The sequence below is a fragment of the Aplidium turbinatum genome, chromosome 15 (genome assembly GCF_918807975.1).
Source record: "Aplidium turbinatum chromosome 15, kaAplTurb1.1, whole genome shotgun sequence".
Classification (NCBI taxonomy): Eukaryota; Metazoa; Chordata; class Ascidiacea; order Aplousobranchia; family Polyclinidae; genus Aplidium; species Aplidium turbinatum.
Window position 1 is genome coordinate 2,597,102 of NC_137486.1, and position 72,089 is coordinate 2,669,190.

Here is a 72,089-nt window from a genome sequence, read left to right on the forward strand (position 1 = left end):
CTCAATAATCCTCAATGCTGCAAGTTTTTTAAAGGAGAAATCACTTTCTAATGTAACAATATACCAAACTCAAAAAATTTTATTTTCAAATACTAAAATAGGCCTACTAAATGTATACCAATATAGAGCTTCGGTAGAGAGTTTGTCTTGTTGAACCATAGGCATACAAAGCCGAGTAACGTGATGTTAAACTTGATCACGTTACTCGGCTTTGTATGCCTATGGTATACCAATATATGAAACGAAAATTTCAATTTTGTACCAAACGTAAAAACATTATATAATACCAGATTTGTAAAACTTGGTATATAAATGTACAAACTACCAAATAGCAATTCTGCAACCAAATGCAGGTGCTCATGGTCGAGGACAATGGCGCATTGTATCCAACCCTCAATACGAGGAAGGAAATACATAATGATGATGATTCACAATTAGTATCTTTAGTCCAGGGATGCCAGTGACAAATTTCCAATAAACTTGGATCGTGTGTTCAAAAAACCCAGATGAGGCAAAAAAAACAGGTTAAGGGAAGATGTAGTAATACGGTTAAAAGTACCTGCATGTGCTTTTAGCACCATTTTAAATCATTACACAGAAGCCTCAGAAAGCTGCAAATATAGTAACACCTATAATTGTACAAATATACTATGATGCTTATGTTGGAAGTTATTAATGTTATTGCATTCAACTACATACAAAAACAAGAGCTTGGTAGGCCTGTAATGGCTCACAGCACAGATTTTGGCTCAAAATTGCCTTTATTGTGAAGCGTCCAGCAAGGTTCAGTGTTGATTTTAACATATATATATCATCAATACCCAACGTTTCATGGTAAGCTAAACCATCTTGGATAGTGTATGAAAGCTTGGTGCGTTTCATATCGATTTTTTTGACAATAGCACTATCAGGAAATGCTTTCCTACAAACATCAATTCAACTAGATGATTATGAGAGTGAATGGTAGATAATGCTCAGAAAAATAACCAGCAAGCAATGCTTTTGCAATTTGATCTGACTCTGAAGCTAAACTTTTTGTTAAAAAGGTATCGTATTGATTTTCACATTATGAGACTTTGAAGCACTGCAGTTTTTTTGTGCTTTTCAGTCCTGCTGTGAGCTAACAACATTGATTTATTAGCATTTTTCAGTATGGTTTTGCAACATTTACAATATATTATATATATAACTGTTGTTTTAATTTGAATCATCTTCTTTCATTTGCAATCAATCTTTAAATTTAGAAACTTTTAGCCATTCCTTTTGAATGATGGTCCATACAGTACCACAATTTTTGCTTCTTTTTGAGTATTTTATTTTCATCACTCATTTTTGTAATAATACCAGTAGGCTACAAGAGTTCAGTTAAGTTTATAACATTAGGGCTACACTAACAGGACTTCTTGTTTGAGTCTTGTAGCTTAGGCAGCCTAATACCAATACTCTTGAGAAGCGTAGCCTAATAAATAAATGATGACATAATGTATAAATTAAAAGGCTGTGGCTATATTTACACTATATAGTGTCGGAATGGCCCGTTTCGGTGAGTCCGATCCCTATTCAATGATTTTTTCAATTTTTTTTTTAAGTTATTGGGTACCGTAGCCTAATTATCATTGCCGTTTTAGGGTTAGGAACTCATCGAATCGGACTCACCGAATAGTAGCAGACCCATATAGTGTCATCATGTCCTTAATAGTGTTGTCAGATAAGGAATTCTGCTCTAATTTGAAAAGAGTTTAAATTTGTTGAAAACAAAAACTTGTATTTTGGAAATTTTTTTAGTCCCGGACAAAGCTCAAAACCCTAATCTTATTCCTAACTCTAACCTTTTCCTTAACCGTTCCTAACTTTAATCCTAACTCTGGCAACACCTGATTTTAACTATGGCATTAAGTGTGGAAAAATAGCCACTTCCAAATTAAAACCTGCTCACAACAACTCACTAGAGTAGGCTACTGTACCAGCTGTATCTTACTGACTACTGATGCAATAAACATTACCGTACCTTATTTTTATATTGCAGTGTGGGCCTTTTACCGAGGATACCAGAGCCCTAATACCGATTACCGGGCAAGCTCTGTACAAAGTTACAAACCGAAAAACCTAGATTTAAAGTTAAAACCCAGATGTGGTCAAAAAACCCAGATCTAGGTGAAAAACCTAGCGCTGGCATCGACCAGAGCATACAATTTTTTCAGCCTAAAACAGGTTTCAAAACAGCATATATGTTTTTGCAAGTATCCCAAAAAGAATTCAAAACATATAGGTATTTCATGTACATTTAAAATGACCAAATCACTTAGAAAACACTGGTTTTCTTTATTTTCGTTTACCGTAGTTTTATTTGTCTTCTGCGGCTTGGTTTCAGAAAACCAGTGATCACTATACTCAGTACTCACCCAACCGCCAACCGTGATTTAAAGAGAGTGACTACTGATGCCTGAAAACCTGATTATCACGCAGTACGGGTACACTGTATAAGTCTCAACCCCCGACACTCAATATTGATGTTAACAGGATTGTTTCAAACACATTTAAATCAAAATTAACCATGGCTAACAAAGCAGATTTTTTGAAAGCTTGTTATGGATGAAAATGAAACACCAATACTTAAAAATTAACATACTCAAAGGGAGCCCAAAACCAGCCACTCACCAAACCGAAAAATAAAACGTCAGCTAAGGTCAAAAGAAGCCCAATTTGGCGAAAAAACGCGAACTTGGCAACCCTACTTTTGACAATGCTGCAGTGTTGTGCGGATATTGAAATTTGATATCCAAATTCTCCAAATCCAAGATAATTTGATAATCACAATCCACTATTTTTTAGAAATATTCGAATCCAAAAATAATAGGAAAAACAATATCCAATCCAGATAAGAAAACTAGCATTATAGCAGACATATGTTAGATGTTACACTAACATCTTTTTCTTATGTTATCATCCTTGTCTCAATTGCAACATAATGAAATTATACGTAAGGTTCAGTCGTCCCCGCATGGCTTCATCAACTGTCAGACCACCAGTTGCTTTAGGTATGTAGATGCAACTGATTCCTTCAACTAGTTCATCTATTTTAAACTGTTAGGTTTGGTGGCCGTGCTTAAATTTACTTTCATCGACGTATCCTTTAAATTTACATCGCATACACGTTTTAAACTTTTTTGGTTTTGCCGCCGTTTTATTTTGTTGGTTTTATTCCCGTAAACTGTTGGTAACTTTATCATTGCTGTTGTTTTCCGACAAAGAAAAATAAATTGAATACTGATATTAAAGTAGCACTCGGCGTCGGGCTCGCAGTCGAGAGCCTGCATGTTCGACTCCAGCCACCCGCACTTGCTGTTGTTTCTCTGGGCAAGAAACTTAACGATAATTGCCTCTACTTAGTGATCGATTTCGAGTAACGGGTAGTAGCCTACCAAATTTTAGTCATAAGTAGAGTAGACAACCGGAAACTGACATTGCCGTCGGCTGCAGCGTGTGTCAGGTGTATGTCGGAAGCAGTAGCGCACCCAGAAAAAAGTTTAGGGGGGGGCTAATTCAGAAATGTCGGCTGAGTGATTTGCGACAATACTGACAGCAGTGGCGTATACTGGTGGGTTGAGCAAGGGGAGCAATAAAAGTCGTGGGGGTAAAAGCGTGCCAAAGGCACGCGTATCCTAGGGGGATCCGGGGGCATGCCCCTCTGGGAAATTTTTGCAAAATTACACTTGAATAATGGATTATAGTGCTTTCTGAAAACATTTTTATGGTAATATTTGTATGAAATTTATTAGCAGATAAACAGCTATTAACTTAAAATGAAAGGTAGCTCTTACACGAACAGGCAAAAACTGCGGCTCAAATTATAGAGAACACCAAAAATTCAGCTTAACTGCTCAGTTACAGCTACCTACTGCTGTAGGCTAGGGTACCCGGTCATTTGGTCGACAGGACGTTTGGTCGACAGACATTTGGTCGACAGGACGTTTGGTCGACAGGACGTTAGGTCGACAGAACGATTTATTTTAGGGTTAGTTAACTAACCATAACCCTAATCTAACCCTGACTCTAACCCTAACCCTAAAATAAATCGTTCTGTCGACCTAACGTCCTGTCGACCAAATGTCTGTCGACCAAACGACCGTGCACCGTAGGCTAGTAGCCAGGATAACAATGTAAATCTAACATTAGGCTCAAACTTTTTCTTGCAAGGCAGATATGACCCCAAAGCCTTAGATTTTCTCATTACGCACCGGAATAATACCCAACATGAAGCAACTTTGAAATTGCTTCCACAGATTAGTTGAAAGAAACGTAAATCGCGTAAACTTTCCTCTGCTTTTTTCCTTTGTTTCTCACCTTGTTTCTTCGTATAGCAAAAACGAAAGCAATGGATGCGGTACGAATCTCTGCTTCCAACTTTTTTAAAATTAAAACCTAGACGGGACATGAGTTAGTAACTGTTCTAATTCGTATTAACTATTAAGATAACGAAATTACGAAATGTTTATTATGTTTATTATGTGTTTATTATGTCTCTAGCTTTATTGCGAACGTTGTTGATACGAAGCACTTCATTAACAGAATGAATGCGTGTCACAATAATGGCGGTAACGGATTAGCTCACGTGGTCATAGAATTGTGTTGCGTAATGATATGACGTCATCAACATCCCCCTTTCCATGAAAGGCGTTATGCATAGGATCGCAGGTTTACTATAGTATGAAGGAGAGATCATTTGGGGGTTAGGTTACACAATGCAAAACGTATGGCAACACATATGATTACGATATGGCTACACAATGCAAAACGTATTGTAACACATTATATGATTACGATATGGTTACACAATGCAAAACGTATGGTAACATATATGATTACGATATGGTTACACAGTGCAAAACGTATTGTAACACATGTGATTACGATATGGTAATTATATTTACAGCGAAAGGGTAAATGCTCAAGAGGTGAAGATGCAAGCATAATGCTAGAAGTTTTCAATGATATCTGGGCTAATGCAGTTAAAATATATCACATATAACTCCATACACAAATGCAGAATGTCATCAGGCTGTAGGTTGTTAAGGAAATTACGTAGTATGGTAATCATTCAACCACACAGGGGCTCTACGCATCCGTCTTGGTCGTTCTGAAGAGCTACTTCTGGGGTAGCTTTCAGAGGGTGCGTCATGGTTGTCTAATGGGGTTATACTGTTTGGTATATCGAAGAGCAGGTCGCTTTTGTCGCTACGAAGGTGGACCCTGTTCCTTTTATACCTTGTGCCAGAAGCGGACTCGATTATGTAGGTGCGCGAAGAAGGTATTGCGGTCACTCTCCCTCGTTCCCAGCTTGTACTGGGTGGGCTTTGAAAATAAATTCGTTGTCCAATTGGAAATGGACTCATATCACGAGCGTTTTTATCATAATTCCTTTTTGTGGCATTTCTGCGATTAAGCCTTTTTTCGGTGTGCATGGTGTTGCCAGGTTTGGTGATTATAGGTATCACTGATCTAAGTTTTCTGCCAAAGAGGATCTCTGCCGGGCTGATGTTTACGTCTTGGCGCGGCGTGTTCCTGATTTCAAGCAGGGCTTGGTATTGGTCGGTTTGGTTGAGAAATGTGCGCTTAAGCATGGTTTTTACACATTTAACCGCTGACTCTGCTTTCCCATTTTCTCGTTGATGGCCTGGGCTGGAAGTTATATGGATGACCTGCCATTTTTTGCAAAATGCGTTAAAGCCATCAGACATAAACTGTGGACCGCAGTCTGATACCACACATTTGGGAATGCCGTATCGCGCAAAATGCTTTTTTAAGCAGCTTATAACTTGTCTGGTGGTGGTTGACGTCATCACGTCGATTTCAATGAAATTAGAGTAGGCTAGTAGTCGACCGTTATTAAATAACTCTTTCCTTGAAACTCACACAGATCAATACCAATTTTCTCCCATGGCGCCGTTCCTTCGTTGTGTTGTTTGAGTGTCTCTTTCTGGTTGCTTGGTTTTGTTTGTTGACAGATTATACAATTGTCTGTCATTTGTTTTAGTTCTTTTGGTAATCCTATCCAAAACACGGTCTCGCGTGCTCGCCGCATCATGCTGTCATAACCTAAATGCGCAAGGTGTAAATTGTCTTTGATCTCGCGGCGCAAATTTTTTGGGATAAATATGCGCTCTCCCTTTAGTATTAAATTCTTTTCTTGCGTCAGGCATTCTCGAAGCGAAAAATAAGGTTTGATGTTTTCAAGGAGATCATTTTTGGTAGCTGGCCAACCTTCTGTTATGATCCTCAACAGTGTTTTTGCTTCGTCATCGCTTTGCATGGCCTGTTTTACTGCAATTAGACGTTCGTCTGGTATGTCCTCTAAGACGTTTAAGTTCATTATGTGATTCGGTTGATTCTCTGAGTCGTTAAGTTCAGGGAAGGCTCTACTTAGAGTGTCGGCAATGACAAGGCTGGCTCCAGGCATGTATTTGAAATCAACATCGTATCTATTCATGCGCATCAGCAGGCTCTGTATCCGTTTGGGGGCCTGGCTTAGTGGTTTTTTAAGTATGGTTTCGATAGGTTTGTGGTCGTTGTGTATTGTGATTTGTCGGCCATAGGTGTATTGGTCAAATCGCTCCAGACCAAATACGACTGCTAATGTCTCTTTCTCTATTTGTGCCCAATTTCGCTCAGATTTTGTGAGGGCGCGAGATGCATATTTGACAGGTTGATCGTCCTGCAAGAGAACAGCACCAAGTCCATCCTTGCTGCTGTCCACCTGTAGAATCACTGGCTTTTGCGCGTCAAAATAGGCCAGTATTGGGGGTTGCTCGATTTTCTTTTTAACCTTTTGTATTGCCTGCTCACACTCCTCACTCCATTCCCACTCTACGTTTTTTCGGGTCAGTCTTCGTACGGGCTCGAGGTCGTTTGCCAGATTTGGCATGAACCTCGATAGATACTGAATCATGCCGCAGAATCGTTTTACGCCAGATATATCTGTGGGTGAGGGCATGTTTCTTATTGATTCTATCTTTGATGGATCGGCTTGGATCCCGTTTTTCGTTACCTTGTGACCCATAAACGTGATTTCCGTTTTCTTAATGATCGCCTTTTGATCATTGAGCAAAATTGGTATATTTTTGCAGCGCTGTCGCAAAGCTCTCAGGTTATCGTCATGGTTATTGATGGCCTGGTTTTCATTTGACCCACAACCAACAACAATGATGTCATCTGCGACAGCGAAGACACCGTTTAGGTTTTGCAACGCCTCTATTAGTCTTTTTTGAAAAATTTCGCTGCTTACTTTGAGACCGAATGGAAGTCTATTCCACCGATAGCGACCATGCGCGTGATCATTGTTGTTAGTTTGCTCGCTTCTTCATCTAGTTCGATATGCCAATAGGCGTGTTTTACATCGACCTTTGAGAATATTTTGGCATTTGTTAAGGAAGGTAAGATCTCGTCAAGCGTTGGCAATTTGTAGTGTTCTCTTTTTAATGCTGTGTTTAGTGGCTGGGGGACCGATGCAGATACGTAAATCTCCATTCGGTTTTTTTACTATTGCCATTTGACTAACCCAGTCTGTTGGTTCATCAACGGGGGATAGTACGCCTTGCTCTACCAGCGATTCGAGTTTGACTTTCTCTTTGAGCGCGACTGGCACATTGCGACAGGGTAGGGTTCTAGGTTTTACCCTTGGGTCTACTGTTAAAGATGCACAACCGATGTAACCCAGTTTTGTGTTATTTACATTGGCGATAAAAGCATCATCATTAATCGAAATCAAATTCAAGTTTTTAACTGTGGATAATCCTAGAAGACAGTTCAAGTTATTATCTACAACAGTGAATTTAACACAGTAGGTTTCCTTAGTTCTCGGATTGATAACATCGAGTAGGGCCGTACCTGCTGGTTTGACTGTCGTTCTATTCCACATCGTCAATGTTTGTGTAGTCGGAGTTATCTGACTTCTTTTTACAAAGCACTTACATACAGTGGCGCCGCCAGACCTTCAACAATGGGGGGGCAAAATATTGACAGTGCAAGACAGTAGCGTAGTCAAAAATTTTGAAGGGGGGGGTGTTGACAGCTGGCGGGCGCAGCCCGACGGCGTGTTCGTCGAAGGCGACACTTAGCGGCGGGGGGTCTGGGGGGCCTCCCCCAGAAAATTTTGAAAAATTACTTTCAGTTTGGTGCATTTTGAGAGCATTTTCAACAAAATTGTGGGTATAAATATTTCTGTAAAATGGTGCTGTCCGGTGGCATAGCAAAAGGATAAGATCATGTTTTCTTCGGCATTTTTCGGAAATAAAGCTAAGTCTCTATGTTTTCTTGCTGCTAATTCCACACTGAAATACTTAAATGTTTGGTATTGGCAAAACTCGCTCTTTTAATGCAATTTCGTTTAAAATTAGGCAAACTTTGTTTTAGAGACATAGGTTGATTGCTTTTTTTGTGAGATTATTTCAGTTTTATTATTTATCAATTTTCTCCTTGGTTGATTCAAAAAGCGATCTTATTCTGGTAAGTCACTAACTTTTATGCTCTAAAGTCAACCCAAAGTTTAGAAAATGTAACGTCATAGAGGTCATACATCTTGATGAGTGTCAAACAAAAAGCTTTGAGACAATGAAATTACTTTAGGCTATTTCTGATATATTCAAGTTTTGTATAACGAATAGCTGTTTAGATGTTAATCTAGATCGAACAAGCGATCTCAGCAGTTGCAGATGGCTTGCATCCTTGCACAGTTTGACGAGAAATTACATCATAGGCTAAAGCTTTTCTTGTAAACAATGTATTAACATCCGTAAATTTAATTTGAAAGGTTGAAACCCCCGAACCCCCCTCCCTTGGCTACGCCACTGGTGCAAGACATGCAAGACAGTGGTATATTATTTAATTTCTCTTGTTTTCTACCAGGGCTGGAAAAAATGTTTAGCTTCCTGGGAATCTGTTTTTTAGAGAAAAAATTTCCCGCGGCTTACAATCACGATAATGAGAACCTTAACATTTTACTGATCTCGGGGGCTGACGTAAACCTTAAAAGTCATGTCGACATATTCTTGATGCCCCCCTTATCGAAAATTGTTCTTTGTAATAGCGCTTTGAAGGAGGATTACGAGTTACGACTATGAACAAAAGAATAAATTTTAAACTTCATTTTGAATTGAAAAGACATGACGTAATGTCTTCCAATCTTAGTTATATATTTTTTCATTATGTAACGTCTTGTAGGAATAAATTGAAAATCAGTATGATCACTCAAAATGAAAGCAATGGGACTACGAATCCTCACTAAACCAATCAATCAATGGTCTTGTTGCACCGAAGATGACAACCTTATATTTTACTGATCTCTGGAGCTGACGTAAACCTCAAGGCATAGATCTGTTGACTCAAAGCAAACCCTTTGAAGGTTGGGAGGGGGGGCCTGTCAATTCAACTTTTTTTGTATCAACAGTTGTATCTCTAAAACCACTGAGGCTGCGACTACGAGATTTCTTGACTTTTCCTAACTTTTATTCACCTCTATTGAGCTGAAATTTTGAGCGAATAAAGGTTATAAATTGAAAGATATAAGGCATTTCTCAGCACATCCTCTGAAATATTTCATATTTTATTGTGAAACATTTTCCCCCCAGCTGGATGAAAGTAATTAATTTGGCCCATGTCTCGTTAATCCTAACTGTTTCACAGCGTGAAGGGCATTGGCTGTATGTAAAATAATGTAAAAGAAAATTAATCACAACATTACAATGCACGTTCTTCATTACTCTACCAAAAAATAATGTGTAAACTCACGCTACAAATTACACTTATAAGTGACCTCAACATTACAACGTATATGAGCAGTTCTAAAATTCACATAGTTTTAATTTTTGGATATGCTCAGCGTACATAATTTTACAAAGTGAATCCCAAATTTTGAAACCGTGCCAAAATAACAGAGATATCACTCCTAAAGCATAAGAAGAATCGACAGCCCCCCCCAAAACTGAGCAAGACTCCAGAAGCCCAACTTTCTAAGGGTTAAAAGTCATGTCGACTTATTCTTAATGCCCCCCTTATCGAAACTTGTTCTTTGTAATACCGCTTTGAAGGTGGATTACGAGTTACGACTATGAACAAAAGAATAAATTTTAAACTTCAATTTGTATTGAAAATAGGCTACATGACGTAATGTCTTCCAACCTTATCACATTTTTTTCCTTACGTAATATTTACCACCACCAAACCACTTTTGACGATCGAATTTGTTAATTTATTATTCGGTAAAATGTTTAGATGATGTCACGTCATTACGCCGATTTGAGATATAATTTCATTTATGACGTCGTATGGATGAAAAACTTTTACAAGTTTTATACTCTGCTGAGATTAAAGAAGAAACATAAATGATAAATATTGGAGAAATTAAGTCTCCTTTACAACTTAAGAATTGAACAACTCAAAACTGCTGAAACAAAACGTTTTGTTCAAGTGAAAGAATCACTGCAAGTAACCAATGCCAAAATGCGCGCGGAAGAAGTCATGGGAGTGTGAGATATCAAAAATTTAACAGGTTGTTATTTTTCTACATCAATGTGACGTTAGTTAAAACTTTAAAAAGTCTATGTCTTTGCTTCTGTAGAAAATCTTTCTATCTACTGTACAATTTAGTCATCAAGGTTTTCCATACTTTTTTTTAAAGAGAGAGCAGCTGCCCCGCCTGCCCCCCCCCCCCTGCCGGCGCCACTGCTTACATATGGTGTTGACGTCAGCTCCGGTGTCTAGCTGGAAACGAACTTCCTGTTCATTTATATTGAGTAGTGCGGTTAGTCCTCGTTTCTCACTTCCTTGTATAGCACACAAATATGCGTCTTCTTCTTCTGAGTGCACGCTTGGTTCCATGTTGTGGACCTGGTGTAGGCGGCTTCGGCATTTTTCTGAAAAATGATTTCTTTTCCCGCAAGTGGAACACGTTTTTCCATACGCTGGGCACATGCTTCTGTTGCGGGGATGGTTTTGGCCACAAAAATCACATTCAGCGCTTTTCTCATAGCGTGAAAAGCGTCTCTGTGTTGCCTTGTTGGAATGGTGTTGTACAACTTTGTGTATGGACTCAGCAGGCTTTGTTTGCAATTCTTGCAATTGTTTGTGCGATGCTTCACGGGCTCGGCAGATTTGCATTGTTTTGTCAAGCGTGAGTGTCGCTTCGCATGAAAGCTTCTCTTGCAGCGCCGTCGGGACAGACAGTATGAAATGTCTCGCAAAGCCCTGTTTCTGTCTGGAAATTTGCAGTGTTCGGCTTTTGCTTTCAATTCGGTCAGGAATGCGTCGAAGGGTTCTTTATATTCTACTTTGTAAAACCTCAATGTGGAGATAACATCGTTCTGTTTTGGGCTGCAATATTTTTCAAGTTTTTCCAGCAATATTTTCGGATCGTCTTTGCTCTCTTCTGCGGTATATTCAAAATGTCTCATTTCCTGGATCATGCTCCAGCCTGCGCATTCTTTAACGATTGCTGTCCGCACCTTGTTGTCATCATTGTATGCAGGGCTGCGATATTTTCTTTCTTGTCGAACGACAAAAAATTTTACGCTTGTTTGTCGAATAGTAATATGACGTCTCAAGAGTCATATTATAAGCGTTTGGCCGCGAGCAGGCGCGAATCTAAGAGTTTTTTTCGGGGGGGGGCCAGAAAATTTGAAAATCAATTAAAAAGAAAGAAAAAGCTAAACAGATATGAACAATGATACTACGACATATACGATATGCTAGAAAATAGACATTAAAACAACCATTTTCATCAATTGTGATGCCGAGGGACTAATATCAGCTGTTTAGAAGCATATCAAACCATTTGATGCGGAAACATACAATTTTTCACAAAATTTCGGGGGGGCCCGGGCCCCCCCCATAAATCCGCGCCTGGCCGCGAGTTACCGTACCACACAAGTTGTGTGGTATCAAAGTCACTTACTTTTCAAGTTTTTAATCGCACGCTGGTTGAGTGATTGCAAAGGAGTATCAAGCGCTAAGTTATATACCTACCGGACATGTATACAGCCCTCGAAATTAGCTTCCATCTACGACGGCAAAAACATTGCCGTCGCCAAATCAACACACCTTGGATTGCGGCGACAATTACCGTATGCTTCAATGTGTAATCAAACGAAATTTTATGCGCTTCTTCATCGCGTGTCACACGGTGGTAGCCCAGAGCATCACGCAAGCTATTTTATGCGCTGACAATGCTCTTGTGAACTGTAAAAAGTTTGCAACCTTATAAATATCAGCTTATTGTTACGCAAAAGTTATTCTTTCGTCGAATGCTTATTGTTTACCGGTGTCGTTGCGAATATAAATCATGGTGAAAGAAGATATAGTTAAAAAGTGGAATTTACCTGCTATAGATTAATTATCAAACAGAAGGAAAAGTTAGTGTGGTATTTTGCAAAATTTGTAAAGAATTTTATGACGGAAACAAATCAGAATTAGAAAAGCTACGGGGTCCAGTTATGAAAGTAGTACGAAATTCTATAAATGGTTCTTTGGCAGTAAAGTAATGCTTCCGATCATATGGCATCGCACATTCATGAACGGGCAGTTTTGCGTCGTCAAGTATTCCAGTGACGACGCGACAACCTCATCCTCCGATACAGCATCTGATGATTCCGATTCTGACAGCTAGTTCTTTATCAAACAGACTCGTGTTTGCTCGCAGTATCTCAATTGTGCCGAAATTATGTTAGTGTAAACGTAAATTGAGGCAATCATCTCGCAGTGAGATATTAATTTGTTACAGGTACCTGGTTGAACAATTAACGTTATTTTATAATAATTCAACGTCGCTAGATGTCGAATTAATGTAAAACAAACGTGAATTTCTTCTTGGGCATTGTTAGGCAGGCAACAAAATTCGTTATTTTTGCATTGACTTCATGTCTGTAGACGTTGAATCAATGTAAACATGATGATTTTTGCTGTCTGGGTACGCAATGTAACCCGCCAGGAAAATTAAATAGATTTGTGCTGACTCGAACGTTGAATCAACCCAAAATTAACTTACTTTTCCCCCTGAGTTATTTAACCTAATCGCGTGCGTATCGCTACTTTTGGTATTATTACATCATAATAAATCAAACAGTGCGGTCGTGATAGACTACTCTAGTATATTTTTCGCGTCTCGTTTTTTCGATTCAATGTCTGCAGACGTTGAATCAATGTAAAAACGACGGGTTTTGCTAGCTGGGTTGTGTGCTTTTGTGAATGCAAGTGCAAAATCGCCCATTACGTTATCACAGAAACCCTTTTAGTGGAAGGAAGTCGAGTTGCAACCGTGTTTATCTGTCTACTATTCTTTATTCACATTGCAAAACATTTCTGCAATCTTGAAACAAGTGCGTAAGTCAGACATAAATACAAACTTGCTAACACGTTGACAACTAAAAGTAGCCTACTTCCGTTATTTCATCTATAAAAGAAAACCGTTGTGTCGAATAGCACGAAACGTGTGTGGCGAAATGTTTGATGGCAGGCGTTAGAACTTCGATCAAAGCATTTTCCGCAGTGTTCAAAATGTTCTGGAAGAGAACTCCTTTCCATAAAAATAGCGGCTTTTTTCATCTGTATTTCTGAACATCTGGTCGGAAACTAAGCTGTTTTCTACATGTGAAAAACTTTCATAGTAAGTATCCAACAGTCATTTTACCAGAGCAATATTGTTAATTGGCTCAAACGGCGAAACACAAACTGGCATAGACGTTGACAACTCAACGTAGCCTAGGTTATTTCATCTATAAAAGAAACCCGTTGTGTCGAATAGCACGAAACGTGTGTTGCGAAATGTTTGATGCCAGGCGTTCGAACTTTGATCAAAGCATTCTCACGCAGTGTTCAAAATGGCGGCGCTGACGCCTTGGGAGTTTCTCGTGTGAAGCGTCGTTTTTAGACCTTGCTTTGAAGTAGGCTACCTGGCGCAAGAAAGTTTATGTAAGTCAGCACTCTTATGATTGCACCACGTGATGCCCCCCCCCCCCCGATTGTTCCTCGACCTGACGACGTTTAGTCCTCTCTCAGTTTTTTTTCCTTTTTATTTTCCTTTTTTTTGTTTGTTTTTTTCGTAACGCACGGCGTTTGTCGAATAGTGATGGCGCGTGTCGAGTGACCTCGTCACCGAAAAAGGCAAAAATCGCAGCCCTGATTGTATGCTTTGGTCGTCAGCAAATAGATATCCACCATTTCACGCCATTGGTGATAGGACTCGGCAAGGTTGCTGTCCAGTGGATCAAGTGGTGGGGGCAGTCTATGTTGGCGATTTGACATCTTGTCTGTCTATGACGCTGGTTCAATTTAACCTTAGTGCCACTTCTATCTGTATGTCTTCGATTTGCTGACGCTACGGCTGAGTTCAAGAGTCTTACGCTGCCACCATGTTTATTATGTCTCTAGCTTTATTGCGAACGTTGTTGATACGAAGCACTTCATTAACAGAATGAATGCGTGTCACAATAATGGCGGTAACGGATTAGCTCACGTGGTCATAGAATAAAAAAAGGCGAAGTGACTGATCTCTGGACAGGTATTGTGTTGCGTAATGATATGACGTCATCAACAGTTTTACTGAAAAATATTATCTTTTTTTTCCAATTTTGGTAGGGGAAGCAATGCTTCCCTTGCTTCCATTAAGGATACGCCCCTGAGTAACAGTGACAATAGGCCAATACCCATCCCTTTGATTAATATTTAAGGCACTCACGGCCCACAACCCACCGGTTGCCGATACATCAGGATTTGTTCTCCCGGATTTGTTCTCTCAATCAGATTACAAGATAGCCTAATGAACCCCATGCTACTAGCACCATCAGCTTCCTCATTCCTACGTCTACTCTTGCAATCTTCTATAGATCTCGACTTTTTCCTCATGTATGACAAAATAGAATTAGCTTCCTGTTTGCCAATACAAATAAGTGCAAAAACAACAACTAGCACGAAAACAGTTTGCAACAAAACACTAATTTTGTCAACATTAAATTTGATGTGAACATTTTTTCCACTTAGCCTACAAAACATTCCAAATTAATTCGTATTTTCAACTGAAGTCCTAGACGCCTTCGTCTTTCTGCTCAAACTTCGTATACAGTTTTACATGTCCGTGTGCTTCAGCATTGACGTACGGTACATCGGTATGTCCACCAGACATTTGACAACGAGAGCATCTGAACTTCAAAAGTGCCATCAAAGACCATATCATGGAGTGTTCTTTTTGTACCGATCGAAAATTCTCTGCTGACTCATTTAAAATTTTACGCAAAGGCAAGTCCCAATTTGACATCAAAATTCAGGAAGCAGTGTTAATCAAAAGCTACAATTCAAATTTAAACAAAAAATTAACTTATTTGCTGGAGGCGCGTCTATTTTCCTCAACATTTATTTGGGGAACATACAAAAACTTGATTTTTGGTGGCGAGTTTGGGGGGGGGCTTGAGCCCCCTTAGCCCCATGCTGGGTGCGCTACAGGTCGGAAGGCGTACACCGATGCATAGCGCTCAAGTCCGCTTTCCCGCAATGCAGGATAAAGATAAACAAACAAACACTCAACCTACCAGTAATCAATCTGAAACACAACAATAACAAAACAAAGAAAATAGCAGGTGTAAGCATGCGCAGTTGCACACACTTATCAAAAGCATAGCCTACTGTTTTTGAATATAATGATACAAATGTCATTATAAGATAAGTGTACCGTATAATAAATTGTCACTAATCACATGCTCGCTTCCATGAACCATACAGAAATGTAAGTCGTACCGGTGTCTACTACAAGTATGCCCCGTCGTCTGCCGTCGTAGGCTACGTCCCGTCGTCTGCCCCGTTAGCTCAGTGGTTACGCGTCGGGCTCAAGATCACGCGGCGCTGGTTCGACTCTCGGGGTGTGCGCTTGAGCAACGCATTTCAGGACTGCTCTCCATTCAGCGGAACCTAGTGAATGGAATAATTTCTCGGCAACAACACTTGAACAATCGGAAAACTTCACTCTGCCAATCTCGGTAACCGGCCCTGCGTCAAGAGCCTCTACAAGTATGCGAACAAGTACCAGGAATAACCTATCAAGGCTTTGTCAGTCCGAGGATAAAGATTCAAAAACCAAACCAAACCCAAGTACGGTAGGCTAAAGCATCAACAGTTGATGATGTGAATATAACTGAGTGGAGGCACAAGCCTATTCACTGCGAGCAAGGTCGCAGCCTATAGCCTAAGGATTACGGTACCGTAAACAATAGATAATTGCTTCAAGTTCAAAGTGCATTAAAAAATGCTTCGTCGATCGAATGCGTTTAAAAGACGAGTGTTGGTGGGTTTTGAATCTTTATATCCTTTGATTCTAGCCTATTTGAATAAGGCACTAATGATGCTCTACGGTAGTAGAGCGAAATGCATATGCCATAAATAGAGCTTAGCTGATTCTCCGTGCATTTTTAATACTGTAAAAAATCTTTATCTTCGGACTAATAAAGCCTTAATAGGTTATTCTTCCTACTTGTAGAGACTCTTGATGCAGGGCCAGTTACCGAAATTGGCAGAGTGAAGTTTTTCGACTGTTGAAGTGTTATTGCCGGGGAATTATTCCATTCCAGCAATGGCCGAGTGGTTAGCGCGTTGGGCTCACAGTCGAAAGCCTGCATGTTCGACTCCAGCCACCCGCACTTGCTGTTGTTTCTCTAGGCAAGAAACTTTACGATAATTGCCTCTACCCAGTGATCGATTTCGAGTAATGGGTAGTACCAAATTTACGTCATAAGTAGAGTAGACAACCGGAAACAGACATTGCTGTCGGCTGCAGCGTGGGTCAGGTGTATGTCGGCAGGCGTACACCGATGCATAGCGCTCAAGTCCGCTTTCCCGCAATGCAGGATAAAGATAAACAAACAAACACTAGGTGCCGCTGATTGGAGAGCAGTCCTGAAATGCGTTGCTTAAGCCTTAAGCGCACACCCCGAAAGTCGATCTTAAGCCAGTTGCGTAACCACTGAGCTAACGGGGCGGACGTGGTCATTTTATAAAGATAAAAACATAAAATTTGGTAGGAAAAAATATGTTATTAAAATTTGTGTTAATTTGATGCTTTAGCCTAATTGTAAAAAATGAATTGCTGAGATTTTTTATACTTTGGTAAAGTTTAGGCTACGTCATCACTAGATGAAGCTCGTAGTCCTTTGGGTATTGGAGCCTAATTTGTTTTAATAGTTGCACAATTGTGCTTTCCATCGAAGGTAAAATTGTTAAAATCCCAGCAAAAATGAGAAAGCTGGAGTAGGCTGCTCCGGCTATAACCAACAATATCAATATATAGGTCTACAATCAACAAGTCAGTCTACCTAACTTTCTGTTTCTAACAAATAAACCACGTTAGCTCAATGGTCAAGCGCCTGACTTTGTTCACTAAGAAACCTCAAGATCAAGCGGTGCTGTTTTGGTGGGTGCTGTTTTGGTTCTCGGGGTGTGCGTTTGAGCAAAGCATTTCCGCACTGCTATGCATCCAGTCCAATAGAACAATTTCTGCTAGGGGAGATGTGCCACCTATGGGACAAAAGTGGCATTATTACTGATAAAAATGCTTTTTTAATTCAAATTATGAAATAAAGGAATTGTGTTGTGAAGTTTAGTCATTGTTTCATAACATGAAGTCAAAACAGTAACAAGAAACAAATTTAATATTAGTAATTTGCTTTTTATCTCATTAAAAAAATGTCACTCAAGTGTCCCATAGGTTGGTTGTATGACTGACCAATGGGACAAGAGGGTACGTCCTTTGGGACACTTAGTTAGATATAGCAACGCGGTGTCTGACGTATCGCAATGAGAAACAGTGTCGTTAACCTTAGTGCTTACGAAACAATAACTTACTTCACAGCACTACATAAAGGAAGTCACATCACATGTTTATATTAGACATTCAAATGCACAAATATTTAGCAAAACAGACGATGAAATTTGCAGGACAAATTCTGAAAAATTTACTTCCTGGCTAGCCTACAACAACTCATTATTGAAGGTATGATGGAAAGAAAGAGATGCTTGAGAACTTGGGGAAATAGTGTAAACTGACTCGTCGAGTATCGTCCCAAAGGTAATCGATTGTATTGTCTCATTGCTTAACCAACCACCATTTTGTGTTCAACTTGCCTGAAATTTTATCACAGTTGGATATGTGGTTTTCTGTTGCTATAGTTTTAAAGCTAATCATATGACTCAAACTTTATTGCCAGGCCCCAGTTGTTATAACCTGCTTTAGTATAGAAACGATTAACAACAGTCAACCATTCAAGTTTACTCTGACAGCTAAAAAACAATTAGGCTAACTGATCTCACCACTTAAGTACACAGTGCACCAGTAAGTAAACCACGCTGTAATGATGTAATGTTAATCTCGATTCCATGACAAAAATCTCAGTTCTTGTGTTCACACATATTCAGAAATAATGAGCTGTCCCATAGGTGATGGTGTCCAAGGGCGCGGGAAGTAGGGATGCTTAAGGGGCTTCAGCCCTCCCCCCTAGAGCTAATTCCGCCCCCCTGGAATTTTCTAAAATTGCTTCAGCCCCCCCTAAAAAATTCTGAAAATTTAAGGTACATAACATATTTTCAGAAAATTATTCGAGCAATAATTGCTATACGATGAATTGAGTTCTTGTTACGTGTGGTCGCGCTCATCATTCACAGTAAGAGTCGTCAATCACAGTGAGCTATAATACCTCGCAGTAGCGGTACCAGCCACCCTCCTTACTAACACGGCGGTCCATCGTTTATTGGACGTCATTCTGTAATATCCACTTTGCAGCATAAAACAGCAAGAGATCTGGTTGTTATAACGTAGTGCGGGCCAAACTTAAAGCATTATGCCCTGGATCGTTATCACTGCAGTAATCATGCTCTCGATTTGATTTTGCAAGACGTTGTAAAGGAGTTGAGGCTTATTGCAGATGCCTTAAACTTCGTTCAAAGTTTTGCAGTTGTAATTCGTGAATCGTCTAAACGTAAATCTTTATTCATGTCGTTTTTTGGTTCCGATGAAGTTGCCTGCAATTTGCTGGGTTTGTTTCCTACTCGTTGGTGCGTTCGTGCTTTTGCCCTCGCTCATGTTGTTAAGTGCTACCCTACCCTGTTTGGCTGTTGCAATGTCTGACCCACATGACAGAAGATAGTGCAATGAAAGGAGACGCACGTGCCAAGATATTCAGCTTGGTAAAATAAGCACGCATGATGTAGCTTTATTTTGCGATTACCTGCAGCGGTGAAGTTTTTCAGTTTGCAGAAGCGGTCGCAAGACTGCTCCAAAACAAAAAGATCTTTGCTTCTTCATCTTTGGATCATCACCATTTTCCGCAAACGGATCAAAAATCTCAGAAAAGATTAATCCGTTTCCATGCTTGTGGAAGCAGCGAACGTCTTTGCGTCTGCCTATAACCTAAAGACGCCAAAGAATCCCCAAGTGAGCAAAACTCTAGCAACATTTTGAAACACAGAGGAATCGGATGGTTTGTCGTCTGCGGGAGAAGGAGCGTGAAAACGGCAATACGTACACCGAAGCCCTTGATTTGGTTCAAGCTGAGCTTGATCGAAGATTCGACCAAGTGGATCTGCTTACAGCAGCCAACAGAGAGAAGGCCCTTCTGAGCTGTGCAAACGGTGAGGAAGGATCTGATACTGAGATCTGCTTACCCGATGCCATCAGAAAAGATCGCCTAAGAACGGAACTTACCTTGCTCAGCAATGTTGTAAGTGGAAAAACCGCAAACTCCGTTAAAAGGGTTGCTGAGATACTATCGCAACTAAACCCTCGAAGACTAGATCTTTTCAAAGAAACGTGAAAAGTTGTGGAGCTCTGCCTTTGCCTCCCGGTTTCAGCTGCATCATCAGAACGATCTTTTTCTGCGCTATGGCGCCTGAAAACGTGGTTGAGAAGCTCAATGACACAAAAAAGACTTAGGCTACTCGTCTTGCGTTGATACGTGTCCATTAAAATATTTTGAACACTGTCGATGTCAAAAAACTCATGACACAGCTCATAAAGAAAACACCTGAGCTCTTCGGAAGCGTGTGAGAACTCATTTCTACAAACTGTCGTTTTCATTACACTTTCTTATTTGTTCGTTTTCATTTTAATTTCCTGAATAGTGTTTTGTTGTTACCGTTTTTCGTTTCTTACAATTTACAAAGTGTGTGCTTTTGGCATCTTATTACACCCAGGAGGGGACCGATAATACCTTCTACCAGTTTTAAATGTTCCCCTACATAAGGGGGGTCTGGGGGGCGAAGCCCCCCAGAAGCTCACAACACTACGGCAGCTTCAGCCCTTCCTAGAGAAGAATAGTTCCCGCGCCACTGATAATGTCCCAACGATAGTAGCCTACATCTACCTTATTCGTTTTTAGACTAATTATAATCTTTCATTTTTGCCTCAACATAATATTCACGGCACAAAATTTTGCAACACAGTAGGTTATTACATCATTATAACTAGGGCTGTTTTTATTTTGACCTAAAAAATAATTTTTTTGACTTTATTTTTATCAAATTTTGACCAAACGAAAATGCTTATTTGTAGAGGCCACAGTTCTTCCTTGAATTGATAGGCCTACCAGTTACCCAAACATAATATTTTATCGATTTTAGACCCAAACGTAATATTTTGTCGAAAAGTCAAGGTGTTTTATGGATTATAAAAAGTGTGTCGTGTTTTTTGGTGATAAATTTAGGTAACCTGTGTTATTTTGTCCTTGTAGAAAAGGCACTTTGCCTCGATTTTCTCCGCATGGTAAATGAAATTCTGCAAAATTTCGACAAAGGTCTAAGTCTGAAGACGATTTCGTAGACAAACGAGGTCCTTAAAATTTTTTTGACTGTTGCGGGCCCTAATTATAACATAACATGATGCCCTTCTTTGTATAGCCTACCGGACACTTGTATCATTACTAGATAGTGAGCTGATAGATGAGCATTATATCGCTATATCTTATGTTAAAACTTTTTAAAAACTTTGTCTTTCAGCAACAAAAGTGCCCTTTTTCAATAATCCTGCCCCCTAGTCAAAAATCGTTCCGGCGCCCGTCTATGGCCAATTGGATATTTGCAGGCATATGATATAGGCTACGGTAGGCTATAGCATAATTGATTGAAATTATAATGAAGACTAAAAACTATAAAGCAATTCAAGGTTTCAGATTGTTTCAATACTGACGTCGTTTGGTTCAGCGTTGGTTTCAGCTGAGTCAGCTTCAATACATGTTGCTACTAAAATGTAACTTATTTGAAGTTGTATGAAAGAAAATAACGGAGTCTGATCGATGGATAATTTTAACCATAATAATGAAAAATTATTCGACCCGTGATAAGTTAAGTCCGCCATGGGACTAGTATTAGCTGTTTAGAAGCATATCAAACGATTCCCCACAAAATTTCGGGGGGGGGGAGGGGGCCTGCCCCCCCCCCCCTAAATCCGTGCCTGCGTCCGGGGTCAGTAGATAGGTTAACTACGGAGAATGATGTAGGTGCGCAGAAACCTTCAAGTCTACGCTTGATACACAAACAAACCACAGCTGCTTGTGTTACCCAATAATGCTTACTTCTTTCGAAAGTGGTCAATCATTAAATAAAACTTGATTTGCTATCTTGTCCATGGTGGTGATCTTAGATGAAATAATGGATCGCTACAACTGTACCATCTTCAAGCCACCTAACTGAGTGGAAGGTCTGCGTGTCATGGATGATGAAACCAAAGACTGGCTGCTCTCTAGTAGCCTTCCAGTGTAGTCCGGGAACATCGTGAATCTGGGGTGGTAAAAGGATAGACCCTCGGCCCCAGACGTTCACACGACGACGAGCCTTTGTTTTTATAATGTTAAATGTAGTGTTGTTGCTGGGTTATGTCTGTTTATGGTTTAAAAGTTACCTCTCTACCCAAATTGTAGACAATAAAAATTTTTGAAATCAAATTTTTGCCTCGTTTAGGTCGCTTTTTGTAACTTATAGGCTATAATATGTAGGAGAGATGTGCTATCGATGGGACACCATCACCTATGGGACAGCTCATTATTTCTGAATATGTGTGAACATAAGAACTGAGATTTTTGTCATGGAATCGAGATTAACATTACATCATTACAGCGTGGTTTACTTACTCGTGTACTGTGTACTTAAGTGGTGAGATCAGTTAGCCTAATTGTTTTTTAGCTGTCAGAGTAGTTTTGAATGATTGACTGTTGTTAATCGTTTCTATACTAAAGCAGGTTATAACAACTGGGGCCAGGCAATAAAGTTTGAGTCATATGATTAGCTTTAAAACTATAGCAACAGAAAACCACATATCCAACTGTGATAAAATTTCAGGCAAGTTGAACACAAAATGGTGGTTGGTTAAGCAATGAGACAATACAATCGATTACCTTTGGGACATGTCCCATCCTACACTCGACGAGTCAGTTTACACTATTTCCCCAAGTTCTCAAGCATCCCTTTCTTTCCACCATACCTTCAATAATGAGTTGTTGTAGGCTAGCCAGGAAGTAAATTTTTCAGAATTTGTCCTGCAAATTTCATCTTTTGTTTTGCTAAATATTTGTGCATTTGAATGTCTAATAAACATGTGATGTGACTTCCTTTATGTAGTGCTGTGAAGTACTGTTCCGTAAGCACTAAGGTTAACAACATTGCAATTGATTGAGTTTCGCTTTTAGCAGCATGATCGTAGCTTACTTCACAAGGTAGATTTAAACGATCTGTCTTAGCCTGATGCTGCGAGTTTGCTGTGGCAATAGTAAGTTGCGCAAGCTTTCGGAACACAGTTCCCTAGTCATGTGCTATGATGAATGGTGTTGAAGTCAGTAAGTGTTGAAGTCAGTGAGTGGTTCTTTAGTGTGGTTCTTTCGTTTAGCTTGAGGCTGCTGGTTGTTGAGTTTCTGTGTTGTTAGGCGTTTTATGTTGCAAAATTTGTTTTCAGTTGATTAGTAGATTAGATGACCTAGTTCTTCCCTTTCGGCACGGTTGTTGATTTTAGGATTTTGTCTGCTGATGAATATGGCTTCTTTGAAACGTAATTTCAATGCGTCATTTTCTCGGGCAATTATTGTAAATTCAAAGTCGGTGTGACACTGTTGTTGATGATTAAAGACCGAACTTTTGTCTGAGCTGAGGTGTTCTTTGATGCGGGAGTGGAGTGGTCGAATCATGCTGCCTATGTAGCTTTAACAACATTGTTTCTCATTGCGATACGTCAGACACCGCGTTGCTATATCTAACTAAGTGTCCCAAAGGACGTACCCTCTTGTCCCATTGGTCAGCTATGCAATCAACCTATGGGACACTTGAGTGACATTTTTTAATGAGATAAAAAGCAATAAACTATTATTAAATTTGTTACTGTTTTGACTTCATGTTATGAAACAATGACTAAACTTCACAACACAATTCCTTTATTTCACAATTTGAATTAAAAAAGCATTTTATTAGTAAATGCCACTTTTGTCCCATAGGTGGCACTACTGGCACATCTCCCCTACTCAAATTTTCTGTATTTTTGCATATCACTCGCACTTAGTAGCCTATTTGACTTACTGCATCCAATTAAAATTTCTGTATAAGCTTTGCCCGCCACAAAGTTTGGTGTTTCAGATCAATTTTTTTATGGCACATGATTTTAATAGCATACCAGTGACGAAAGTTATGCCTAGTCTTGTATAATCTTTCAGGGAAGTGTTGTATATCCGTCCGCGGTGTCACCACCTTACCATATAACCTAGGCCTAGTACCATATATATCATTCTTCTATAAACACAGGTTAATTAAATTGTTGACTACTGCACTTAGGTGAACAATGTGTTTCACTCTGAATTTGGTATTACTTTTTCAGTTTTTGAGAGGCACAAAAACACACCTTTTATATCTAGGCTACCGCTGAAAACATGCGATTCTTACGCCGCTGGTTAGGTCAATTAAATGATTGAGTGAGCTAAGCGCGCACTTTTTGTAAAACAGGAAAAAATTACATGTTTTTGTCTCGATTTTGGGAGGGTTATATCCGCTAATGTTTGTACTATCAGCTGAACAACACGACTGCTAGAAATGAGATTGAAATAAGTTTAGTTTCACAGAAGAACATTACAGTAGAAATGGTATAAAATTATGCCTACGTAAGAAAAATGACGAAACAATGAAGCGAAAAGTGATTCATTGAGCAAACTGAATATTTGAAGCCAACTCTTTGGCGGACCAACACAAAAGTTGCTGCAGATGGCGGTTGAGAACCACTGGCCTAGCTAGGCAATGAAAATACCTCAACAAAGCATGCATGCAACTCATTCTTTTCCGGACCTTTTGCAATGCAAAGTTATGGATCATAGCATCAAATAATAAAGATTTTGCAACGACTGAATTGATACACAACATGGATATTCTGTTAAATCGGTTTTGAGTCATGGTGAAGGGCAAACATTTTTTTACAAGTTTTAGTGTGCTAAAACCACGTTCTTCACTAATTGTTAGGCAACAACTAGGTTAGGCCATATAGCCTACAATAGGATAAGTTAAAATATTTCACATTTATGTACAATCTGTAGGCTACTGATGTAGGCTATATTAGGAAAAAGTGAAAGAGCACTTTTTTTATTTATTTATATTATTATAAAGTTAGTAGGCTACATTTTTATTTTAGTGGTAAAAATGAGCCCCCTCAAAAGTAATAACTACTCGTTTTTCCTATACAATGTTATGCTAGAGGGGAGAGTTGCCCGACTTCCTCCCTCTCGGAGCCCCTGCATACAAAAAAGCCGTAGTCTACCCCCCTCCAAAAAAAAAAATAAAGCACCAAATGAACTTTTGCAGAGTTACGATTCGACATTTAAGACCGCTGTTCCAATGGCGCAAGACACGAAAATGGAGACCCACCAGTGCGATATCCACTGGCGAGGTTTTATTATAAACTCAAATATTAGATGTCACTTCGGAATTTAATGCTGGTTGCACAGCATTTTGTGAGCAAGAATACGAGTTTTACAGTAGGCTAATATGAAACGGAGAATGGCGATATATAAATTTAACTTAAAAACTGGCAACTACTTCATTCCATCTTATTGTAGCTTATTCTTCTGTTTTAACACTTGGACTATCGGTAGGCTATAGGCCTATTTTCTTGATCAGGCCAAACGCCTTGTCCACACGAACTTCAATAGTTTCATTTCATATGTCCATTTTCATAACAAGCCTTCTTCCTCCAATGCAGGTCCGCTCCAATATATTTTCAACAACAACAGCAGCCCTTAGATGGGCAAGGGGTGCGAAGAATCTCTGGGTTCCGAGAAAACAAATTGCTGCGCGGAAACAATCGGCCACCCCCACTAGTGGGGAACAAACCGACGATGGATTATGATGGTGGGTGGTTTTGCTCGCAAAGGACATTGCATGTGTTCACTGTTCATGTAACAACGAATAATGGAAAACAAATCCTTGAGAATACTATGACCTATCGCTACATCTAGGCTATGGGCATTCGCTATTTGTTAAGCTGCATCTACATTAAAAAAAAACAAAAAAAAAACGGATTAATTATTATTTGATAATAGAATAGGCTACTTCTGCGTTCAATATAACGCTACCGTACGCAGTGACCGAACCAGGACCATTTTCTAGAGGGCAATATATTTAGTGACGCCATCAACGTTAAACAATTAGTCGGTTGCATAATATACAAAAGCGACGCAAGTGATTGTTTACGAACGAACATGCTGAATCAAATTAAAATCACCATCACCCATTGTGATTTGTGAACAGCATTGCCATATTGTGTATGCTGGATCAAGGAAAACGGATATATATATGGTATTGCAAATTCTGCTTAGCCTACGGGTGAGCTACATAAAAGAATTTAACATTTTTTACCTTATATTTTGTCCCTAGGAAGTTATGACAGGGCCATGTTTTTTAGGCTTTATAGCCCAAGGAAGGGCAGTGGGCTTTTCTCTTTAAAGCAGCGTAGCGTAGGCTACTGCTACTTACAATAATAAGAAAAATGAAGAGCTATAAATGAAGGGGCGCTACTCCACAATTAACGGCATGCCTATAAGTTACTTACAAGACATTGCCATATGCTCTTGAGCGGTGTCGAACCGGCGCCCTATCGAACCAGGGCTCTAAACTATGCAGGCGGCTTAAGGCTTACCAGTATGCAATATGCACAAAGTTGAGTTTGTCACTTACCTGTCTGCAAATGTAACGAGGAGCAAACTGCTGACCATGTCGTCCTTAAATGTCCCGGTTACAAAGCACCAGATGGAAAGTATGCACCACTTGACGGAGCTACACTAACCTGGCTTTCTTTACCTTTTCTTGAATTTGAACAAATGATTTTGTGCAAAAGATTGAAAAGTTTATCATTTTATTATTTAAATATCCACAAGAACTATATTTTTAAAACAGTAAACTTATCCGAACCTTAGAAATTTACAATGAGCAAAATTCAAGATCAAAACCTAGATGAGGTCTTAGCAGAACAGGCACTTGTAAGTATGGCAGATCAAGATAAAACTTCGAAGTATGGCAGAACCAAACGTCAGCGAACAGGTTCACTTCGAACATTAAACGGAAGGTGGTGTCACAGCTAAAGCGTATTGACTAAATAAGCTGTGCAGCCAAGCTCGCTATTTCCGAATCTTACAATCTTATTTCATTGGCATAAGCCAATTTCGAAGCCTTTCGCGGCCCCATGAAACAATGGTGTCTATTTAAAGAGAAGGCACCTGTGTGCCTATTGATAATTACGATGAAAGTGCTTCAGCATATTTCATGTTGATTATCAAACAAAAATCCTAATCTAGATTACATCCCTCAACTTGAGCAACAGAAATAGACTAACTTTGAATGACATTCCAATGTGTGAACAAATGGACATATACCATCGAAAGATCTCAACTCAACCAACAAGTAAGTACCCAAGGAGAATGCTTCCTTTCCATTCCAAGATAATTCCACAGAAACCTTCTTTCCATCCAATATTAACGTAGCCTATATACCAGAGCCGCCATTAGTGTTAATATGGAGCACAAGATGCGGCATAAGAAGAGAGTACAACGCAAAGTGTCACTTCTCTTTATTTGCACAAAGTACAACACAGACCACGCGACAAAGCAGCGTAACTTGCTTCAACATAACATTTTGTAATGCAATAAGCACAGAGATTAAATAAACTTGGTCTTATTGAGCGCCTGGGTGGCGTGGCTATCGTCCATCATGCGTGACCAGTCTGTCTGTCCGACAACAAACCCAACATCTCGCATTCGCTGTTGGTTCTCCCGCTCGTGAATGTCTGCCCACCTAACCTGTCAATCAACAAAACGTAATGATAGCTTCATAGCATGGACTTTGATAACTTATAATGCGAACAACAGATCAACAACCAAGGACATGTGTTTTGTAACAGCGTTTAATACTTTATCATTCATTCATCTCCAACATGAAAAATATCGATACGAAGCGGTCGTCAGGGACGGAGTGCCCATGCAGCAATTACAATCAAGATATCTCAAACTGGCTTCATGATGCATCGCTTTAAAAGTGTAGAGACTTTCTGAACACCTGCATCGTGCATGCGAGGCTTTGTAAGCCATGACCGACTCTATGCAAACTTGAAAGTAAATCCTGGTTTGAAAAGCAAACTTGGTTAGTGAGGATTTACCCTTTTCTTTCCAGGAGCGGATTCCCGTTTAACGTAGTCATCAGTAACGCTCAGGAAGTCGTCCATGCTTTTCGCAGTCCGCTTCTTGCTTATGCCATCCAGCTTATCTGCGCGGATCAGGCCATCAGAAAGTGCAACGGTGCATGATGTAGACGACAAGGCGATAGCACTTACCAGTTTGTAGACCTACCTTGCTAAGGGAGTCAGACCTCAATTTCGTTACAACACATACAAAAGAAATTCCTACCATGACAGTAACTTTGCAAAACAAGTGATGAAAAAGTTAAACTTATCCAATAGTTAAACAATTCTTATTCAATCTATTTCACGAATTAAAGATCATAGAAAACCTCCTGCAACCACTTGGTGCATTGCTTCAGGCACAGCCAATGCAGCAAGCCGTTTGCATACTTACCCAGTTGAGCAACTTCATTCTCCCACTTGCTCCTCGCTACTTCCTGTCACGTGACCAACATGTTAGTCTGAAACGCTCAGCAAGTGATTAGCAAACTTTGCTAGCAACAGCGAGAACATGCAGACAACATATCACCTAGCAACAAGGTCTCTTCACAGCGCCAACTATCATACGGTCAAAACGATAGGCAGTCGGAATGTAATCATATCCGTTGTCAACTAACGCGTGAAAGCGCTATCTAGCGAAAAGTACAGATACACAACAGATACCATCAAAAGATCTCAATCCAATGAACCTAACCCTGAGTGAAGCAGAGCCGCATGCTCTGTCAAATTGTTAACAAGATTGACCAACCATAACGCAGTAGCCACTAGATGATACGAAGCAACTTTGATCTAAATTGTTAAGAACTGAAGGTAATTTGAAACATTTGTGTTTGTTTGTTTCATCGAGAAAATGTTTGTTTCATTTTTCAAAAATCTTGAACACAAAAAAAAACATTGATAGCGTTGAAGCGACAGCGTAATCATATAACTGTCAAGCCTACCAACTGTGACCTGACAACCTGGCTTGGCCGCGGATAAAAAAGGTACCGGGTCCAAGTGCTGCGCCATAACTGTAATTTTTCCCTAAAAGTTTCTCTTGAAATTGTCTAAAAATATGGTCTCGCACGCCGCGTGATTCACACAAGAAAGCAGGAAAAGTTCAAAGTATATGAACAAACTGGCTACACTCACGGGCTCTTGAGGCAGGGTTTCCACTTCCACTTTATTGGATTCATCCTCACTGTCCGTGATGTCACCCATTTCCACCTACAAGCCAATGACGTTAGCATATGCGACGTGGTGTCTGACAATAGATGCGGGTAGAGCAAAGCCAAATAAAAAGAAGCTTGGTTGTCAAGTGAAAAGTTCCGTCAGCTTTACCATTGTGCTGCAGCTATCAACAGCCGAGACATCGCGCGCAATGCCACATTTCAGATATTGAAATGCAGAGGATGCAGGAAGCTGATTCAAGGTGGATTCAGAATATGAGAGAAGAGTAGTCACCTCCTGTATGGCTCCATCTTGTATGATCATGCGCAGGTCGAGCTTGTTCATGTAAGATGGCGTCTCCTCCCATGATTGCCTCAGCTTCTGGATCTCCTCAAGAGTTCGATTGTGCGTGTTGCGTCGCGCACACACGTGGTCATCAGCGTTGATGGCAGCCACGTATACCTGGATGCATCGGCAATATCACATGAATGGTCTAGTTTACATTGAATTAGCGTCCATAAACGTTAAATCGATGTAAAAAGACGGATTTTGCTGACTGAAGTTCCATGAAACAATGTCAACCACATGTAGACTCAAGGAACTCTCACAAGGAAGGAAGACTCAAGGAAGAACAAGGAAGACTCATGTAGCCATGCTGTCGGACCAGCCGCTCATGTGGCGAAGACACATAAATGACATCACGTCAAACAGAATGAAGATCTTCACATAGTGTCGTCATCAATGACGTGATCTACAAACCTCGAATCCGGCAGTCTTGGCGGCGTCATAGCACTCCTTGAAGTGATTAAGTTTGTCGTTGATGGCATCCATGATGACGAAGGTGAAGTATCCATCTTCCAGTGTCCTCTTGAAGGAACGGATCAGGTTGCCGCGGTAGGAGGATTCCATCTCTTCCTCATACTCGTACTCTAAGACCTGATACAAAATTTAATTGCAACAAACTAAAGATCACAGACCACCACATGACGCAATTACCCCTCCCCCGGGGGACAGTGGGGACCAGGTTGGGTTACGAGAATCGCCTTTTCGTTGGGTACAGAAGAGAGTTGTTGAGAATGAGAGCAACACATCAGGGTGATGTACCAGTCGGGTAGGGGCGAACAATGCAGGTGTAAGTTTTTGTGTTTTTCATTTATAAAGTGAAAACTTGCCCGAAAAGATTAAAACCAAATATGAGCCACACGCTGGTGAAGCCGGCCACATCAGTGACAGGTACCATGCTGTTGTATTGCAATAACGTCACCTTCTTTTTTGTTTTCTTTCCTGCATCATCAGTGGTGACTTTCTCCACCTCTGTCATGAAGTAATCATCTAATCCGAGGACTCTAGGTGACACTCCGAAAGAACTTTCTTTGTCCTATACACCAAAAACATGGATGAACAAATATTCTTACAATTGTGCCACACAAAAGGTATTTTAGCTGCATGTCAAACATTCTCATCCTTAATCTTACAAGTTGTTGGTTTGAAATCTTGTTTTAACAGAACATTTAACAATGCATTTTTATGACGAAGAAAAGTATCCTGAAGTATCAAGAGAAACACCAGATGATGGGAGATCACACAAAGTTTTAACAGTTTGACATCCAGACCTCACCCGTATCATCTTAGCGACATGCGTCTTCCCGCATCCCGGTAATCCACGCATGATCACCGCAATCTACCAACAATAGACAACCAATAATTAACCATGCGGCTCCAACGAAGTGAGATGGTAACATGGTATTTGTGACCACACAAAGTGAGAAGCATGGTATCAACTCATATCAGCTTTTAATACGTCACTATGCATTAGTTATAAGTGAGGGTGAAAATATAAAAATATTCAAAAGCTTAATCTTGACAATTTTAGAAACTTGTTTTGAACCACTGATTAAAAATTTTGCTTCAATTCAAAAGATTTTGCGTTCAAATTATGTTGTTGGTAGTCCATATAAGCTCTGTACAATGTACATATGTGAGCAATACAATATCAAAAATAAAGCTTTGTGCATCTCCATTACGATTCTAGTGGCAGGGCGTGCCATGGGAACCTCTCGTATTTCAACAACTGCAGAATCAACCATTCTTATCTATGCCTGTCCTACTGGCGTGAGTCAAAAATAACGTAAAAACCAATGTAGAAACAGCAGTAAATAAAAGCTGAAGAAAAATCTTCATTGCATAATGTTAAACAAACCAGTGCATAGTTCAAACATGAGAAGTCGTCTCAAATCTTTGCATAACATTGAAACAAGAAGATATGGAAGGGTTCATTCAATTCCTCTTATGCGACAAGGATCACCCGGGCTTGTACAAAACAGAAGGTTTATGAAAACAACACAAGACCTTAGGCGGCCGCTTCAACCTTCCAGGCATGTTGATAATGTCATCCACATTGGCCTGGAGCGGAGTGGCTGGTTTTGACTTTTCTTGATTCACGTCAGCGAACGTCAGAGGCCTTCCGGTTGGTCTGCATGCATAGAAGCGACACACGCATTATGATAAGACGTGGCATCGGCTTAACTATGTGCTCTTACAGTCCACACACCTATGAGGTGTCAGTAATGGCCTTAATCATGGTAGGACTCGAGAGCATTTTAAAATATAACATAGAAATCATTCAAAAGTACAAAGAAAAAAAGCCAAATAAACAACGAAATATTGCACAGGAATTTTACAGCATACTGTCAAAATACACACACTAAATGTTTCACTTTTTTAAATGATTTTGTTTGTTGTTTTTTTTGTGGAGGTTTCGTGGTGATGCTGCAGACATAGACTGTGCATTGTGCAACAGAAATGCCTAGTCAGTCGTGTTTTAAACCCTTTAGACTGTGTTTAACTACCTTTATCCGCTCATGACGCGCTGGTACATCGTTTGTTGTAGCTGGTACTATCAATTACACAAAAAAAAGAAAAATACAAAAATGAAACAAGCCATAGGCTTCAGTAGTATACACGAACCAGTAAGATTTAACGTTAGCAAACGATGACTGTTGATATCTTTGTGCCATGGCAGCCATCAAGGCTAAGTAACAGCATGCATAGTCCTATTGTAATGAAGACAGTAGTTCGATTTGCGATAGCAGTCAGGCGTCATCAGGGGGGAGGGGGCAACAATAGAGTTTGACGACGACTATTCGCATCTTCCAATAAAGGAAAAAACATATTTCCGTACTAATACATCAAACGTAACAATGTAACGACGAAACACCAAGTGATGTCATGCGTGTCATTTCGTGATTCATTTACAACGCAATTGTCTGTTAAGACTCGTTTGGTGTTCTTATTCGAGCATATACAGAATATGATCAATTGTTATGTATGGTCTGTTAAAATCAGCTCTTTTCATCATTGAAATAGCCTACAATTGTTGGTTTAACACTGCAGAATTTCGGTTGACATCCTCACAAGCAAAACTTTCCCATTAGTTCACCAAATGCATTCTATATTCAACGAAACTACGTCATATATTTTCTCAACCAAGGCAATAAAACGCTGAAACTTCCCAACTGAACTCTTTGTATCTTTACAACTAAAATTTTAGTATTGTCGAAACTTTATTAAAGGGGTTTTCTTAAATGAAACAATGATCACAAAAGCTTTAGTTTCACTACTGTCATAAGACCTTTTGAACTTAATTCATAAAATATTCTTGCGTTGCAAATTTCATACTAAAGACTCACTTAATTTCTATGCCGGGCAGAGGCGGTGGCGATGCGTTACCCCGCTGTCTGATGGGGGATTTCCGGTCTCCGCTGGGCGGTTGATTCCGGGGTGATTCGCGTCGTCGTGGAGGCGAGTCACGTACTCTTGATAGGGGGCCACGAGGAGGGGAAGCGTGGCCGGCGTGGCTTCGATTAGCTAGATCACGTCCAAACTCGTCTTTACCTCGCATGGTCGGTGGCGACCTATCGAAAATGACGTCATTACAACGCGCCATGCAAAGTGGAAGCAGAGGGTGTGAGGTTCTCACCTGGACCTCTTCAGCTTGCGCGGTGGTGAGCGATGCTTCGGTGATTCTCTTCCACGTGGTCGTCGCTCTATGTATCCGCGTGGTGGAGCCCTGTCACATACAATCTCACAACTTCATTGAAGTGGAAGGAACTTTTCAAAATAGCCAACTTCGGTATGCCATGATTATCAAGGCCTTTCAACCAAGTTGGGAAAGTCGTGTTATTGCGAATGGAAGCGTCAAATCACTAAATTAGCTGTTAGTTGCATAGTTGCAAAATGACGGTTTAAAACAAACGTGCAAGAAATATTCAGAAATGTTGAATACAAACAAATACTATAAAATGTTGTTTGCTTTCAAAAATTCCATCTGCTACAACGACTACAAGAATTTACAATAACGAGAAAATAGTTTATTGCTCGAAGTACTTTCGTCTGACTCTCTTCTGAAGCTTGTCGTCAAAATAATACAGAGGGAAAGTGTGGTGAGGGTCTAAATCAGTGGTTCTTAACCTATAGGTAATTACCCACATGTGGGTAATTTCAGGATAGCAGGTGGGTAATCAGCTGAACCAGAATATTTAGAATTATAGATGTAACAAACAATGTCACAGTTGTAAGTGGTAAAGTTGCTTTATCACTTAAACTTTTTTTTGATGTTTTGAGTCCGTTCAAAACAACCAAACAAGCACAGTGATATTTTATGATTTTTAGAATTGTTTCGTCATAGTGATTTATTTTTCGCATAATTTTTGTTGCCGGTTTTATGTATTTCATTTTTATGACATAATAGTAAGATGTTTCTTGTATAATCAGTTCATTTACAGTTGTTTTATGAGCAAGCTTGATGGCTGCGTTGCTGTTAGCAGTTGTTTGAAGTAGTTTATACAGAGTATATAGTGTACATTTAGAGTTAGTGTTGAGACGAGCGAGCTATATTCTTTTGAAGATGAAAGCTTGGAAAAATTCTGGGGAATGATGGGGAAAGCATATCCAAAAGTTGTGCAAAACCGTTGACTATGTTCCCTTCCACTTATCTCTGTGAATCAGCATTTTCAAGTGTTGTTGCTTTGAAGTCAAATTTCGAAACAAGCTGTTAGATCTGAAATCAAATTTGCTTTGTGCAGTATCCAAAATCGCACCCAATATTGCATCGATTGTACACAAAAACAGCGCAAATGTCTCACTGAAACTATTGATGCCGTTCTTTACATTAAATGTTGTTTTTGCTGAATAACGCTGTTTTATATTTTTAATATGGTAAAATAGATAAAATTAGATTTTGGGTAATGGGACTTTGATCTGGACAGAAATGGGTAATAAGGGAAAAAAGGTTAAGAACCCCTGGTCTAAATATATATATCGGGCAATTGGCCTGTATCCACTACTAATTGTCTATGACGTCACAAAACGGAAAACTTCCAAGCTGTCGGCATCAAGGCGGAAACAATGCATGGCGTCGGCATCAACGGAATGTTACGGAAACAATGCATGGCGGGTCGTGGGTGTAAACAAAAGTAGCCTGGACTGATCCCTGTGAAGCACCACTTTTAAAGCGTATCCGTCTGCTTCACCGCGAGTTACAGGTGGTAAGGATGAAGCTGAAATTTACTTTCATTGGTATCCTAGTTGGTTCCTTCTATCTATATACCACAGTTAGGTCCACTTCATTCTGACAAGCACTTAAAGATAGAAGATAGCCAAGTGGAAAGTATTTCGAGCAATGAATCACCTTCTCCAAATACAATACAAGCTACAAGTAAATTGGCAAAGTATTTTATTTGTGGGAAATGTCATAAATATAGTTTCGGGAGAGAGTTTGCTGTCTTGTACCAAAGACAGGCAAGACACAACAATACAACAGGGTTGAGCATTATAACAATATATTTTACATATTCACAAATAGTTTTAACAGTCGAACGTTTTCGGCTAACTTTAGCCCTTATCAGGAATCTGAAAATCTATATAAAAATGCAATAAATTTCAACTTCTTGAAGGTAGCTAGCTAACTAGCTGACTATAAGCATCAAGAAATACGCAGCAATTAAAAGCAATAGTGAGGAAAATATAGACAGACAGAAAAACAAATTACAGTAGGCAAAAGAATGGTACGTGATCCTGAGTAAGGGCTTTAAGTTAAGCCGAAACGTTCGATTGCCATAAGTATTTGTAAATATGTAAACTATATAGTTATAATGCTCAACCCTGTTGTATTGTTGTCTTGCCTGTCTTTGGTAATATCATAAATGTCCTGCAATACTCCAAGGTAGAAAGATATAGATACTAAGAAAGAAAGAGTAAACTAGCAATCCTGTGAAGAACGGAAAGGTTAAATAGTAAAAGCAGTGTGTGTACGTAGCCAATAGTAAAAACGAGGAGGGAGCAATAAGTGAAGAACTGATGGATAAGCCAGAGATGAGGAAGACTATATCAACTTGCAACTTGGGCAAATGGAATTTGATGGTGTGAGCAACTGAGCATATGCTAAAGGAGGATATTTTCTCTGAAAGGCATTGGATTGGAAGGTGGATGGGAAGACATGGAACAGACAAGGTCGAATTGAAGGAGGAACATGTAATGAAGACAATCCCTGCAAGGAAAGAATAGGCCACCTCCACTAGTGGGGACAAAACGGAATTTGGTTGATGATGGTAGTTAATAAAAAATCGTACTAAGAATACTCACACACGAGGTGGGGACCGAGAATTCCGACGTTCTGGGGATTGTCCCATACGTCGCGGTGGGGACTGACCCATACGTCGAGGTGGGGACATGCCCATACGTCGCGGTGGGGACTGACCCATACGTCGAGGTGGAGACTGACCCATATGTCGAGGCAGGGTCTGTACCATATGTCGTGGGGGTGACTGACCCATACGTCTTGATGGGGACTGACCCCTACGTCGTGGGGGTGACTGTCCCATGCGTCGTTGGGGTGACTGACCCATGCGTCGCGGTGGGGACTGACCCATACGTCGTGGTGGTGACTGACCCATATGTCGTGGGGGTGACTGTCCCATACGTCGTGGGGGTGACTGTCCCATACGTCGTGGTGGTGACTGACCCATATGTCGTGGGGGTGACTGTCCCATACGTCGTGGGGGTGACTGTCCCATATGGCGTGGTGGTGATCGACCCATACGGCGTGGCGGCGACCGACCCATACGGCGTGGAGGAGACTGATCCATCCGGCGTGGAGGAGACTGACCCATCCGGCGTGGAGGAGACTGACCCATATGCCGGAGAGGTGATCGTGACATGCGCCTTCTTTCAAGGTCTCCAAGATGTCGTGGAGTAAAATCCCGACCAGACGAAAAGTCATCAACATATCTGTGAGGAGGAGGGCTTCTCGTTCGTGATGAATGGTAATGTCCTCTTGGCGGACTGCTACCACGGCTACTCATGCGAGGAGACCGCCGATCGTCAGCATGACGGATTGGGCCAGAAGTGGGATCTTCATGATATCGCTGACGAGAAGGAGAAAACTGTCGCAGTGCATCACGTAGCATGTCCTCACGAGAACGTAGATCCCTCTCACGAGCGCGAAGTTCCTCTTCACGCACTCGCAAACGTTCTAAGCTTCTTTCACGTCTTCGCCTCTCCTCATCACCGCCTTCGTGTTGGATCGCTCCTGGACGGAAATCATCCAAAACGTTTCGTCGCTGTTGAACAGAAGCCAAATCGTGGTTGATTGCATTGTGCCGCTTCTCAATGGATTCGCGCTCCAACAATCGTTGGTCGGCATCACGAAGATCACGAAACGGTGACTCATCTCGTGATCGCCCAACAGAATCTTGATTAGGAAATCGATCATCCAAATGCAGCCTGTTCTTATGACTTTCTGGAGGATAACGAAAGTCTTGTCGTGGTGGTTCCCACGAACGATCATCCGTCCACGTCTGCCTGGAATGATCTGCAACAGGCCAAGCAGATTTTGTCTCCGAATCACCATCTGCAATTTAAAGAGCTTGAGATTACGAAACAACCCAGAGCTGTTATTTGCAAACCTAAAATTTAACAATTTGTAAATAGAATCGCTCAGTAAATACCAAATCATTCCAATTTGCTACATCTTTTTTTGAGTGACGAGAATAAAAACTGTTTCAATCTTCAACAGTAACAATTTTTTACAAAAATCTGAGATCTGTAAGATCTAATGATTTTTTACAGTCTTATAAAACGATAAGAAGTGTTACTGAAACATGGAGTAAGATTGCTCATCTTATTCTGAAATTAATTGCTTTCTTCTGGCGACTGCAAGTTAGGCTTCCACAAGATGTTGAACACGATAGAACCGTTATTTGATTAGTTTAAGTGAGAGTACAATGAAGACCAATGAAGACTTTTAAACTTAAATTCCATATAAATTGTTTGGAAAAAACTTTCTATAAATTTCAACAAAAAACTTGTTTAAACCAATACCACCATTCTTAAAACATAGAACGATTACCGGTGCACATAAAGATTATTTTAAGAAAGTTAAACTCACAAACGAAAAGTTATCAAACAGAACAAAAATATAAAATTTTGTTAGTTTTCTCTCGGTTTACAAAAATGTTTCACTTTTAGTAGACCTACTCAAATTGCCACATCTATTTCCCAGAGTTTATCAACGTCGAGTCAATTATTTTTTTCATTTGAGCATTACGTTCTATGGTGCGCCTGTCTCCGCTTAAATGTATAGTTTTATCTCAGTCTTTTCATAAAGTCAGTCATACTGACTGACATAACGACCAAATAGTGCCTGTCATCATTTTCCACATCTTATAGCAGCCTATTATATCCATAGTCAACAGTAAAAGATAAGAAAACTAAAGAATTATTACAGTGATCGAGGCAAAATAAATGTCCACAAACAACATGAAACGATAATAAATAGCAAGTCAGTTCGTCAAAAATCTGTAGTGAAAATTAGCTAACAATTCATAAAATTCAAATTCAATGCCGCACAAACTCATTAACACTTGATTTTAAACAAGTGCTGTTAAACAGGGGTTCTGCGGAACACGCAGTGGGGTTCCGTGAGATTAAATGGTTCCTCGTTTTTAAGGGGAATTGATTTCTTGCTTTAGTATATTGATTCGTCATGCTGAATTTTTACATCACCATGTTGCATTTACACTTCAAGAAGGCCAGTTAGTAGTTAAGCAAAAGGTTAAGTGCAAACAACAGCCGAAAAAACACATTGATAGTTGTTGCGCCACTTGTTCATAGTTATGCTGTTAACAAGAAAGTTATTTTTCTAATACGGTGGTCTTCAGTCCGTGACAAACACGAAAGAAATTCGCACCACCTCCACGCGATGGTAAAAAGATTGAAGAGCGCTGAACACAACAACGGTTGTAAAACTTTGGTTGAGTTGTGTACCTTTGTCTGAGTTTCTTCTTTGAAGATTTTGTGAATCAGTGTCGGATTTGCCCTGAGAAAATACAGAACAACTTGGCACAGCAGCAAGGTTCTCACATCCGTATCATTGTTTGAGGGATAAGTTCGAATTAGAATAGAACGAACGGTTAAGAGTGACGTTGACGTGATATACAACAGGAAAGTTGTTTAATGATTTAAACTTCAAAATGCAAGTACCAATCTGTTGTATAATGTATAGAACTTAGGTTTCTCAGATACACTGTACATAATATTGCTTTCGACATTATAACAATAATAACAAATGCAGATTTTATTAGAGAACCATTGGTGGTTCGTGGATGGATGTGATGAATGATTCGTGACAGAAGAGAATCAAAACTCACAAAGGTTGGGTCCAACTTTTGCGCCTCCCTCAGTAGTTCCTTGTCCTGCATCGCTCGGAGGTAGAGCTCTTGTTCCAGTGCTGGATCCAACTTCAGCTGGAAAACACAAAGTGATGATGCTTCCGGCCAGAGGTTACTGAAGTACATGATTGAAAGCTCAAGCAGCAACAGAAGCATTTCGCTTTTGAAGTTTGTTTCAAATCGAGATCATGATGTGGTGAGTTGATGAATTTCATTCTCTCGCGTTTACAGAACAGAAATATCTTGAATGGCGGACAAATGAAGTTTCTTAATAGTAGCACGACTTCAAATATCTCCGATATTGGTTTACTTGAACTGATTACAACATTTTAGTCTACGTGATAGTAAATTCTGTATTTAAATAGAAATAATATAATAACAATAATAATATCAAGCATATAGTTAATACTTTCTAAAACCTCTACAGCTTGTTTCACCCTAAAAGAGGGGTCTTTAGAAGATCCTTATTATAAATAGAAATTTGAATAGGACATAAATGTAAAATAGAAATATAATAACAATTCTGTTTGAATAAGGAACTTCTGATGATCCCCCTTTAGGGTGCACCAGGCTGTAGAGGCTTAGAAAGTAATAACTATGTTTGATGTAATTTGCTCTGCTTGGCTTTTCGCTTAGCATCGAACACTTTCTGTAGTATTAATAGATAGTTGTAATACTGTATTTCTGGGGCACTTTTGTCTTTCTCAATCACAGTCACACCCAGGACACTTACATACTCCTGCAGCACAAGATCATCTTCCAATGCCCCAACAGCGGCCAGGGAGCTAAGGGAGGTGAGCAGTGGGTCATCATCTCGACGAGGGACACCCCCTTGATCAAGACCAGCAAATGTTTGTCGATGGCCAGCCAGTTGAGCTCTTGTAGCCGACCTGCAATGCAAAGGTGAGATTATACGAAAGAACGACAAAGTATCAAAAGAAAATTCTAGCACTTTTCGAAAGGCATCAACGTTTTAAGAATATCCTCTATCCATACATGCCACTGTGTGCATCCCCGGTGAATATCCTCTATCCATACATGCCACTGTGTGCATCCCCGGTGAATATCCTCTATCCATACATGCCACTGTGTGCATCCCCGGTGAATATCCTCTATCCATACATGCCACTGTGTGCATCCCCGGTGAACATCCTCTATCCATACATGCCACTGTGTGCATCCCCGGTGAACATCCTCTATCCATACATGCCACTGTGTGCATCCCCGGTAAACATCCTCTATCCATACATGCCACTGTGTGCATCCCCGGTGAACATCCTCTATCCATACATGCCACTGTGTGCATCCCCGGTGAACCCATATCAGCAGTCGTCCTATTTGGCTTACGCCATTCTAGCTCATCATGCGCGTATGAAGTCCCACATTCAAAAGACAAAATGCTAATGTTTAAATCCACTAATATGTGGTGTGGCAGACTGACTTGTGCGGACTGTTCTGGGAGGTTTCGCAACAATGAACAAGTTCTCATACAAGTTTTCATTGAAATATTACTTCTACTGATTTCAGTTTTTTAATTGATATACTTTTTGTGTACTGTAAGTTTGCTGCTGCATGCATCTCTTCATCTATTCTATTCAGTTGGTTTCGAATCTCAGTCTCTCTGTAGATTATCTCCCTCCAGAGCTCTTGATTGCTCACAATCTCCTTCAGCTCTTCCATGCCTATCCTGCCGTTATTCATCGCTGTATCGAGCCATTTTATTTTGGAACGACCCTTTCCTCTTCTTCCGCTGACCAAACCAAGCATGACGTCTTGTTTCAGTGATGTGCTTCTCATGATGTGACCAAATAGGAAAGTTTTGTTTGACTATTCCAGCTTCTAGGAATATTTCCAGTTTAATTTGGTCTAAAATATGTTTATTTGTTGATTGACAAAGAATGTGCAACAACCAACTGGTATATAAAACCCACGATCGACTGGACTGACAAGAAAAAAGGACAGCCTTCGCTCAGCAGTGGACAACCACAGGCTGAAAATGATAATGATAATTACAAAACAACTGGGACTGCAGCAGACTTTCAGGACTGTGGAACTATAAGCATCAAAACAAGTACTTTTACTTCAAATGTAAACGAAGCTTTGCACTAACGGAGGGATGAAGATTGAAGATTTCCGTTGAAATTAAGTTTTCAGATATGGATGATTTAGTGATTCAGGTTTATTTCCAGATTTTCAAAAGGTCTGAAAGAACGTACAACAGCAGTGAGTGAAAGGAAAGGTGGTTCCAATACCTGATTCCAAGCATCGGAAAATGAGACGATATAGTTCTCGCCATACTAAGCCTTCGGCACTAACGAGAGTAGGATGGCCATTTCTTTTTTCTCGGCCGCCTTTTCCTCAGCAACTACGCCCATCTAATCTATTACATTCTGGGTAGCCTAAGACGTGTGTCAAACCAGGCCTACAGGCTACAATCCCTACATGGTTGGAAAGAGCACCTTATCTCCTGCGCCATCTCACAGCAGTGAGTAAGTCGGTTTGATTGATGTAAATGACTTTTCTTTAAAAGGACCAAATGTTCAATGCAAGTTTGGAAACTTTCAACTACAACAAACCAGAAAACACATCAAAAATGTTCTTTATGTTTAAAGGAAAATGTCGACTTCTAGTTCTTTTTACTTTATTTTATTATTAAAAGAAGCACAGAAAGAAACGACTTTATCACTAATGAACGCGTAACTGCTGATGATGGCTAAAGTGGAAAGTATGGTGCACAGCACTGAGGACCTATCACAGCTATGACGGACGCCGCAAATACGAATGAGCATGGTCACGTGACTCACAAGGCAACCAATCAATTAAAGTCGACAAAACCAAACTTACTCGGTAGTCTTGGATGACGAAACTGATTGCACAGCAGAGAGAATGTTCTTCAAGTCGACGCTGCTTATCGTGTTCGCTTTCTCTAATACATTATCGTCCAACTGTTTCGTATCAGGTGGATCTGTTTCTACGTTCTCAGCATCTAACACAAAATATGACATTTGAAAAGGCTAATCCAGTCATCATGGCTACCACAGTTTACTTTACAACGGAGGGCATATCATACAGGCCCCACGTTGAACTATGAGAAGCTACTGGCTCAAACACAATTATGTAATTGGCGATTGCAGAAGCTGTAGGAAAGTGGAATTAAAACAAAACGCTGACGATGGATACAGAATCTGTGCACTGATTTAATACTAAATTGTTTGTACATCCTGCAGTTAAGTGATAGCCTACTCAATGCGTTCGCTAGGTGTAATACGGGATACAATACTCCGCAGGGCACGTCTTTCGTGTGCAGACAGTTAGGTGCCTAAATAAGTACGCGCACTACGCCGTCAGGCTATTTAGGTGCAGCGCACAATGGCGCCCGGTCATGATTGTAGGTGCTATTTCCTGTAAAATGTATATCATTAGATGCTTGATGGTAATACTGCAGACAGTGGCGTACGCAAGATTTTCTCATTGGGGGGCCAATCGAAATGCTTTTTGAATCAAAAGCAAAGTAAAATATGCCTATTTGCTATTTATATACTAGTCATTAGTCACTATTGTCATTTTTAAGTGTTTTATTATTTGCATTGTTTAATTGTGCATTTTCCGTATTTTATTAATTGCTTAAAGAAATCTTGATCCTTACACCTTGTGTATTCAGACAAAAGAGCTTGCTAAGTGGGTTCTTGGTTGTACTTGCATAATGCATAGTCGGCCACTGCACAGTGCACACTCATACTTTGTAACACAGCGAGGAGAACTGTCGCATAAGCATTTCTGATAAACGATTATGAGTGTAATTAGACACACCAAATAGCATCTAAATATCCTGACACCACAGTGAGCGCACGTATTTGGCAGGCACCTAACTACCTGCATCTAAAAGACGTAGACCCCGATACTCTACCCATGCAAAAGTGAAACACATAACAAAAGTTTCACAGCTTTACAATAACTATAGTATACAAGGTTTCATTAGTTGGTCGCACTCAACCAATTCACTTATGCAGGGTTCCCACACATTTTTTATAAACAAATTCCCTACTTTTTCAATACTAAATTCTAAAAATTCCCTACTTTTTCAATACTAAATTAAAAAAATTTCCAACCTGATTTTGATCTAAATTGCGCATTAACACTTAACAGTGCTTAATCAATGAAAATTTCTGTGCTGTATTATTTCCAAACACGATCATGCACAGGTTTAAAAATGTATATCCGGACTCTATTACATTCGAATCAGTATGAAAAATAATAATAATGTACAGTAGAAGATTCCTGTTTGAAGAAATTAACTCTTTTTTTTCAAAAGACCCGAACTGAAATCAGTTTGGATAAACTGTCACATTTATACTAAAATTGCAATTCAAAGCTTCATTCTATCGGACATGGCAACCTGCCATAAGCCAAACCAAAACAATTAAAAATCACACTACTGACAAAATGAAGTAAGTGAAAAGAACACTGAACACTATCTTTGTGATTCTGAACACTGAATCACAAAGACATTGTACAGTACAAAAGATTTATGAATGATATTGTCTTTGTTGTTGTGTCATAATAGTAGGTTTTAGTAATGAAAGGCCACCGTGATTGAGGACTGATGTATTGTGGTCTTGGTCGCAGACATTGCCGCATTAACGATGTCTCTTACCGCTATTATCACCTAGTCCTAGCCAACCTGACATCATTGTTTTATGCGGCCGCTAATCGACTTCAACGATCATGGAATGTTACGTAATAAGAACGGTTATATACGCAAAAATAAAAAATATCGATTGCTTAAATGAGCTCTTTTGTTTCATGAACTTTGCGTACTGCTCAACAAGTGTATAAAGTTTAGAATTGACAAGAAAATCACGGCAAATAAACGTGTTTAAAACTTTTACTTCAGCCGACGCTGTTTCACACTCAGTAATCTAGGTCGGCAATAATTTTGCCGCAGAAAAAATGCGTTAATTTTGAAGGCTGCCGAGCTGGAAATAGCTTGTCCCATGTATAACTCGAACCTGGCTTTTTGAGGTGAAAACCACTTGCGAAAATCTCGAACTACACTCGAGTATATACGGTAACAAGTAACATTTTGAATGTAGGCTACAGAACAAACATCGCCTGAGGCTAAATTTTCATGTCAAGTTCAATATTTCTGCTTCTGGAGTGCCCCACAATTAAAGAAGTCACTCCATGGTTACGCTACGCCACTGTCTGTACAGTATAACTCCTGTTGCAAGTAGGCTAACCACAGTTCACCTAAACTGCTTAGTGCATGGAGAATGACAGGTATTTAAAGCGCAGATAAACAAGAAAAAAAAAACAGTTTCCGAACTTCATTGAAAAGCTGCAATGTGCCACAACGTTGTTCTTTGTACTACCGCTTTGAACTTGAAGAAGGATTACGAGTATGAACAAAAGAATAACTTTTAAACCTCATTTTGAATTGAAAAGACATGACGTATAGTAATGTCTTCCATCCTTAGTTATCATATATTTTTTCATTACGTAATGTCTTGTAGGAATAAATTGAAAATCAGTATGATCACTCAAAATGAAAGCAATGGGACTACGAATCCTCACTAAACCAATCAATCAATGGTCTTGTTGCACCTAAGATGACAACCTTATATTTTACTGATCTCTGAAGCTGATGTAAACCTAAGTCATGTCGACTTATGCTTAATATGCCCCCCTTATCGAAATTTGCTCTTTGTAATACCGCTTTGCAGGTGGATTACGACTATGAACAAAAGAATAAATTTTAAACTTCAATTTGTATTGAAAATACATGACATAATGTCTTCCAACCTTATCACACATTTTTTCATTACGTAAGGTCTTATAAGAATGAATTGAAAACGAGTCTATTCACTAAAAATGAGAGCAACGGGACCACGAATCCTCACTGAACCAATCAGTAAAAGGTCTTGTTGTGCCTACTGATCTCTGGAGCTTACATAAACCTGAAAAAATATGGACTTATTCTTGATATGAAATTCGGCTACATATTATATTACATATCGATTAATGGATATTTTGTTTCACTGAACTTCAAAGTCAAAATGTATTTGTTTACCACAACCAAACCACTTGTGATGATCGAATTTGTTAATTCCTTATTCGATAAAATGTTTAGATGATGTCACGTCATTACGCCGATTTGAGATACGGTATTTCATTCATGATGTCGTATGGATGAAAAACTTTTAAAAGTTTTATACTCTGCTGAGAGTAAAAAAGAAACACAAATGATAAATAATGGAGAAATTGAGTCTCCTTTACAACTTAAGAATTATCGAACAACGCAAAACTGCTGAAACAAAACGTTTTGGTTGAGTGAAAGAATCACTGCAAGCAACCAATGCCAAAATGCGCGCGCAAGAAGTCATGGGAGTGTGAGATATCAAAAATTTAACTGGTTGTTATTTTTCTACATCAATGTGACGTTAGTTACTACTTTAAAAAATCTATATTTTTGCTTCTGTAGAAAATCCGCAGCAAACGCCTTTTTTACATGTTTAGAATCGGCCAAATTTTTCCGAGACCGATACTCAAACAATGGCTGATATCACCGATACCGTTACATCGGATTTTTTATCTACAATTTAGTCATCAATGTTTTCCATACTTTTTCAATACCACGAGTGAGGTTTCACAAAATTCCCGACCTTTTCCCGGTCTGGAAAACGGGTTTTCAAATTCCCTACTTTTTCCCTACTTTCCCGACTGCGTGGGAACCCTGCTTATGTTGCTATGTCCACTCACCTTTCGAGGGAGCACTGGATCCGGTGATCGCTTTCAGCTGCTCCTGTAGTTTTTTGAAATTGTCACCTTGAAATAAAGGATTCTTCTCCACCAATTGTTGTGCTGTTTGCATGTCTACATCCTTTGGTACTGCACCATAGTCTCTGGTGTGGGGCGGCTGATGTACCCCTTCTCGATGGAAACTGTTCTCTGCTACTCGCTCTCTAGACCAATCTGATTGTTGATGATATCCTGGATCAAAACTTGATGGATGTCTTCCCACACCAGAAGGGAATCTTGGCTGCATGGCTTTATCTATGGGTTTGTACTGATCATACCTTTCATAGCGACTGTTTCTCGCTCGTGTGTCGTTGTCGTCGATGACAACACAATTGCCCCCAAAATCATTCATCTCCGTACCACGTGTATGCATTGTTCTTTCATTTCTATGCGGAAATTTGTCACTAGGTGCAGAAAACGATTTGTCAGTTTGACTTCGCTCCAGATATGTATCGATGGCTTCACCATCCACATAAACCTCAGAGTCTTCAGTTTGATCAGTTCCTTCTTCGATGCCTTGCTCATTGTAAATTTTTGGTCTGATCATGCTTTGTTGGTGTTGATGCGATTGCGATGATTGTGGACGAATTATTGGACCCCCATGAGAACGATAGTCCGTGTCCAAATTTTGGTCATCACCAGAATGCTCATACGAAGTTGGATTAGTTGGTCGAGGAAATCTATGTCGCTGCTGCTGCCGAGGAGTGACAGGAAAACGAGGTCTTTGCTGCCGAGGACCCGGGAATCGTTGATGTCGCATGAATCTCTGTTCCCCCAATCGTGGCCTTACCTGGCGCACCGGGGGACGCAAGGGAGGTCTGAAATTGTCCTTTCTCCCTTCAACATTGCTATTACCTTCAAACCTATCCCACTGCTGTTGGGAGTGGGTGGTGGGTGACTCAAACGGTTGCCGTGCTTGATATTCTGGTCGCCGTGTCGCCTGTGGTGCATCGCCTGATGCGAGAGTTTGTTGGCCAAGACCTGGTTTCTGCTGCTGCCAAGAGGTAGAGTATGGCGGCTGGTGGCCATCACCTTGCTGATGTTGCTTAAAATTTGAGGATAAATCCTTTTGGAAATTAATTTTACTTTCTTGGCTCGGAGCGGTAATGCTTTCACTTGGTCGATTGCCATATTGGCTCTGGGACGAGTTCACATTAATTGGATTAGAAATATTGTTGTTGAACTGTTGACTGAATGGCGGATTTTGCTGATTGTTGTATTGATTTTGCGATTGAAAGCTGGATTGATTGGGGGTTTCTTGGGGAGGCCACTTGTAAGGCTGAAACTCTTGCTGATACATCTGTTGTGGTGTGTCGGAAGGAGTGGCAAGAGATTGCTCTATCTTCTTTATGTTGGTGGTCAATCGCGTCATGTTCACCTCATTCTGCTTCTTCTGGCCCAACATCTGCTCCTGCCACGTCATCCACTACAAAAGCGATCAACTCGTCAGCAATCGGCAAGAACTTGTCAATACAATTAATTATATAGAATGTAAGCAAACAATTATTAATTTTCGGTAACATTACTTTTTGCAAATGTGCTATAAATGCTACCAATAGACTGAAGACAGTATAGTTTTCGAAACATATGCTGAATAATTGAATATGATAGTTAGTATGATAGTTGAATATGATATGATAGTTGAATAATAGTTCAGTATCTACATCTTGGGCTCTCTATTTTTTTATTAGATTAACCAAGCGTTCCGATTATTTTGCTCCTATGTTTCAATATATATTTGTTTTCTTAAATACGGTAATAATGTGTTGGCGAAATAAAAAAAATTGATTGTCTTGTACGGTTCTTGAAGTATTTTCGGTTGGACTCTTTTCCACTAGGTGGAGATTTGCGGTGCGAACTTTCATTTTTGTTGTTTTTAAAAGTTCTGTAACTGCAGTGCTTTATAGAAAAAGCTATCGAAGTGTTAATTCTGTATTTCCTACCAATCCCTTTCTACCATTGAGAACAAAATCAGTTACACCTGAAGTGAAAAAAAATGCATAAATTTCAATTAAGCGTATTCTGAAGTTTCAAAAAGAAAACGCTTATTTTATTCCTGGCAATAATTGTTTTGTGCGTACTTAAACTATAAAAGTAAAGCTCGGTTATATTTTACGGAGCATGTCTTTTAGGTGCAGACAGTTAGGTGCCAGCCAAATAGGCGCACACACTGTGGCGTCAGGATGTTTAGGTGCGGTGCACTGTGGCGCCCAGTCATTTTGGTGCTATTCCCAGTAAAGTTTATTTTATTTGGTGCTAGATGGTAACACAGCTGGAGATGGTGCTAAATTACTAAACAGACTTGCAATTTTAACATAGGCTACGTTGGCCTACCTAAATTCTTAATTTCTTATTATCTTGGACAGCTTCACTGCTGTTTATTTATTTGTCTCAATTGGCCAATTATAATTATCATTGATGAGTTTAGGGGTGGCTGCTTGACTTGAAGACCTTAAATGGTCACTTAGCAGCATTCCGCTGCTGTGATGCTATTATAATTTTCTTTCTTTTTAAATTTTGATCTTTTCAACAGTTTTACTGTACATTGTATTTTGATTGATCGTACATCTTTTTCGTAGCAGCCATTAACATCTAAACAACATACTGAAGACAGTGGCAAATTTTTCTCAAGGGGGGAATTCAAAATGCTTTTCGAATCAAAAACAAATTTTAAAAAACGCGCATTTGCTAACTATAACAATCAGCAAGTTATTTTGTATAATATTAGCGTACCATACCCTGCTGGCATTGACGATATTTTATTAGTTCACAACAGCTAGGTTACTTCTTTGGATAGATTCTGTATTTAAAACTAAGTGGGTTCTTAGCTGTATTTACACAGCCAGGTACTGGACGGTGCACACTCATAATCTCATATGTATCAAACTGAACTTCACTTTGTAACACAGCGAAGAGAACATAATCAAGATTTCTGATAAATGATTATGAGTGTAATTTGACACAACAAATAGCATCTAAATGACTGAGTGCCACAGTGCGCTGCGCCTAAATATCCTGATGCCACAGGGCGGGCACCTATTTGGCAGGCACCTAACTGTTTTCACATAACAGATGTGGACCTTATTTTTGCATCTAAAATTTAAAAAGTGAGATCACAGGTTAGATATAAAAATTTATCAGGTTCAACCTACTTTTTTCCATGAAAAGCTTTTTTTATATATTTTGAAAGAGGGTTTGAATTTTCGACCTGGAAATACTTCCTGTCAATCTACGACGTAGATTGACAGGAAGAGATTGACGATTGACGACGTAGATTCTACGTCGAGTTTTTGCAAAGATAAGTAAGTTTTCCTTAACTAGTTCATGAGTAAAGAAGTGGTTGGGTGGTAAAAGTCCACACAATGACTATATCTCAAGAACTGTACAGTACAAGATATATTTGATCTCAACATGTATTGTACATATCCTAAAATGAATAGAAAGGCCAGCAAACGGTCGGTAATATCTCACAAGGATTACAAGAACTTTAAGTAGCAAGTCAATCTAAACTCCCACAAGAACGTGAGGCAACCTACAAGGGAATATATCCACGTTATGCTCTGCAATTAGAAGAACCCAAGGAAGACGTTGAATAATGCAGTACATTAACACATACCTGCTTCTCATACTGTTGAAATTGCGTCTTATTTGGGTGATTTTGATGCTTGGCCTTCCATGCATCAAACTGGCTATGCCACTCAGTATATTGCTTCTCAAAAACCTACACACAGTTCACAATACAGTCATTAACGGGGTTAGGTACATTTTCTAGTCAAATATATCACAAGGTCGCTGTAAGAAACAAAAATGCTCATAAGACATTCCTTCAGACCACAGAGTTTAAAGAATCAAACAAAAAATGTTTACACAGGCAGAGTTTGAACTTGTGGCGCAAGGCGTGCTGGAGCAAAAGTTGAAGCTTGGACTGGAAGAAAATTTGTAACTTGAACGTGAATAGACACAACATGAGAAAGTTTGACCAAAGAAAAACACAAGTGTCTTTTAAGATCAAATTTTTCTTCTCCCCCTTTCTCTTGCATAATTTTTTTCCTTTTTATTCCAACTTCAGTATTCCTTTGAACTCACTTTTGCAACCATTATTTCATGTCGGTGCAGTGTGTCATGAACATCAACTAAGATAGTAAGATTTTGAAGTCTGCTTATGCAATTTTTGCAGAATGAAGATAGTTATCGGTCATATTCCATGCCTGGTGTAAAACCTTCAAAATTTAACATATTCCGTAGTACAGTAGCCTATTCCATTCACCACTTTTTTATCAGTGACCTTCAGTTGTAGCTTGCAGCAGGGAAGAGGAGCCCTATCATCTACATTCTACAACGATGGTCTCTTCGTTCAGCAAACACATGCTTTCTAATTTTTTTACAAAAAAGCATTTGCTAAATGCTAGCTTAATTTTAAATTAAATTGCTTCATAAACCCAGGCTACACTATGCTATCATAATATGCAGTAGTTTACTCTAATACTGTTTTCAAGCATGTCTTCTAAAATTTGTTTGAAGTAATTTGTAAATGTGAAGCAAGTGGCATAACAAGCCAATCTCACCGTCTCTTGCTTCTTGAGATTTTCCAATTCTGTCTGGTACCGTCGCAAAGCATCTTGAGGGTCCCCACCACTATTTTCACTCCACTGAAACAATGCGACAGTTCATAATGTTCAGTTATAACTTAGGTTTACAAGATTATATGATATACAACTTACAAAGTTGAGTATATGTTTGATTGCAACGGTATAATTTGGTGTCTAATATAAACTTAAGACTAACAAGATATTACATTTGTTTGCTTGTTTAATGTGACAAAACTTTCTATGCGTTTATATAGTTTTATATATTTTTTCTTTGCATCGTTCACTGCATTACAGAGCAACACATCCAATCCATGGCATGTGATGAAGTATGCAAGGAACTTGGTCTTGCAGCAGTTCATTGGATAAATGAGAGGTCGTAAAACCGATAAGAGATCAAGGCAGACACAAAAAAGTTTCTAAAGTCAAAAATTAAAACAGCACTTTCAAACATAGGAAAGCTATTTTGAAAAAGAGCATTCACCTCGGTGAGAAGGTTGTTGTCAGGAGGTTTTGGTGATTCTTTTGCTGTCGGTGCACTTGTCATCGGCTTTATCTCTTCTGATTTGTTGAACTCTTGGCTTGGGTTCGTGGCAGTGCTTGGGGGTTTGATATCTGTTACAAGCAGAACCAGGTGCAGAAACAAACAAGATAAAATTTGGTAATCAACACATCCAGGAGTTATCCGTAATTAATTTCAACAGCTTCCAAATAATTGATATAGTTTGCTATGTTCAATATGCGACATATGCTGTGACTAAAAATGAAGCTTTTTTTAATGTAGTAAGATAAAAAGGCTAGTTTATTTTTCTCACAGGCTCATTTGTTGGTATAAGTTTAACATCTTAACAGAGTAAATCATATTCTTACAGACACATTTAATAAAAAAAAAACATTAAGACGTAGAATGGTTAAAAATTTAAAATTTGGTGACAAGCAATCAAAACAGATGTATGATATACAATATCTAGAACTTCTTAAGGTTGCTGGTTCTGATAAAGTAACGCTCAACTCATGACAATTAAGCGCTGTTCACACTGTTGTGCCATGTCTCGTGATGTTCTTTGAAACGTTTTCGCTCCAATGGTTTTCAGTACTGCTGTTCACACTGCGCGGCTTGTGACGTGGTCGCTTGAGACGTTCTTTGTACCGTTGAGCGAAAATTGCAACGGAGTGATTTCAGCTCAAGTCACAAGCGAGAAGGCAAGATTTGTAAACAGAGGTTGAAAGGCAAGCAGGACCTTCGTGGGTGCTGTGACATCACAAAAACTGCTTTAAATGAAAATTACTTCCATGAAAGGTTTTGACTTGAGATAAGAGGCAAAATATGTCATTTTATTTAACCTTGAGAAAAATGTGAACACTGTAATATAAACGACGACCTTTTAGAGTACATGTTAATTTAAACAGAAAATGATTGGTAGTGTCTGTTAAGCCAGGACCTTTGAAATTATTTAACCTTCCTTGGAAGTCCAGTGCTTCTCTAGTGTCTGCCCTCCAAGTAGCCTATACAAGCTGCATGACGAGGCTTAGAACAGCAGAGTGGAGAGATGAAATAGGCCTAGGCTTTTACTAATACAGAATCAAGTTAAGTGTAGGGTGACTAACATTTTATGTACATTTACATCGTAGAAGAAAAGCTGCTTTGAAATTTTAAATTCATCAGCAAGGCTTCTACATGTAGGCTAATCATTTAAAATGATATACCGGCACTCCTAAGTTTTGTGACTGGTTATGAATATGAATATAACTGAATATGTTAGCTGCCGAAGTCCATTACTGAAGTTTTGTGTTGAGATATTATTATTAGCCCATGATATACTACAAGAAGAAAAAAAAAGTCAAGCGTGATGGTTTCCACTAGCAGTAGCAACACCCGCTTGTCGGGACCTGGAGCCTTGTCTGGCACATACAATGTAAACCTACTTTCACAATGCTCAAAGCTCTGCTCAATACAAGGCACAGCACAAGCTTGTCAGTGTGAACAAGGCTTTAGCATCCCAAGCAATGTCACAAATGGGAGGGGGAAGGTGGCTACGCAAGTTCAGTAAACATAAATATTTTGAACTTCAAAAAAGAATGTTCTTGACTATTAGATCATTATTCAACACTAACCAATACACCATGGGGAAGGTTGAACTGCTGATGCACGATCTGAATTGCAGCAATTAAATCAATACTTTTTTACAAGTGGTGTACATTGCACTAACCAATGTTTTGCTTATGCTTCAGCTGCATCTTGTGTTGCCAGCATTCAATCTGTTGGCTTGTGCTCATAGCAAGAAACCAGTCGGCCTGGATCAGCCGACTTAGTTCCTCCCTGCTTGGTCCCTGTAGGCTTTCCAACTCTGCACGCCACCACTAAATGTAAAAAATCCAATCAATAATGAATAATGATATTTGCAATGTTATTTCATAAGAACAGTCAACTTAGAATCTTAGATTAATTCTACAAATGTTGCTAAACCTGCTCAGCTGAATCTGGTGGGGGAGGTATGGAAGCATTTTTTACTTCATCACTTGGGGGAGGGGGTGGTACATTTTGTGGCGGTGGTCCTGCAGGAGTAGGGGGTAATGATTGTTTTGGTGGCAAGGCTGGTTGCTGTGGCATCATGGAATTCATCTGTAATAAGTGTCACGATGTCAAACGATTGCAACAGTAATAGAACAAATTCAAACACTAAACTACAGTTTAGGTTGCAAATTTTAATGATGCATTCATTAAAAGCTTTTCAATTCAAAATTTTATATTTTGCTGTTAAACAGGTATACTGTTGTGTTTAGCCTCTTAATAACACCAGTCGTACTGACTGAAGAAATATCAAAAGCTGGTTATTATTCTCTGCACTTTGTGGTACCATACCCTGTAATCACCAGAAGAATGGAAGATTTTTTATAACTAATTGCAAGTGTTAAACAAAAAACAGTCATCATAAGTGGGTTCTCGCTATAGAAAACATAAACCCATGCTCTAAAAGTTACTGGTCTAGTTAGGAACACTTTTATAGGTATAAACCAATTTATGGGCTACTGTAAATATACAAGTTTTGTTTGCAGATTTACTAAATAAATGCCAAGTTTTATTTACTGTCAAGTTGTAACTACTGTACTGGACGGTAGGCGTACATTTTTTAGAGTGCCATAAGAGTCTATCGTAAGTCCATTCTAGCGAGAGTGGAATACAGAGACGGATCATTTTACTGATTTACCTTGCAAAACGGACAACTGGAGTCACTGCAAAATTTAATTGGTGTGGCCCCTGACAAGGGTAACAGGGACCACACCAGACTAAAACTGGATAACTTAAGAACAACCTACCCCCAAAGTGGGGAATACTTTCTCAATAAGGAGTACACAAACACACTTCTAAATCTTCTATGTCATGTGAGCCTTTGTGGCCGAGGGTCAATCTTTTTACCAACCCAAATTCACAAAGTTTCGGATCACACTGGAAAGCTAATAGAGAGCAGCCAGTCTTTGATTTTATTATCCAAGACATGCAGACCTTCCACTCCATTGGGTGGCTTAACGATGATACAAACGTTTGATTAATTGATTATGTGGTCTGCGATCTGTTCAGCACTACATTCACAAGAGGCAATCCGCTGTTGGTGCATTGTAAACTGTAAAGCTCGAAGCCTGTATGAAGACAGCTGAGGTACAGTACACTCATGCCTGTCTCTGTAGTGTCGACGTCAGGAGTGAACGAATGGCATCTCGTGGTACTTGACTTCCATTTATCATCCGACCAGTTAACAGCTGACTGGTGACGGCATATATAAAAGTAATTTTCTAGCATTATTTTAATGCAAGTTTGCGTACCTTATCACACATAAAATTTTGATAAATTAATTATTGTGTACAGTGTACACAAACAAGATGTATAATTCTTCTGACCCGTTACAGAAAAAGTAATTTTTTTAGTTGTTCCAAATTAGGTCAAATAAATACTACTGGCAACAAACATCACATTCCACTTGTCATAACCAACTTAATGATAAATTAACTAGACCTGGTAAAAAAGCTGCTTAAAACTGGAGATTTTGTTTCACACAACTGACAAACTCACCCGATGTTGGTTGAATGAATTTACAGCTGGCTGCTGAAACATTGGCTGCTGCATGAACTGCTGCTGGTATGCAATCTGTGCAGGAGGAACCTGGTATGAAGGATTCATACCAAAGCCCCCCATCATAGGGTTAGGTCCCCGTCCTGCCATTGGATTCATTTGGTTTGCTTGGGGATTCCCCCCACCCTGATTCCATGGCATCATAATTTAAAAAAAAATATTTTAGTGTTACACTGTAACACACTAAATACATATGGTGTTATGCTCCTGATAAAAATAAGATGTAAATAGTTTTCATATAATCAGTTCCGTGGTGTTTTAGTTTGTATCAAATCCATAGTTTTTTCTTGAAAATAGTTAGTTCTTTACTGAGCTGATGTCGCTCAGACAACACATCGAATTGCAAAGATGCTGGATAAAATTATTAGAAAATCACTGTAATGAAATTGCGCTCTTCTGATTCGCGTGTGTAACGTCATTATTATTTTGTTTCGTACGCAGGCATTCTTTCTTTATTGGTACACGCGGTGTTTTGTGTTTTCAACTCGTTGCAGTCTTGAGTTTGTTAGCTGGTGTTAGGTTCCTATGTTTACAGAGTGATGATGTTCTTTTCTGTTTACGTATGCATTTATGTTCTGTATTTAGATATCATACTTTTAAGTTAATTAAATTGTTCTGTTACAATAACCAGACATTTCACTTACTGAAGTTTTAATTAACTTAAAAGTATGGTATCTAAAGACAGAACATAAATGCATACGTAAACAGAAAAGAACATCATTACTCTGTAAACATAGGAACCTAACACCAGCTAACCCTGGGCCTGGGACTTTGAACGTAGCACCAGATGCTATTTCAAGAGCATATTGTGCCAGCACAGCAGACACTACACTGTACGAAATTCACGACAAATTATGTCACCCAGGGGTGACAAGAATGTTTCATTTTATTCGTATGAAAAATTTACCGTATTCAGTTGAAGACGTTCGACTGCTAATTGTGAAGTATGCTGTGAAGTAAAGCCACGATTTTATAAGCCACCGAATGCTACTTTAATCAAATCTACCCAACCGTTTGAGAGCCTGAACATAGATTTTAAAGGCCCGACACCATCAGTTTCTAAAAATCGTTATTTTCTTACTATCGTGGATGAGTATTCTCGCTTTCCGTTTGTATTTCCTTGTGCTGATACCAGTGGCGATACTGTGATTTCCTGTTTGCATAATTTGTTTTCAGTATACGGTACGCCTAGCATTATCCATTCTGATAACGCCAAAGCATTTAAATTTTCTAAGAGGTTAAAAGAGTACTTGAGAAATTTGTCTGTTGCGACTAGTTTCACTTCTGTATATAACCCCCAAGGGAATGCTCAATGTGAACGTAACAATGGTATTGTGTGGACTGCCATAAAACTGTGTTTAAGATCGAAAAATTTACGTACTGCCCACTGGGAAGCTGTGTTACCCAAGGCTTTGCATTTGATCTGATCATTGCTTAATACTGCCACAAACGAAACCCCTCACGATCGCTTGGTTAAGTTTTCACGACAATGATCGTTTGGCACTTCTGTCCCGACTTGGCTCGAAGATGGCCCTGAGTATGTTAGAGGCATGTGAGAAACAGTAAATATGAACCTCTTGTTGACAGTGCCGAGATTCTTGAAAGTAATCCTAATTATGCCCGTGTATGTTTCGAAAATGGTAATAAAGCCACTGTATCTGCGAGAGATCTTGCCCCCACACCACAGGACATTCGTCTTCACCTCCGTCACAAGAGGGCGTGCTTGAACCTGATAGCATGGGAGTTAGCCCAGCAGATAATAGGCCTACCGACTTACTGCTCGCCGAAGTTGACGACTCGCCCGAAAAGGTTGTGAAAGCACAAACTGAAGTGGGTTGGCGATCATTAAGAGAACGTAAACCTCCTGATAGGCTATCTTACTAAATGTGTTCTCTTTAAGCTACCGTGTTATTATATTTGCTATGTATTCGCTATTAATATCCTCACTATTTTGGTGGAGGAGATTGTAATGAAATTGCGCTCTTCTGATTCGCGTGTGTGACGTCAATATTATTTTGTTTTGGACGCAGGCATTCTTTCTTTATTGGTACACGCGGTGTTTTGTGTTTTCAACTCGTTGCAGTCTTGAGTTTGTTAGCTGGTATTAGGTTCTTATGTTTACAGAGTAATGATGTTCTTTTCTGTTTACGTATGCATTTATGTTCTGTATTTAGATATCATACTTTTGAGTTAATTAAAACTTCAGTAAGTGAAATGTCTGGTTATTGTAACAAAACAATCACACTTGTTTTATAATGTCTTTCACTCTTCATTTTGCTCCAAACAAGCCCGGCCTTCACTTAGAAACAAAAAGATCAATTACAGCAGTTGTCTGTAGCTAAGGATTAGCATGTTCAAATAGTTGGTTCTTCTTCTTCGTCGTATGAGCTGTTCTTCCGGACTATATGTTTGGGCATGATGTCATCAGCCACTCGACAGTCTCGTCATCCAGGGCCTTCAGTCCAAGCGTTCCATGTGGTGGTTGATGGATTGGGCAGTCATGGACGACATGGTCTACAGTCTGGTCTGTGGCGCCACACTCGCATCCCGGTGAGGGAGCCAGGCCCCATCTGCACATGTCTAAACGAAAGCGACCGACGACGGTTCGTAGGCGGTTAAGCCGGACCCACGCAAGTCTTGCGAGGGACATTCCCAGAGGGTGGGGATCGACGTCGGGTAGGAAATCATGGAGTCGGGAGGTGTTGTTTTGCCACTCCATGTTCCATGTGTAGTTCGTCCAGTGTGCCGCACTTATTCAACATCTTCAACGTTGTTCAGAAGCTGTCGTGCGGCAGGCACAAATGGGCGTCTTGATTTCAGTCGCTGCTGTCCTCCAGGTAGGCGCTGGAGTGTACTGTGGAGGAGGTGGTCGGGGTCCAGTGCGCGACGAGCAAGGGAAATCATGGCTCCTTTATGGCGAAGCTCAGCAGGTTGGATGCCTGTAAGGATGGGAAATCAGTCCGTTGGAGTGGGACGCAGGCATCCAGTCACAGTGCGTAGTGCGTCATTGATGGCGGTGTCAATGTGGCGGGTGTGAGAGCTGCGGCACCACACTGGTGCGCAGTACTCAGCGGTAGAATGGACGAGGGCCAAGGTAGCTGTGCGAAGGGTTTTCGCATCAGCTCCCCAGCCGGAACCCGCCAGCAGCCTCAAAAGTGCAACGCGCGCAAATAGTTTTTTGCGCAGTGACTCCAGGTGTCGTCGGTACGTGAGTGACCTGTCCAGGGTTACGCCGAGGTAGGTGGGTTCGGCGCAGTAGGGGAGGTGTTCGTCATTGGTGGTGATGCTGATCTCACGTTTTGCTACCTTGTTGTTTAGATGGAAGGCCGCCGACACTGTCTTTGCCTTGCTGAGCTGTAGCTTCCATTTCTGGAGATATGTTGATATAGTTGACATGTCCTGGCTTAGGTTCCTCTCCATTGACTGCCAATCTCCGGCTGGATTCAGGAGAGCCAGATCGTCTGCGTAAGCATACTTCCTGGAGATGGTGTCAGGCAGGTCATAGATGTAAGTGTTAAAGAGGAGGGGAGCCAGGACAGAGCCCAGTGGGACGCCATTCCTGAGTCGACGTAGTCTACTTATAAATAGTTGGTGATTCCAATCAACTCTAAAACAAGGCTCTAGGAGCCAGATCGTCTAGTGCAGTGGTCTCCAACCTGTGGGTCGCGACCCCAGGTGGGGTCGCCTTAACTTTTCCTGGGGTCGCCACAACTCATCATATTCAATTTCTTACCGTTTCAATTCATTACCGAAAAAAAGACCGATACTTTTTTGTTCTAGTTTGCAACGTTTGCCTGTGTGTTGGAATACAGCTTGCTACCTCGTGTCACAAATAAATCATTGCGGTGCAATAATCAAAAACGGAATCGTTGCGACAAGTAGAACAGAGCAAAAGCATTCGTGATGCTAGTTTAGACTAACTTTTTATTATTCAAGATGACTCCAGAACGAGCAAATAGTTATTTGTGCACGTGTAGTGTGCAGACATTTCATCGGCTGTTTACGGTTTACTTTGCAGTTAGTAATGATAGTTTGTAGCTAGTAAGTATAGCTAAATATTATACAAAAATGGCAGAAAAAAATACCAGAAAAAGATCATATGACAACGCTTTTTTAAAACTTGATTTCATTGAATTTAATGGCAAACCAAAGTGTGTAGGCTAATCTGTTATAAAGTTTAGCGGGTTTAACATAATGTATTAAACACAAAACAAATTATATAACATAATAGCTCAAACGTTTTCGACACGTACGTGTGTCCCCATCAGGGATTCAATCTCCAATATACGTAAATGAAAAGTTGGAAGATAAATTTGACTATGCACTACAACTGTAACGTAACGACACTCTGGACTGAAAAGCACTTTTCAGTCCAAAGTGTTGTTACATTTACAAACAGTGCAAAGTCAAATTTATCTTACATTTTTTGGAACAACAAAATGGGGTCGCATGTAAATGTTGAAAATCATTTTCATTTAAGTTGGGGTCGCTTCTTAAAAAGGTTGGAGACCACTGGTCTAGTGCGTTTAAGTTTCAGCACGATTATCACAATCTATTTAACATTTTGCATGTCGATGATGTTGCCAGCAGAGGTGGGCATCAGCTACTTTAAAAGTAGCACATTACCCGCTACTGCTACTTGGGTTAAAGTAGCGCATGCTACTTTTATCTTCACTTGACCTGACATAGTCACTTTGTGATGATAAAATGATCTAGAAAGCAAACGATATCATTCGTTCACACTGCCATTGTAACATCGTTATAGAAAACATGTTCTAGATGAAGTTTATTGTTACATCTTTCAAAAACAAAAGCATTTCAAAATACGAGTCACTGAGTCCTGCCTACTTTGGCTTCAGCATAGGTTTTCCAACAGAGAAAAATCTCTCTACCGCAACACTACAAAGAACTGGGGTGTTTCATTTGGGTCTGCTACTATTCGGTGAGTCCAATTCGGTGAGTTCCTAACCTCTAACCCTAACTCCTAACCTCTAACCCTAAAACGGCAATGATAATTAGGCCACAGTACCCGATAATTAAAAAAAAAAATTGAAAAAATCCCCCGTTAAGGGATCGGACTCACCGAATCGGACTCACCGAAACAGGCCATTTCGGTTTCATTTAATTGTCACAATCAATATGCGTAGCTCGAGCGGCAGGCTGCATTCATGTTCTTGAAGAAGAATTGTTTTATAATGTAATTCTGTTGTGGTGTTTCGACGATTATTATACTGACTGATAGTAACTTTTAGTTGTAAAGCAATCTTTTATTGTGAAATCTGTCTATAGACAATTTTGTATCTGTGTGATTCTGAAAACTTCTTTGACTTGTTGACCAGAAGAATGAATTATTTTGATGTAATATTACCTAGTCTCTGGAAGCTGGTCCAAGCCAATCTATTAAAAATAGCTGCGTGATTTGATTACAATGTTTATTAGAGATGTGTATTATGGGGATTAGAAGTGATTATAAAAAGTATATTGAAGACAAGTACAATGAAGAGTTCTAGCCAATACTGAAAAGACTGTAAAAGTGGAAGTTATTGCCAATTGTAATGTAGATGTTGCAAGTAGTAGTGCATATTTATTTTGATATCGATTGCAAAATTTAATTTCTTTATGTGGTATATAAACCATTCGTACAGAAACGCCAAAGTCGCTGATCGGAAATGCCGTTGCCGGAGTTGCCAAAACAGTTGACCCTACTAGGAATCTCGAAATAATAGTTGATAAACCAAATTTTGGGTTAGGGCTATTTTGATAAATCAAACCGCGCTTTTGGGTTATCGAATTAAGATTGTAGCGCCTCCATTACAAATGATCACGAGCTGCCACACTGGAATGATCTATGCACTTCCAACATTTATGCTAAATATCTCAAATTTGGTCATCATTGGGTGTAACCAGACAAAAAACTCGCTTTCCACTAGGGTTACCAAAAAAAAAACTAAATTTTAATTTTTAAACTTTTTCTTGTTTAGACCTCTGCATTGTGGTCCAAAATGACACCTTGCCAAGTTTTGTTGAGATTGGTCCACATTTGACGCCCTAGCAGTGGGCCGGTACGGTACCGCTCAACGGGTCAAAATCGGCAAAATCGGGTCTAACCCCGACTAGGTTTATTAACGAGCAAAGTCGCACCATTATGCTTGCAACTTGTAGCCAGGGTTCATATGCCCTATAGAAATGTATTCATGTAATAAAGCGTTGTCTCACACTTACTCGCAAGAATTGCCCTACCTGCCAAGCTGATACAATCTGCAGGCTTTACTAGGAATAGCACCTAAATGGAAGGGCGCCACAGTGCTCAGCACCTAAATATCCTGACACCACAGTGCTCATCACCTAAATATCCTGACACCACAGTGTGCGCGCCTATTTGACCGGCGCCTAACTGTCTGCGCCTAAAACACTTGCTCCCCAAATGTGGCCCCTATAAACGTGTAATATACAACACTAATAACACAAAATTTAAAATACAAGCAACTTTTGTTTAATCACAGACAAGCAGGGCTGCGATTTTTGTCTTTTTTGGTGACGAGGTCACTTGACAAGTGCCATCACTATTCGACAAACGCCGTGCCTTACGGAAAAAAAAACAAAAAAAAAAGGACAATAAAAGGGAAAAAAAACTGAGAGAGGACTAAACATCGTCAGGTCGAGGAACAATCGGGGGGGGGGCATCACGTGATGCAATCATAAAAGTGCTGACTTACGGAAACTTTCTTGCGCCAGGTACTTCAAAGCAAGGCCTAAAAGCGACGCTTCGCACGAGAAACTCCCAAGGCGTCAGCGCCACCATTTTGAACACTGCGTGAGAATGCTTTGATCAAAGTTCCAATGCCTGGCATCAAACATTTTGCAACACATGTTTCGTGCTATTCGACACAACGGGTTTCTTTCATAGATAAAATAACCTAGGCTACTTTGAGTTGTCAACGTCTATGCCAGTTTGTATATCGCCGTTTGAGCCAATTAACAATATTGCTCTGGTAAAATGACTGTCTTGCTTGCTATGAAAGTTTTTCACATGAAGAAAACAGCCTAGTTTCCGACCAGATGTTCAGAAATACCGATGAAAAAAGCCGCTATTTTTATGGAAAGGAGTTCTCTTCCAGAACATTTTGAACACTGTGGGAAAATGCTTTAATCGAAGTTCTAACGCCTGCCATCAAACATTTCGCCACACACGTTTCGTGCTATTCGACACAACAGGTTACTTTTATAGATAAAATAACCGAAGTAAGCTACTTTTAGTTGTCAACATGTTTGTATTTATGTCTGACTTATGCACTTGTTGTTCCAAGATTGCAGAAATGTTTTGCAATGTGAATAAAGAATAGTAGACAGATAAACATGGTTGCAACTCGACTTCCTTCCATTAAAAGAGTTTCTGTGATTACGTAATGGGCGATTTTGCACATTCACAAAAGCACACAACCCAGCCAGCAAAACCCGTCGTTTTTACATTGATTCAACGTCTGCAGACGTTAAATCACAATCCATGACATGTATAAACAAGTTTGCTGGCTGGGAAGTCTGGACAGTGGACATCTGCAGGAAATTTGTCTCGCACCAGGCGAGATGCCATCCTTTGAAAGATTTAACAATGATGGATTTATGTTGCATGATGACGAAAACAAATTTAAGATTTCCTTTCCGTTAATAACTTAAAGCAGGTGATTGATACAGGAGAAAATAATCGCAGAAGCACACAATAAAAGAACACAATAATGCCTACTTATTACGCAAGTTTTTTACATTAAGAAAATAGCCTAGTTTCCAACCAGATGTACAGAATCAGAAACACAGATAAGAAAGGTCGCTATATATAAGAGTTCACTTCTAGAAGAATAGTAGGTAGTCACTGGGAGTGGACAACTTGACAAGGCAAGGTAATAGGCAAGTTGTAAGAACAGCATAGCTTTGCCCAACTACAGATAGGATAGTCTTCAGTTAGTCAGTATCCTATAATGACTAAAAAACAAAAGAATCCTCCGACAACAGGGATAGTAAAAGTTTCGGTCGGTCTTACGGAGAAGCGGTTAAGGTTCAGCAAACAGCGAGTGAAGTGCGGGATCTGTTTGAAGGAGCTATCGAGAGAAGCATTGTCACCACACTTTGGAACTTATCCTTCAGGTAAACTTCCGGCTAATAGCGATAAGTAGCCTAACGTCGCAAAGCATTCTCAATTTTGAACATGTTTAATTTCGGAATGGCCCGTTTCGGTGAGTTCGATCCCTATTCGGTAATTTTTTCCATTTTTTTTTTTAATTATCCGGTAGCCTAATTATCATTGCCGTTTTAGGGTTAGGGGTTAGAGGTTAAGAACTCACGGAATCGTAGCAGACCCGTAGCAGAGCCTACATTTTTTTCTCGACGAGACAGTGATGATGTTTCTGAGTTCGCACAAGCAGTTCGGTCGGTGAGCTGCCATCTGCAAATACAAGGTCAGGCCCTGGCGATAGCACGGCTTCACTAGATGTTCAAGCTCATTAGGAAGTTGAAACAACCTCTCATGTTGAAGTACCACTAACAATCGAAAGATCTGGGTTTCGGTCTGAAGTTGCAATGTTGTACGAAGGGGCTTGTTTCCCACGGAATGGCCCGTTTCGGCGAGTCCAATTCGGCGAGTCCGATTCGACTAGTCCGATTCGGCGAGAGCCTTTTTCGGCGAGTGCCCTATTCGGCGAGTTTTTGAAATTTTTAAAAGGAAATTATCGGGTACCGTAGCCTAATTACAATTGCCGTTTTTACATCGTTTTAACGTCGCTAAACGTTGAAATCGTGCAGAAAGGAATAAAAAAAAAATGTTTGAACTATTAAATTAAAATTTGTCATGTCAGTTCAGTTATTTTTATTTTTGACCATCATATCAAAAACAATACACGTCAACATAGCAAAGGTAGAAGCGACAAAACGCGAACGTTAAAACGTGCTTGAATTCGTCATGTCAGTTCAGTTGTTTTTATTTCTGATCATGATATCAAAAACAATTCACGTCAACATAGCAAAGGTGTAGAAAAAGGTAGAAGCAACAAAACGCAAACGTTAAAACGTGCTTGTGACCGAAGTAAGTTATTGAGTTGAAAGAAATTTGGCAAGGTTGCATCACCTTCAGAAAAATTTAAGATATGAAGGAAAAATAAAACAAAGAAAATGTTACAAAAAAAATAATGTTTATGTCTATAAGTAAGTACTTTTGAATAGTTAAAATCATAGGCGCCTAACTATTTTTTTGGCCGTGGGGGCGAAAGCGTGTTTCATCAGCAGCAACGTAAATTCAGCGAAATGTCACGCAGATGGATGACGTAATTATGTCATCACACTAGGATTGCTTTTATTGCCACACTCGGAGTTATCGCTACGTTCGACCTGCCGTTAATTATTATAAACAAAGCTCGACCAAAACACATGCTATGCAAGAGACGAAAAGGTTTACTAAAAGGTATACTGTAAATGGAATGAAAATACTAACTTGATCATATGCTTGAAAATATACCTGATGAAAGCAAAATCATTCATGTTTACATCAATTCAACAGCACGTCACCTTTAATAAATTTAAAAGTTGCTGACATCCGTAAACAGTCCTTGAAAAATAGTTACAGAGAGACGTTTGATTAAGTTTTCGACTTGACATTGCTCCCTTTTCACTACAATATCGCAACTTATGGCTGACCAGCTTTCAAGTTCCAATTCGCTGTAATACGCCCGTTTTCGTGTTGCAGATGAAACAAAAGATGCGCATATTCTCCGCCTTTGATCGGGTTTCCATGGCAACGGACGTGTGTGCGCCATGCAGTTTGCGCGAGTCCGTTGTTGTGTTGATTATGCCGCTTGTGCGACTGTGGGCAGTGTGGTTTGTACCAGCCCTTGTTACGTTGGTTAGCGGTAACCTCGGGCCGAGACTTCAAGTTCATTTTCACAGCAAGCGATTCACTGCCGCGACAATTCTCTGCAGAGGTTTCGACTTTCGAAAGCGACAGCGAGGCTGTTTGCAAGCGCATTAAGTTAAACGCACGCTGCGTCAACGTAGCAAATTATGTTGTTTTTGGGTGCATTCAACATCTGATGACATTGAATCGACGCAAAATGGTAGATTTTTGCTATGTCACAGGCAGCAAAATCAGTCATTTTTACATTGATTCAACGTCTGCAGACGTTAAATCAACGTAAAAATGACAGATTTTTTTGTCTGGGGTGGGATTGTAGCATCGCTACTCGTTCTAGTGATTATTTACTGCGAAGCTGTTGCGGTTTGCATTTAAAAATGTTTTCCTGCTGCCGATCGCTAGTTCATCTATTGTTTTATGTATCAATGCCGCATAAAAAGTTGCTCCCACGCGGAAATATGCGTGGGGGCCTCGTCCCCATGGCTTAGGCGCCTATGGTTAAAATGATTAGTTTGGATCAACAAATGTGTGACCTACACTCCTACAGCTTAGATTGAAAGAAAATTATCGGTTAGGCTACCGTAGCCTAGTTATCCCGACCAGCAAAAATTTGTTCCAAGAACCCAGTTAGCCTAACAGTTCATTTTTACATTGTAGTAACAGAATGAAAAGACTAACCAAGTGTGTGGCCTATCGTTTTAACGTCGCTAAACGTTGAAATCGTGTAGAAAAGGGTGCTTAGGATACGTTGAAACTGAGAAACATTCACAGAAGCCCTACGATACGTTGCATTTTTAAGATAATGTATTCAGACGTTGAATCAATGTACAAATGAAATGTTATGCTAAATGGGTTCTTGGAACAAATCGTAGGGCTTCTGTGAATGTTTCTCAGTTTCAAAGTATCCTAGTCAGCAAAAGCTCCCTTTTCTACACGATTTCAACGTTTAGCCACGTTAACACGATAGGCCACACATTTGGTTAGCCTTTTCATTCTGTTACTACAATGTAAAAATGAACTGTGTTCTTGGAACAAATTTTTGCTGGTCGGGATAACTAGGCTACGGTACCCGATAACTTCCTTTCAATCCAAGCTGTAGGCCACACATTTGTTGGTCCAAACTAATCATTTTAACTATTCAAAGTACTAACTTATAGACATAAACATGATTAGAGATGTACCGATATATCGGTATCGGCATCGGTATCAGTGATATCGGCCATTTTTTGAGTATCGGTATCGGCAAAATTTGGCCGATACTGTGGCCGATACTAAACATGTAAAAAAAGGCGTTTGCTGCGAATTTTCTACAGAAGCAACGATATAGATTTTTTAAAGTAGTAACTAACGTCACATTGCTGTAGAAAAATAAAAACCCAGGCCTCGAAATATCCGGCGGTCATGGCGGACATGACCTCCGGAATGACCTCGAATGTCTGCCGAAGCCGACTCATTGGTCGGTCATAAATGACCGCCGCAAAATTCTTGACAAAAATAGAGCTAATGCAGCAAAATATATTTTAAATTTGAATTGTTACAATTGTTTGTTTAACGCGAACAAATACGGAGCTGAAACAATAATAGTATAGGCAATTGCTTTAAACATCACATTAGAGTGGCGTGGTTAACGAGCTGATGGCAAAAGTAGCCATTTTTACATCATTTCAACGCCTTGCAATGTTACCTTGAAATAAAGTTGTCTGAACTTTTCGGCAGAATATGTATTCTAATTTTAACAATGAGGATTATTGCGTTACATTGATCGTTTGTTAAAAAGAAACGTCACAGAGAAGCAAGTCTCAGCTGGGTTCCGCACGTGCTTAGGCGAATGTGGCGACCTTATTCACGCTGATACTGATAGAAATAGAATTTCTGCACTGCGCCAGCAGTGATCGCTTGGCACAACGATTCTATAACGCGAAAACCACGGAATAAGTGATCGTAGTTGCTTTTATAATAAGGAAATTTGGATTGTTGTTTTCAATTGTGTTTATGGCGTCATTACACGACTGTCATTAACGCACTGATTTATTTGCCAGCAATTTGCTCCAGTATACTTCAGGGTCGGTTAATTAAGCCATCAACCATTACAGAGTTATTCTGTTGCAGAAAATCTTCTTCTACAAACACGACTACACAATACTGATAGTGTGATTTTGTGCAAAACCTACATGCAAAAAATATGTCCGGTTGAGATATTAAATGTCCGCTGAAAGGGCCAGTCCGGTAGGACATGCTTGACCGCCGTAAAAAAGTACAAATTTCGAGGCCTGTTCAAATTTTTGATACCTCGCACTCCCATGATTTCATGCGCGCACCTTTTGGCATTGTTTGCTTACAGTGATTCTTTCACTCAAACAAAACGTTTTGTTTCAGCAGTTTTGCGTTGTTCGATTCTTAAGTTGTGAAGGAGACTCAATTTCTCCAATATTTATCATTTGTGTTTCTTTTTTACTCTCAACAGAGGATAAAACCAGGCCAGGACTGCCCAGGTGGCGGAAATGTGTAATTTTGCATCGTTTTTGCGTTGCTGAACGTTTGGGGGACCCGTGTAACCTGGTTGTTTTTGGTGAGCTGGTTCTGTCGGTTTGTGATTTGGTTTCCGCCTTTCGCCAAGCTTGGGCAATGTCGTGGCGGAGTGGGTGGGCTCAGGATGGGAGCGGTGGGACTGCGGGTGCTCGCTGGGCTGGTCAATAAGTGGTCTTGTTGCGTCTGGGATGGCGGCCTCGTTGTGGGGGGAGCGTTCTTCCCTGCTGTCGGCGCGGGGCTGGGCGCTCACTGGTGCGGTGGGTTGTTGCAGATCGCTGGCCATAGCGGTGTGGCTTCCACGCTAGCCATTTAGACCATCCAATCAACTATATGTTTCTCGGCAGCCGTTTTGTAGCAAGAATTGACATCGACAAGAATTGAAATGACTAGTGTGGAAGCTGCACCGTTGTGGTTGGCGGGTCGCGGCTGCTCGCTGTGCTGGTGGGTGTTTGGCCTTGTGCTGGTGGCCGGGAGGGGCGCTCCTTTCTTCGCGGTGGGGTTGTCGTCTTGGGCACGGCAGAACCGTTTTGATTGGTTTGGTGAGGATTCGTGGTCCCATTGCTTTCGTGTTGGGCCTGTTAGTTCTGCCGTGGCATTGTTTGGGCTTGGTGGGTTTGTTGCAGCGAGGGGTGGAAGTTGGGTCACGGACTGGTGGAGCCGTCTTGCTGGGGGCAGACGGGTTGCACAGTTTTTTTGGACGTTTAGCAGCGTGGGGGCGATGCAAGATTGTGCATTTTTGCTGCCTGGGTGGCCTTGGCCTGGCAAAAGCTTTTCAACCAAACGACAAGCGCCCTTAGGTTGCACATTACTTAGTCGAATAATTTTTGTACGACTACACAAATCACTTGGTTTACATTTTACATCTTATTATCAATTATGATAGCCTATTTGAGAGTTTGCGCAAACACTTTATTTAATTTTTTAGAAACTCCAATTATGATGTAATGTTTCTTCCCTTATACCCCAGTCCTCAATTATGGTGGCCTTTCATTACTAAAACCTACTATTATGACACAAAAATGCGGTTGAGATTGGATTCTTGAATCTTTAATAAATTATGCCAATTGAAAGCTTTTTTTAATAGTTTTATGCAAATAAGGTAAAACTTAGCATTTGATATAACTCCTTACAAGTACCAAAATTGCATCTTTTTGTAACACCAAAGTATCGGCCAAAATATCGGTATCAGTATCGGTATCGGCCTAAAAAAGTAATATCGGTATCGGTATCGGCCAAAATATTGGTATCGGTACATCTCTAAACATGATCTATTTTTTTTTTTGTAACATTTTCTTTGTTTTATTTTCCCTTCATATCTTAAATTTTTCTGAAAGTGTTGCAACCGTGCCAAATTTCTTTCAACTCAATAACTTACTTCGGTCACAAGCACGTATTAACGTTCGCGTTTTGTCGCTTCTACCTTTTTCTACACCTTTGCTATGTTGACGTGTATTGTTTTTGATATCATGATCAGAAATAAAAACAACTGAACTGACATGACGAATTCAAGCACGTTTAAACGTTCGCGTTTTGTCGCTTCTACCTTTGCTATGTTGACGTGTATTGTTTTTCATATGATGGTCAGAAATAAAAACAACTAAACTGACATGAAGAATTTTAATTTAATAGTTCAAACATTTTCTTTTTATTCCTTTCTGCACGATTTCAACGTTTAGCGACGTTAAAACGATGTAAAAACGGCAATTTTAATTAGGCTACGGTACCCGATAATTTCCTTTCAAAATATTCAAAAACTCGCCGAATAGGGCACTCGCCGAAAAGGGCTCTCGCCGAATAGGGAACTCGCCGAATCGAATTGCCGAATAGTAGCAGACCCTGTTTCCCATTGCTTGTTTGTTTATTATAAAACGGTATGGTACATATGTGTACCATTGTTCCTTAGGGGAAATTTTATTGATAACTCTTTTGATTATAGTTGTTCCATGTTAGGAGCCCTATTGTTTTTCATAAGCACTTTCGCTTTACAGTCTTGTGATTTTAAAGATTTTACCCACACGACTATTCAATGTTAGGTATGTTGGGGGTCAACCCAACCCCATATTCACCCCTTTTATTATGAAAATGTTATTTCCACACAATATAACTTGATGAAGGAAATCAGAAATTACCACATTGATACAGAAACAAGTTCCAAGTATAATGGTGACAGTTCAGTAAAGTTATCCACACTCATTGTACATTGAGAAGCAATTTCTACCATTTACATAGCACAGGTGGACATTGCACTCAACACATATAAGGGGTCAACTCAGCCCCATATTCACCCCTTTTATTATGAAAGTGTTGTTTCCATGCAAAATAACTTGATGAAGAAAATCAGAAATTACCACATTCATACAGAAACAACTTCCAAGTATAATGGTGACAGTTCAGTAAAGTTAGCCACACTCATGGTATAATGAGAAGCAATTTCTACCATTTACATGGCACAGGTGGACACTACACTCAACACATATATTGTTTGTTCTGTTTTGGAGTGGTTTTCTGGTGCAATGTTTGCATATAACATTTGATAATATTAAAGAGCTACAAATTAGCAACAACACGAAAACACACTGCCTACAGGCACCTCAGTAAGATCTGCAAAGTTATCTGATATTTCCCCTAAGGGACAATGGTACACATATGTACCATACAATTCATATGATTTTTTTCAATACTAAAATACTTTCAACAATGGTAAAAACGTTTATATATTACAATACAACAACTAGCTTTTATGTTTTGGAATGAAATAGAGCAAACTGCTGCTTGTAGTTTCCACAAACATACCGTGAACAGACGTCACCGTGGTACTGCGCTAACTGCTCAAAAACCAACCTTTAAAATGTGTGAAAAATGATCCAGAGTTTCGAAATTTTAATTTTATATTGAACAATCAATGTAGTAGAATACCATCAAAACGTAAAATTAAAAAAAAATGTTTATTTTAGTTGCGTAAATCCAAAAATTTTATGGTACACATATGTACCATTGTTCCTTAAAGGGTTAAATGCTGTAACATTTCGCCGTTGTTTCGTATTATCGTAGTTATTGTTCCGTTTTCTTTTATTTGCAGTTCATTTTTCGCTATATCTTTGCTGTGTTTCTTGGTAACTTGCATATTTCGCTCCTAACTGTGTTTGCGTGCGGACTGCGGATACATGCCTAACCATTTACTTACTAAGCGAGACTAAAGAGATGTCAAAGAAAAAATTCTCACAGTAGGCTACGCTAGGTGTATAGCCTAAGGGATTTTTTCTTTTGCGATCCTCAGTTTCGCATTTACAACAGTTCTCTTCATGGAGCAAAGCAAATAATATACATGTCAGGTAGGTACATAACTTAGCGCTTGATACTCCTTTGCAATCACTCAACCAGCGTGCGATTAAAACTTAAGTAAGTGACTCTGATACCACACAACTTGTGCGGTAATTCGCGGAATGGCCCGTTTCGGCGAGTCCGATTCGGCTAATCCGATTCGGTTTGTCCGATTCGGCGAGTGCCCTATTCGGCGAGTGCCCTATTCGGCGAGTTTTTGAAATTTTATTTTTGAAAGGGAATTATCGGGTACCGTAGCCTAACTGTTTTCACATCGTTTTAACGTCGCTGAACGTGCAGAAAGGAATAAAAGTAAAATGTTTGAACTATTAAATTAAAATTCGTCATGTCAGTTCAGTTGTTTTTATTTCTGACCATCATATCAAAAAAAATACACGTCAACATAGCAAAGGTAGAAGCGACAAAACGCGAACGCTAAAACGTGCTTGAATTCGTCATGTCCGTTCAGTTGTTTTTAAGGTAGAAGCGACAAAACACGAACGTTAAAACGTGCTTGTGACCGAAGTAAGTTATTGAGTTGAAAGAAATTGGGCACGGTCGCAACACCTTCAGAAAAATTTAAGATGTGAAGGGAAAATAAACAAAAGAAAATGTTACAAAAAAATCATGTTTATATCTATAAGTTAGTACTTTTGAATAGTTAAAATGATTAGTTTGGATCAACAAATGTGTGGCCTACAGCTTGGATTGAAAGGAAATTATCGGGTACCGTAGCCTAGTTATCCCGACCAGTAAAAATTTGTTCCAAGAACCCAGCTAGCGTAACAGTTCATTTTTACATTGTAGTAACAGAATGAAAAGGCTAACCAAATGTGTGGCGTCTCGTTTTAACGTCGCTAAACGTTGAAATCGTGTAGAAAAGAGAACTTTGATGACTAGGATACGTTGCAAGCCTTAAAGCAGCCGGCGGCCATGGCCGCTAAGTAGTGCTTGAATGACCGCCTGTGCTACCTCCTCCGTCGGCCAAGTTTGGCCGCCGGTTTCTTCTAGCCAATTATTTAATTTCGCAATACAATGATCGTGGATTAAATGTCGAAAATATGTAGTATCAAAGAGTGACGCAGAATTAGGTCAGCGCATCATAGTCACTACTGTTGTATTGAATATATCCAGCTGCGATCACCAGCGCTGTAAGTGTTGTTTGCAATTCCCGATGTTTATTTTAACGAAGTGTTAATCCGAAGTGCTAATTTACATCGCCTGGCAATATTGTCGTTTTTATATCGATTCAATGTTGTCGGACATTGAATCGTTGTTAAAAAGGAGAACTAGGTTAGTTGACATCCGTGGGTAAAACACGTGTCTTCATAGTTGAGAAATGTTTCCGCTGTGGGTTAGTGACTTCACACCCTCAATGGTGACATCATAACGGAATAAATGGTGAGGTTTTATGAAAGGCGGTATGCAGTTGAAACAATTTACTGAGTTGCGAGCAGTGAAAACAATTTAGGGTCGTTAGATGGTCCCACAATACCGGATTACAATCCCGATAAACCATTTAATGCGTGGTACAACGATTCTATTGCAGGACGTCGCCCAGACTTCAACAACGCTAAGTGATCATTTTAACATTGTTGCAAGTTTAATGCTATTTACTTGTGCTATCGTTATTTTATTTTGGCCTCCAAGCACGCAGATTTGGCCGCCGAGAAGAAGCTCTCGGTAGGCCACGATGGCTGCCAGAAAAAAACACGAGTTTTAAGGCCTGCGTTGAAACTGAGAAACATTCACAGAAACCCTTCGATACGTTGCATTTTTAAGATAATGTATTCAGACGTTGAATCAATGTACAAATGAACTGTTAGGCTAAATGGGTTCTTGGACAAATCCAAGGGCTTCTGTGAATGTTTCCCAGTTTCAACATATCCTAGTCAGCAAAGTTCTCTTTTCTACACGATTTCAACGTTTAGCGACGTTAAAACGATGTAAAAACGGCAATTTCTGCTGGTCGGGATAACTAGGCTACGGTACCCGATAATTTCCTTTCAATCCAAGCTGTAGGCCACACATTTGTTGATCCAAACTAATCATTTTAACTATTCAAAAGTACTAACTTATAGACATTAAACATGATTTTTTTGTACCATTTTCTTTTATTTTCCCTTCATTTCTTAAATTTTCCTGAAGGTGTTGCGACCGTGCCCAATTTCTTTCAACTCAATAACTTACTTCGGTCACAAGCACGTTTTAACGTTCGCGTTTTGTCGCTTCTACCTTTTTCTAC

At 39.8% G+C, this 72,089-nt stretch overlaps 1 protein-coding gene across 1 annotated transcript; it reads right to left on the reverse strand.

Moving 5' to 3' along the window:
- Positions 1-27,086: 27,086 nt before the first annotated feature.
- On the reverse strand, positions 27,087-54,301 carry LOC145784505 (uncharacterized). The gene is made up of 23 exons (XM_082596333.1): positions 54,040-54,301; positions 52,438-52,593; positions 52,181-52,331; positions 50,455-50,585; positions 49,950-50,033; positions 49,001-49,105; positions 45,346-46,810; positions 41,431-41,572; positions 39,320-39,476; positions 38,566-38,661; positions 38,183-38,234; positions 35,501-36,767; positions 32,838-32,927; positions 32,548-32,772; positions 31,208-31,331; positions 30,477-30,539; positions 30,123-30,236; positions 29,618-29,794; positions 29,153-29,320; positions 28,841-28,915; positions 28,104-28,146; positions 27,689-27,795; positions 27,087-27,332 (listed from the first exon to the last, which is right to left on the reverse strand). The coding sequence occupies exons 1-23, from the start codon at positions 54,241-54,243 to the stop codon at positions 27,192-27,194; spliced, it is 5,337 nt and encodes a 1,778-aa protein (XP_082452459.1). The 5' UTR covers positions 54,244-54,301; the 3' UTR covers positions 27,087-27,191.
- Between the last annotated feature and the right edge of the window lie 17,788 nt (positions 54,302-72,089).

Excerpts from the sequence above, each read along its gene's own strand:
- LOC145784505 (XM_082596333.1), bottom strand. The coding sequence starts at position 54,243 with ATGATGCCATGGAATCAGGGTGGGGGGAATCCCCAAGCAAACCAAATG. Across the intron at positions 52,594-54,039 it reads ATTCATTCAACCAACATCGG|ATGAATTCCATGATGCCACA; the intron begins GTGAGTTTGTCA and ends CACTTATTACAG. Across the intron at positions 32,928-35,500 it reads TCTCGGTCCCCACCTCGTGT|GGCTCCACCACGCGGATACA; the intron begins GTGAGTATTCTT and ends TGTATGTGACAG.